This window comes from Saccopteryx bilineata, chromosome 2 (assembly GCF_036850765.1).
Source record: "Saccopteryx bilineata isolate mSacBil1 chromosome 2, mSacBil1_pri_phased_curated, whole genome shotgun sequence".
NCBI classification, from domain to species: domain Eukaryota; kingdom Metazoa; phylum Chordata; class Mammalia; order Chiroptera; family Emballonuridae; genus Saccopteryx; species Saccopteryx bilineata.
The window spans coordinates 236884333-236956421 of NC_089491.1; the positions used below are offsets into that span (position 1 = coordinate 236884333).

A 72089-nucleotide genomic window follows, 5' to 3' on the forward strand; every position below is an offset into this window, starting at 1 on the left:
AGGCCACTTGAGTTTTATCTCATCTTATCTTCCAAAATGTGCTCATCTCTCAATGCCCGCTTTTTAAAAGTATACTCTTCCTTCTAGGTTTACACTATTGCTTCCTCACTGTCTTCAGCCTTTTTATCCTTCCGATAACTTGGGCTAGTAGCAAGGCAACTGGGAGCATAAACAGGCTCTGTAGTACCAAGATTCATGTGACCATCATTACGGAGACACTTTTTAGCTTTGTGACTTTGCGTACATTACTAAAACCCTCAAATTCTTAATTTGCATGTTTGTGAAATTGGTATAATATTACCAGAGAAGCATTATGAGGATGAATTGAGATATGTATGGAAAGCAGTTAGTACAGAACCCCGAGCAAGCTAATAATATGACTGATAAATGCCAGTAACAATAGCAACACCATCATCATCATCATCACTGTTGTCCTCATCATCATCATTGTAATTGTTATGTGAAGCACTGAGTACAGTGCCTGGGACAAATACCTGCTATCATTACCACCAGTGGTGGTTGCATCCATCCTGATTGCTATCACCAAGATGACAACCAAGAATCTGACATTTACAACTTTTTGGATCCTCACTACACCTAAGTCTTACAGCAACAGCATCATCAGATTCTAAATCTCATTTTTAATTATAGTGGCTCAAATTTAAATATCTTTTCCTCTCTTTTCTTTTTTATTTCCTTCCTACTTACCCATTCTTTTTCCTTTCTGATACTTATACATACTATATCAGTCAACTTCAAAGTTAAATATTTTTTTAACTCTAGAGACTTAATTTGCCTTTAATTCTTTACCAGAAACACAATTAAAGAAAAAAAAAACCCAGAATCAGAAAGTATTTAAAGAAATATACTTGAATAACTTTTAAAATATTCATTAGTCCCATCTGGTGTAATCCCAATCTAATAGCCAGACATTGAGGTGGCCCCAAGTAAATCCTGACTCCTAGTAGTTACCCCATTTTGGAATCCTTTGTATTTGAGTGTGGGCTGAACCAAGTGACTCCTAATAAATAGAGTAAGAGAAATCTGGTGGAATGTCACCTTCATGACTAGGCAACAAAAGGTTGTGACTTCTCTCATGCTGGCCAAACTCCACTATTGCCTTCTTAGATTATACTTTTTTTTTTTTAGAACTGCCTTTTTTTTTAAATTTTATTTATTCATTTTAGAGAGGAGAGATAAAGGGAGAGAGAGAGACAGAGAGAGACAGAGAGAGAAGGGGGGGAGGAGCTGGAAGCATCAACTCTCATATGTGCCTTGACCAGGCAAGCCCAGGGTTTCGAACCGGCGACCTCAGCATTTCCAGGTCGATGCTTTATCCACTGCGCCACCACAGGTCAGGCCAGATTATACGTTTTGATGAAACTAATTGTCATACTGTTGAGACCAGAATGGTAAGGAACTGAGCTCACTCTTTTTTCAGTACCCCAAAAAGAACAGAGGACCTTCATTCATTTGCTCATGAGGAACTAAATCCTTCCAATAGTCAGACAAGCTTGGAAGTAGAACCTCTTCCAGTCAAGCCTTGAGATTAAAACAGCCCAGCCAACACCTGGATTGCAGCCTATAGGAGACTCTGAGTAGAAAAGCCAGTTAAGCCATGCCACTGTAGTATGACATTGTAAACCTCTGACTGAGCTTTGGCAGAATTTATTACATAACAATAGATAGCTAATGCACTTTGGTAGCCTTTTATATTTAGTTTTTCTCATCCCAAATTCAGGGTGTTGAGCATGTTTTTTGTTTTTGTTTTTAAACCCTGATGCCTGGATGTCCTGTAACCCTGGACTATACACCTTAATTTGGTTTTACTGTTGCTGGAAAGAGTTTAACTTATTCGTGATTTTCTTCCTTGGGCTCCACACACATTTAAAACTTGCTCCTATATCAGCATTCTCAGCTGATAACTCATCCTTAGATTTTAGTGAGAAGTTTAACCCCAGGCATTCCTGGATCTCCTGGGCCCCTTCTAACTTTGATGTTTCCCTGTGTTCTCAACCATTCCCCTTACTTTATTTCTCTATCACAGGATGAGTTGGCTCTTCTTTCTGACCATCATTCTTCTGCCTCTCATTATTCTCTTCCCTTCTACCTTCTCCTGGACTTTGGCATAGCAACTAAACTCCTTCCTTTGTTCATTTTCCCTGTCTCCGTCTAGCAATATCTATACATTTGGTGTTGTTATATCTAACCTACTCTTTAAAAAATAATAATAACCCTCCAAACAAAACAAAACAACAACAAATGCAAATTTTTTTTCTACCCTAAGTTTTCTTTTCATTCTTTTTTTCTTTTTCTTTTTGTATTTTTCTGAAGTGAGAAGCAGGGAGGCAGAGAGACAAACTCCTGCATGCACCTAACTGGGATCCACACAGCAAGCCCGCTAGGGGCAATGCTCTGCCCATCTGGGGCATCACTCTATTGCAATGGAAGCCATTCTAGAGCCTTAGGCGGAGGCCATAGAGCCATCCTCAGTGCCTAGGTCAACTTGTTCCACTGGAGCATTGGCTGCGGGAGGGGAAGAGAGAGACAGAGAGGAAGGAGAGGGGGAATAGTGGAGAAGCAGAGGGGTCTTCTCCTGTGTGCCCTGGCCAGGAATTGAACCAGGGACTTCCACGTGCCAGGCCGATGCTCTACCACTGAGCCAACTGGCCAGGGCCTTCTTTTCATTCTTTACCAGCCATAGTTTATACTCACTTTCCCAGTGTCTTTACTGTTTCTTCAACCATTTGTAATCTTTAATCTGCTTACATAGAACAGCGTTATTCTAGTGAAATATAATTGCGCTCCTCTCTTCAACCTCTATCATATCAATACTGTATCCTATAGTCTTTTTGAAACTTAAAACATATATTTGTGTCTTCTGATTATTTCACTTTTATCTCCAGTTTTATGCCTTCTCTCTCCTGCTTATTAAAAGGGGGTCCTGGAAAAGAGTCTATACTCAGCTCCCTTTTTCTTTATTTATTCTTTCAACAAATATGTATTAAGCACTTTCTATGTACTAGAACTTATGCTAGGCATTGTATCTATCAGTTGTCTTAGATTTTTCTTCTCCATTCCCCCATCCTTATTACAGTGTTCGCTGTTGCCTGGAAATCAGTGTATGAATTTCTTTTTAACTCCCCATGAAAATCCTTGTAACTATTTTTTCATTTCCTCTTCCTCAAACCTCAAACTTTATTCCTTCTACCTTTATCTTTTTCTGCTTGGGGCTAAGTTAATATATTGAATGTATCATTTCTTCCATTCCTTCCAACTGCCATCACTCTAGATCAGTGGTAATCAACCTGGTCCCTACCGCCCACTAATGGGCATTCCAGCTTTCATGGTGGGCAGTAGTGGAGCAACCAAAGTATAAATAAAAAGATAGATTTAACTATAGTAAGTTGTTTTATAAAGATTTATTCTGCCAAACTTAGCGAAAATCCGACATAAAGTACTTGGTAAGTAATTATTATTATATGCTTTAACTTGCTGTAACTCTGCTTTATAAATTTTATAAAGTAAAGTTACTTCCCTACTCTATAAATCACCATTACTGTGGAACTGGTGGGCGGTTAGAAAATTTTGCTACTAACAGAGATACAAAAGTGGGTGGTAGGTATGAAAAGGTTGACTATCCCTGATCTAGAACATACCCTTATTATTCCCATTGTTCCCTTCCAAAATTACTGCAATAATGTCTGAACATTTTCTCCCTCCCTCTTTTTAATCCTTTCATGTTCTTCACCTGAAGCCCCCAAGTTCTTAATTTGGCATTTTATTTTTTTATTTTTATTTTTTTGTATTTTTCTGAAGCTGGAAACGGGGAGAGACAGTCAGACAGACTCCCGCATGCGCCCAACCGGGATCCACCCGGCACGCCCACCAAGGGCGACGCTCTGCCCACCAGGGGGCGATGCTCTGCTCCTCTAGGGCGTCGCTCTGCCGCGACCAGAGCCACTCTAGTGCCTGGGGCAGAGGCCAAGGAGCCATCCCCAGCGCCCGAGCCATCTTTGCTCCAATGGAGCCTTGGCTGCGGAAGGGGAAGAGAGAGACAGAGAGGAAGGGGGGGGTGGAGAAGCAAATGGGCGCTTCTCCTGTGTGCCCTGGCCAGGCCCCCCCCCCCCCCCCCCCCCCCCCCCCCCCCCCCCCCCCCCCCCCCCGCACACCAGGCCGACGCTCTACCGCTGAGCCAACCGGCCAGGGCCAATTTGGCATTTTAAAAGGTCCACACTATAGCTGCAAAGTTTTAAAAATCTCAATTCTTAGGTTCATTCTCGTATGGATGCTTACCCACTGAACTACCTGCAACACTCATGCATTCTTAGATATCACATATTTCTGACCATAAAATTTCTATTATCTAAAATTTACAATTGTAGGAAAATTGATACCACTGCTTTACCCTGATTTCTCCACTTGTCAAAATTTTAGTCTATACCTTAAAAACTATTCAAATTGTTTAGAAATAAACTAAAATGCCAGCACTCAAAACTTTAGGGAAAGGATATAAACAAGTATTCATAAAAGATAAATTGCTCATGGTTAATAAATATTAAAAAAATGTACTAAATCAAATACAGATTTAAATGCAATAAGATACCTGCTTATTTCAAATAATATAATAGTAAGTTTTATAAATTATATTTAGTTTTGGCCAGAAACTCATGAGACCAGCAACTTCATTCTCTGCTATTGAAAAAGTAACTTGTATTTTTCTTTTTCCATATGTGACAAAATGTAATGAGAATCTTAAAATCAATTTTGATTTAGTAATTTTACTCATATAAACTTATCCTGAGGAAATGATCAGGAATTCAGACAAAGATTTATATGTAAAGATACTTAACATAGTGCTATTTATCATAGCATAACACTGGAAAATAATTAAATGTCCAATGGTAGGGGAATGGCTACATAAATCACTCACATGTTGGAATGTTCCCACTAGAAATAATGTTTACAAAAGACGTAGTTGTAAAAAACTATGTATGATTTAAGTGAAAACCATCTAATACCTTTTGTACATTATTGTTTGTGGTGAGAACTTACTCCTTACTCCTGTCCCCTCCCTGCATGGAATGAAAATAACCACTAAGAATATTTCTGGTCCTCCTTTTCTCATTTACACACTACTGTACACCCTTTGAAAAGGGTAACTTGATATATGGGTGAATTTTTTCAATTGATTTTAGAGAGATAAGAAGGGAGAAAGTGAAAGAGAGACAGAAACACTGATCTGTTCCTGTGGGTGCCCTGACGGGGGAACACACCGGCAGCCTCTGTGCGTCAGGACGATGCTCCAACCAACCGAGCTATCTGGCGCGGGTGGATGGCTTAATTTGAACACTCAGCTCTGCATCTGCTTTTTCTATTTTCCTATCTTTTTGACTTAGAGAACCCACATCCTGGATTTTTCTATGTGTACAAGTTTTACTAGGGCAGCTATCTAGCATGGCCTATGTGGGTAAATCTACCATATGTTATGTTCATATGTGCTAAGTGATTCACATACATCACCTCATTTAATTTTCTCAAGAATTCAGAGTAGGCCCTGGCCAGTTGGCTCAGTGGTAGAGCATCGGCCTGGCGTGTGGAAGTCCTGGGTTAGATTCCCGGCCAGGGCACACAGGAGAGGCGCCCATCTGCTTCTCTACCCCTCCCCCTCTCCTTCCTCTCTGTCTCTCTCTTCCCCTCCCACAGCCGAGGCTCCATTGGAGCAAAAGATGGCCCGGGCGCTGGGGATGGCTCCTTGGCCTCTGCCCCAGGCGCTAGAGTGGCTCTGGTCGCGACAGAGCGACGCCCCGGATGGGCAGAGCATCTCCCCCTGGTGGGCGTGCCGGGTGGATCCCGGTCGGGCACATGCGGGAGTCTGTCTGACTGCCTCCCCGTTTCCAGCTTCAGAAAAATAAAAAAAATAAAAAAAATAAAGAATTCAAAGTAAATCACTATTCCATTTTTACAGATGGGAGAAATTGAGGTAAAGCAATTTGTTATTTATCTAGTGTTCGCCAACTGGAAAAAAATAAAATAAAATATAATTACATAACAAAATAAAAACAAAACAAGACCCTGATTTGGCTTATAGAAAAAGAGTTGGCCTGACCTGTGGTGGTGCAGTGGATAAAGCGTTGACCTGGAAATGCTGAGGTCGCCGGTTCGAAACCCTGTGTTTGCCTCATCAAGGCACATATGGGAGTTGATGCTTCCTGCTCCTCCCCACCTCTCTCACTGTCTCTCTCTCCTCTCTCTCTCCCTCTCTGTCTCTCTCTCCTCTCTCTAAAAAAAAAAAAAAAAAAAGAAAGAAAAAGAGTTGACTTCTGAACACTTTTATTTTAGAATATTTAGGAATCTCTGGGTATACATTGAAATATCAAAAAATTATGCACAAAAAATGTCCAATTTCCAGGCAGTGGTTCTGAGGGTGGGAGAAGCCTGAGGTGGGAGGCTGATTGTGTGAATTCCTGCCCTTTCCACCCTCTCACCGGACCAGTGAATGCCCATACAGACACACAGCTCTCCAGGACCTCCTTCAGCAACTCAACATCCTTCAGTGGGATGTTCTTCAATGGCATGTGCTGCTTTCTGGACGCCAGTAATTGCTTGTAAATCTTAGTAAGCCCTGAAGCTTTTGGTCCATTTGTTCAGCTCCAATGTGCTGTGAACTAATCAGTACAAGAATCCAGTTCTTAGAATCATTTCTTGGGAATTAAATGCTCCAGTACAGTGTCAGTTTGTTCCCATCATACATGATGGCTTAGAGCAAGTATCCACTGCATGGTAGGCTGACACGCAAACGTGTGTACAGGATGCCTTTTATTTGGGGAAGCAGGAAGCACTTGGAGCCTTCTTCAGGCATGGTATCAGGGTTGTTGGTGGGAGACATATCAGAGACCAAGTCAAGAATGACCGCAATTCTCTTCATTGCCTAAAGACTTTTTACTAGAGCTTGTTCGACTCAGCTGGACACAAAACCTCAAACACTGGACAATACTCACATCAGCTTAGATTTTACAAAGGGTATTCTCCGTATGTCTTCATTCTTCCATTGAGAAATAAAGAAGCAGCTCCAGAGAACAGTGGAAGCAACACCTCCCACACCCTTTGTCACTTTTCATATTAGGCAATGAACATTTATCTAAAGCCTCATCAATATCAACTTACCTCCTTCAATTGGTACCTATCATCTCTCCAGGTTCCATTTTAGATGCAAAATCTCATTGAAAGAGCTTCTTAATGTTTTATTCCTCTACATTCATCTCCTAGACTTATAGCCTAAACTCTATAGAAACCCTAACAAAATCTTCCAGAGATAGTACTTCCATCAACAAGTCTCTTACTTATAAGCTATTAAACACTCATTCACCAGTTATTTGCAAAGTCTAGACATGACGACCCAACATACAAATGAAGAACTATATATGGGTATAATTTACAACCAATCTTTTAATTTTTTTACTATTGTTCAACACAAGATTTTCCAGCAAGATTGGTTCTTTTATTGTCTCCTAAGCATACCAGGCTATGTCCAGTCTCTCTCTCTCTTACATATATATGAAGTATATATAATGATAGAAAAACTAAGGACTATCTCATAGAGTATGCAATAACTATAAGCTCTTTTCAAATATGGCAACGTTGAGACTTTGGGAAGAAATATTTTGTGATTCAGAGGACAACTTAAATTACTAGCTCTGACTGGTTAGTTCAGTTGGCTTGAGCATCATCCCGATATGCCAAAGTTGTGGATTTGATTCCTGATCTGGGCACATACAAGAACAACCAATGAATGCATTAGTATGTAGAGCAACAATCAATGTTTTACATTCTCTTTCCCTTCCCCTCTCTCTAAAAATTCAAGAACAAACTTTTATACAAATATTAACACAAGGTGGTATTCTTTATTATCTTCCAAAATGAAATATATATCCATTACTTTCTGCTTCAGGAGAGATAGATGACTAAACATAAGGCTGATGAGGCCCGCTTGTCATGATCCCTGGGAAATATGGAAGGGGATACAGAAATAGAAAATTTTCCAAAACGTATCAACCACACTGACTTTTACCTTTCTGCTGCCTGGCATAAGGCCAAACACAGTAATCAGAGCAATACTGACCTGTATCATTAATGATTTAGAAGTTCTGAATAAGATTAAAAAAAGAAAGCAGTGGAAATAACAAGTGTTGCTTTTTCAACTTTTTTTTCCAATCGCAGGTTGTAAGTTTGGCAGGAAAGTAAGGTATGAGCAGGGAACAGCTGTCTGTATGGGTGGTGTCAACACAGGATTTGTTTTCCTGGACTGGCACTTTCCAGAACAAAGAGTTCTTGGCAAGAGACGGTGTTCATCTCACAGAGAACGTGGGAGGAGAGTTGCTGACCTGACCAAAGAGCTTTAAAATGAAATTTGTAAAAGAAAGTGAAAAATGCCAAGATAAAACTGCAAAACTGGATGCCTCTGAGGATAAAAATGACACAGAGAGAAGCATTATGATGCAGGCTGTACTCTGTTATTTTCCGGAGAAAATAGGAGGGCACAGGATCAAGCTGCTCTGGCCCCAGATGTCTATATCCAAGTGTAGGACAGCCCTTCCCTGGTCCCAGGGATGCTTATTGCCAGCTCCCCGCAACTCGCCTTGTCGGTGTGCTTTGGTGCCAAACCTTGACTGTTTGGGCTTCTGATTCAATTCTGATTGGGGTGCAGGGCAAGCAATAGTCCTAAGACATCTACCTCAGTGTTGAACCAAAGGCATGCCGTGAGGGTGGGCTTGCCACCACTGCTGGGCTTCTGCATGTCTCTGCTCCAGGGTTTTTGCTCGGTCAGTGAGGCTAAGAGCTGAAAAGTCATGTAGAGAGCTTTGGGCATCTGCCTGGGCTGACCAGCTCTTTGATTTGAGTTTCTGCCTTGAGCTCCTTCCTTTCAATATCCTTGGTTGGGTCACCTAATACTTCAGCCTTTTTATAATCAGGAACATTTCTAAATTCTAGAAAATAACTAAAATATTATAGCACAGATAATAAGATTAAAGAATTTGGGGTTAAAAAACTCATGCTACTTCCTATTCTCCATGTCAATATTCTTATTTATAAAATGTTGCTTGTTGTAATACTGTATGTCTTAAAGAAGTTAGTACATATTATATAACGACACAGTTCAGTGCTTAACTTATCATGATGATCTGATACTTAATTGCTCTTTTTCATTTTATTACAATTTTTATCTTTTTTTTTTTATCAACAGGGTCCTGCCTGGTGTCTTTCTCTAAGGTTGGTCAGATGTTGGAAACACAGATACTTAAATATAGATCTTTTGTTACTTCTCTAGGCCCCACCAACTGGGATATTGATTTGACATTTCAAATTTGTTCACCAGGTGCCTTTCCTGTTGTATGGGCCATTCAACACTGCCATCTATTAGATTCATTTCTATTTCAGCACTGTGCAGAGGGCCGCAGCCCAAGCTCTTTAACCAGGTGAAGAGACCCTTGTGTTTCTCTACACCAGGGGTTGGAAACCTTTTTGGCTGAGAGAACCATGAACTCCACATATTTTAAAATGTAATTCCATGAGAGCCATTCAACGACCCATGTACGTTATGCATTATCCAATAAAAATGTGGTGTTGTCCCAGAGGACAGCTGTGATTGGCTCCAGCCACCCGCAACCATGAACATGAGCAGTAGGAAATGAATAGATTGTAATACATGAGAATGTTTTATATTTTTAACATTATTATTTTTTTTATTAAAGATTTGTCTGTGAGCCAGATGCAGCCATCAAAAGAGCCATATCTGGCTCACAAGCCATAGGTCCCTGACCCCTGCCCTACACCCTCATACATAGATCTCCACCTGCACCCAGCATCTTCCTCTACTTACTGGTCGTATTCTGTCAGCTCACAAGCATGAGGAAACAAAATCAATAAGATATTTTCTTATAAGACAAAGGATACCATTTCACATGCATTCCTGAGGTTTTATTATTGGATGACTTTACTTATTGGGTGATATTAGTAAATGGAATGTGGCAAGAAAAAAATACTCATTTGAAAAGGAAAAAAAATCATGTTAAGTGTACTAGAGATTTATCTTCAAATACTTCTAGACTTGTCATGGAGCCTTAGCAGTACATTTATTTTTATACTATTTCAGCCAGCAGATCAAGGACCAATAAATAGAAATTATAAGGAGGTTAATGTCAACTAATTAAAGATGAGCATTCTAAAATTTAGAGTGAATGAAAAATAGAATGAAGGGGCTCAAAATCTTCACCTTTCTTCACTAATCAAGTGACAATCACAACTACATTAAATAATTATTATGCTAATAATTATTTCCTCTGGAGTTTAGGGTTAATCTAACAACATGATCTCTACTTATTGTCTTCTATTCTCAACCCTAGGCCTTCCAGATGCTAGAAATAAAGTTATTTCTAAAGCTAAAAACATTCTTAGTGAAAATGAAAGCTATAGACACAAAAGTAAAAGTCGATTCTGACAGAGGCTATTAACACACAGGCCAAAAAGTTGGCAGAACATCCCAAACCCCTAACAGAAACCAAGTCCCCTGCAAATCCTCCCCAAAATATCCTTATTCCTCTCACTATTTTGGTTGTTGAAATCCTTTATTCCACATAATTTCAGGACACAACTGAGATTAGTTTAGTTAAGAAAGTAGTTAACAGATAGTTTGAAACCTAAAGCGAGACTCACCCACTTGGTGAGACAGCTGCTGGGCAGAAGGTCAGTTCAGTACACAGAGCACTGTGACCTAACTTAAGAGTGAAGCACAGTTTTTTCTGTCCCAGGTCACAGGTGACAAGCTCAGCATGAAGCTGGGGTGCCAGGGAAGTTCAGGACTGTCCAAGAATATGCCTCAACCAGCAGTAAGGAAATGCTGGCTGGGTGGGTGGTATTCAGAAGTCAGGGTGGGTAAAAGTCTGTTACCAGGCACCATTGTATTCTTCCTCTCCAGCCTGTGGTTTACAAGAGGAGCTCAGTTCCAGAAAAGGAATATGGAAATAAGTTATGGTAAGCATTCGACCACAGGGAGGTTAAGACAACACAGAATCTGGTCCAGTGCCAAGAGCACAGAAGGGCATAGCTTTTATTGCCAGATACAAGGTGTGAGAGAAGGGGAGGGATGGGCTTGAGTTTCAAAACAAGGTAGAATACCAGTTTCCAAAATGCAGAGCTACCTATAGAAATACATATATTATATGTTCCCAAGTCCCAGTCTCTCCCTCTCTCAACTTCCAATTCTGATCGTAGAACTCAGGGAAAGTCTCAGCAGATGTCTCCATCTCATATAAACTGGGGTTTTTTTAGGCAAAATTATGTCACATCTGAGAGCAAAAAGTCTGGCGCCGAATTGCCTGCTTCACACCCATCTCCTTGGGTGGTGTCCGGAAAGCCACTTCACCTAGCTATAGTCCATTTTCCTCTTTTGTGAAATAGTAATAATAATAGTATCACTAACATAAGTTAGTTTGAGGGGTTAATGAGACGATATAGGTAAAAGTTTGAGAATGATGTCTGGCACTAATTTTAGGTGTTATCTAACAAATTCAACAAAAGGAGAAAGGCTCTATTGGAGAGCAGTTAGATCATGCAAATGCCCATGTCCTGACTGGGGCAACAAAGACGGTAGTGATTATGTGCAGACACCTTGCTATTAACAGCTAGCTCTCTGAACTCCATCTCTTCTCAAGATCTTCTTCATTCACTCTAGGTGGTTGACCACTGCCCCATCTTTGTAATTTTACTTAATCAAGGGAGCTTAACTATAATGTTTTGAAAGGTTCTCATGCAATTAACATTTTGCTCTGAAGACGGCTAAATATGTGAGAGCCATTAATGAATGGCTGGTGGAGGGTGGGACTTGGAGGATATCCCAACATTTGGGTTATGCAAATGGGGTACAATCTCTTCTAATCACTTCTGAATGTTAGCTAACACAGACTAAAAATATAAATATAGTTTGCCCTTCATATTTTCATGGTCCACATATGCAGGCTCCTGAGAGAAACAGAACAAATAGATTTATATCATCTATATCTATCTGTAGCCCTATCTCATCTTTGTCTCTGTCTCTGTCTCTATCTCTATCTCTATCTATATCATCTATAGCTATATCCATGTCTATATTCATAACCATATCTATATTCACATCTATATCTATATCACCTCTCTATATCATTTATATCTCTTTTATTGAAAGATAGATTTAGAGAGATTTATATAAGGTATTGGCTCACATAATGATGGAAGCTGAGAAGGCTCTTGACTTGCCCTTTGCAAGCTGGAGGCTCAGTGAAGCCAGTGGTGTAGTTTAAAGGTCCTGAGAGCTAGAGAGCTGAACTATAGACTCCAGTTTAAATCTAAAGGTGTGAGAACCAGGGGTGCCAAGGGGAGGAGAAGTTTGAAGTCCCAGCTCAACAATCAGGCAGAAAGTGAAGTCAATTTTTCTCTACCTTTTTGTTCTATTCAGTCCCTCATGTTTGAATGATGCCCACACATATCAGAGCACTGTTTGCGTTAGTCAGGCCACTAGTTCCAATGATAGTCTCTTCCAGAAACTGCCTTCAGGCATATCAAGAAATAAAGCATAACCAGCTATCTGGGCATTCCTTGGCCTATTCAAGTTGACACATAAAATTGATCATCACAGTTTTATGTATGACTGAGCCGATGTAGTACAGCATGGGTCCAGCTTAGGTCTGGAACCAACCGTAACTGGGTGTCCTTGGTCAGTCATCTCATCTTTCTGAATCTCCATTTCTTTATCTATCAAGTGAACTTAACATTACCCATTTTCTGGAGTTGTGACTATTTATTATATTAGGTATATAGGGCTAATAGTAAATGCCTCCTTATAGACAATCTTTCACATCCTTCTATTTAATTATTATAGAAAAAGACATAGGAGTGTATGCAATTCTTTCAAGTGCTCCTGATTCCATGTTTCCCTATACCAGGTGTTAGCAGAAGCATCCTGAAGAGGGGAGACTTGATTAAGCAGAGGCAGCTACTGTCTAGGATGCTCAGAGGCTGATTGCTCATATTTCCTTTGGGTCTACAGTTATTTTCTGAAATGGAACTGAGCACAATCAGAAAAGGGCCACTTCAGTGATCAAGGAGGTGCAAAGATTGGCAATGAGGAGAAATTGTTATATATGAAATAGGTTTATGGGAACTGTTGACAAGGCTTTGCTGTGGAAGACCGAGCAGCCCCCACTGAAGCAATAAAGAGGTAATTTCGTAGTACTAAGAAAATTTAGTGCTCAGTTGAGAGCGAGCCTGTAGACTTTATTTCCACAAAATATAGGACAGGTTAAACATGCTAAAAGTTCAACTCGGGTGAGATAGACTCATTGGTTGGTTATGAAGGGAGATGAAGTTTAGAGAGCTCAAATTTAATCATGCAATGTTGTTCCTGCCAGACGGAATACCATTGATGGATCCTAGGGCTCATCCAGATCTAATCTTGGAAGGCTTTTGTCATGGACATAGAAAGGGGCAAGTGTCCCTACACATTTCTAAGCCGTTTCCAGCACTATGTGATTCAAGGAAGTAGTATAGAAGCCCAGAGGGAGACAATGTAAGGGCGTGTTTAAAAAATAGGACTCTGAAACCTGTTTGTATAAGTTCCTGTCAAGGCTCAAACTGTTATTACAATTGTGATTTTGAGCAAGTTATCTAACCTCTCTGCTCCACTTTGGCCATATGTCAAACAAGAATAGTGATAGTATTTGCCTTACAGATTTGTGGTGAATATTAAATGGGCCATCTCATGTACAAACATTATCACAGGGTCTAGGAGGTAATAAACTCTATCAGTGTTGACAGCTGTCACTCTTGTGGTTGTTACAATTAAGAATGAGTCAGACCCTAGAAGTCAGGGCTAAGTCAGGGAAGGAGGAATCCAGATGTTACTCCTTCAACATAGTTTCTATCATTCCTTCTATTATCACTACCTGTTTTGTCAGGATCACTCTAAGTCCGATGTAGCCTATGGAAAACTTTAACTGAAAACACCTTGCTAAAATGCATTTTTCAAACATTGCTCTTTACATGTTTCTTTGGACACCAAATTCTTGATTCTATCAACTAGGTTTAACTCATTTTAGAAACTTACCTTTAAAGCTACCTAAAGCTTTTGAATGCACACAAATAGATTTTATGAGCTTGTGTGGGTTTGAGGACAATATACATTTTACTATAAATTTAATTTAGACATAAACCAGTACCATAAAATGTAAGCTTCATAGGAGGATTTACTCATAATTCTCAGTTTCTCTCACTGGTTGCATTCTCTACCCCGAAAGAGAACAACCTCTGTCAGGCATGTCTGGACTCTGCTCTTCCAGCTCATCCCATCGTCTTCCTGTATAAGTGACTTCCAAGGCCATCATTTGATCACCTTCTGGAGATAATTCCTAGTTTCTAGCTGTGTCTCACCCTTGATACTATTGACATTTTGAGACTCACAAGATTGGCTGTGGAGGCTGTCCTGTGCAGTGGAGGGTGTTTAGCAGCATCTCTGGTCTCTAATTACTATATGAAGCTAGATCCTATCCCCACACCCACAAATGTGATGGCCAAAATGTCTCCAGACATTTTTAAATTCCTCTCCATCCCATATGCCATCCCAACCTGGAGTAGAGCGGAAATTATCTCTGATTAAGAACCACTTACCTAAAAGATCACTTGAAGAAGATAAAAGTGATCATATTAAGAAAAAGAATAACAACACCAGCCAAGGACAAGTGTTTTAGAGATAAGAGTTCCTCATAAAGAGTATGTGTGTGTACACATGTGTGTGTATGTTATCCATAGAAAAGTGACACATAAAATATGATAAATATTTTTAATTATTTTATTGTTATTATTTATAAAAACTTTATGGCATAAGCATAATTCTTATTTTCATTTTATTGAGAATCTGGAAGTTCAGAGAGGACAGTAATAACTACTTTGCTCATAGAAATACATGGCAGAATTGATATTATAACCCATCTGTCTAACATCATATTCAATAGTCTTACCTCTCCTCTCAGAACTTAATTATTTAGGTTTATCTATCTTTTTTCTTTTTGCATGTAAAACAGTGCTTATTTTTAAATTTTATTTTAGTTTTATTAAGATATAAATGACATGTGAGTTGTATATATACAACTTCATGTTTTGATATATGTATTCACTGTGAAATAATTACCACAATCAAGCTAATTAACATATCTATTACCTCACCTTACTCCTTCCTTCTTTTCTTTCTTCCTCTCTTCTTTTCTTTTTTCTTTCATGAGAACACTTAAAACTTTCCTTTTAGGAAATAGCAAATATACCAGTATAGTATTGTTCATTGTAGTCACCATGTTGTACTTTAGATCCCCAGAACTCATTGATTTTAGGTAACTGAAACTCTGTATCCTTTGACCATTATCTCTGCCTATTTCTCTGATAAGTGTTCTGGTTTCTCTTTCAGCCTCCCACTCAGCAATGCTATGCTTTAAATTCATTCAGATAGGTACCTTTGTCTGCCTCTTAGTTTGAAATATTAAGTAAAACAACATATTTAAAACTTTAAGACCAGTAACCTGCATATAGTCAAAATGCAATAAATGTTAGCTATTTTTATTGAAATGACCCTCCTGTAGGAGGGAACGTCAAAGCAGATGATAATTTCTGTGGAACATTATTAACTTCTATTCTTAGCTGTAGCAAATTTTTCCATGACCAATAATCATATTCACTACATTTCGATTTCAGGCAACTGCCATATCTATTATACTTGTGGTTCAGTACTTAGCAATACTAAATGCAGACAGTTGAAAAAAACGTGACTTCTATTTCTGTTGGGCATTGTGGTAGACCCTGTTTATTACTGGACACTGCATTCCTAACCTTCTTCTCCCTTGCCTCCTTCAATAAGGAGGCAGGGAAAATTAAATACAATTTGTCTGACTTCCTTACAGCTAGAGGTGGCAAAGTCCTTTAACATAGTTCTGACCTAGCAGATACAAGTCAGAGCCTCCTGGGAGCTCTGGAAAGGCTTTTAGTTCTCCTGATTAAAGGACAGGTATAGCTGCCACCTCTGCTTTTGTCTTGTTTAAATGTGGATGTGATATCTGAGATGCAACAACAGTTTTTCTCCATGATGAAAATACCACGGGAATTAGGGACAAGAACCCTGACTCATGGATCTACTGAGCCAATGCCAGGAAGAAGAAAAAAATTATGTGAAAAAATAAAATCCCTATTTGCTTAAAATACTTAATCAGAGTTTCTGTTATTTGCAGCCAAATGCATTTATAACAGATACAGGCATAGATATGCATTTTCTTAGGCAAGAAGGCAATGGGTTCAGAAGTATATATATTCTTCTGATGAATTCCTTTCCTAAATAAAGAGACAAAGGAGGCACAGGAGGAGCAGTTTTTAAATCCCTGGTAAACACATATAGTTATTTTACAATTGTGGTTTCATTTACTTCATAACAACCCTCAGGTATTAGGTATTATTCTTACTTTTATAAGTGAAAAAAAGTGAGGTATAGTTGGGTAGTATAACTTGAAAGTGGTAGAGCCAGAATTAGAATTGAAAATTAAATAATGGTGAGACCTGCGTTTCTCAGGACATGAGAATAAATGCCTTGAACCTAGCAAAGGTAGAAGAATTAGACCATTACAATATCTGAACCTAAGTGGCAACCTTTATCGGGTATGGGGGATGAGAGAAATCTCTCATCTCTGGCACACATTTTGACTCCTCACTTTTCTCCAATAAATTCTGGAAAATTTGGTTGTTTGTGTCTGATTAGAAAAAAGTTTTCCTTAGCTTGTGCTGCTGACCTCAAGCCATTTGGCCATCTTTCACCTACCTAAGTTCAGGCTGGAAACCACATAATTTTCTGGTCCTTCCAATAAATAAACTCTTCTTTGACGAACAGAACTCACAAACTTGGGTGGCTTTATATCCAGATTTCACAACAGATTCAAGGAAATGATTTTGACAGCTGAGTGGTGTCAACTAACTGAGAAATGCAAAATAGAACATAAGAAAAAAAACTCCAAGGAGGTTGTTTTGAAAGATAACCAGTTTTATTTAAACCTAGCAAGCATCTCAGGATGATGTGCCTGGGGCGCGTGTGAAGAGGAAACTGCTGCTGCTCCACTGGACGGTCATCATGAGCCGCGCTGGGGCTGGCACAGATGCTCAGGAGAAGTAGGAGAGCACCTCGAGTTCCTGCTGCTCCACTGGACGGTCATCATGAGCCGCGCTGGGGCTGGCACAGATGCTCAGAAGTAGGAGAACACCTCGAGTTCCTGCTGCTCCACTGGACGGTCATCATGAGCCGCGCTGGGGCTGGCACAGATGCTCAGAAGTAGGAGAGCACCTCGAGTTCCTGCTGCTCCACTGGACGGTCATCATGAGCCGCGCTGGGGCTGGCACAGATGCTCAGGAGAAGTAGGAGAGCACCTCGAGTTCCTGCTGCTCCACTGGACGGTCATCATGAGCCGCGCTGGGGCTGGCACAGATGCTCAGAAGTAGGAGAGCACCTCGAGTTCCTGCTTAGGGGGAGGGGTGACCATGCCATTAGAACTTGATTGTAGTTGGGTGTATGTTGCTGTGACTGGGTAAAGGATGGAGTTGGAGTTGCTGTACACCAGTGAGAAGTATGTGTGGGTTTGTATGTGGGGTGTGGTCTCTTGACAAGTCAAAATCCAAGCAGAGTCTAGCAGAGCCAATTGGAGGTTGAGAGCTTTGTAACGTCATCTCGAGCCAGGGTCAGCTCTGCAGCTGTACTTGCCATCGCTCCAGAGTGCACCCTTTTCCTTTAGAAAGGCGGCAGCCACCAGCTCTGCTTCACCTCTTTTTTCTGTCCTTGGACTCAGTTTGTGGGTTCTCTGTGGCCTCACATCTGAGGGACAGCCACACTTTTCCCACGGATCGGCCTTGGCAGGAACCCAGCCTGGCTTGCGGGATCACCTCTCACTCCAGTAGTTCCGGGGTCGGTTTCCAAGAAGGGACTGTGGGAATACAAAACCTAGAGTGGTACTGAGGGTAAAACCTTCAGTATTATAAAGCATTTTGGAGGAAGCTCAAAGGTTCCGCCTGTGACAACCTAACTTGGTCACCGGGGCAGCTCCTCAGATAGCATGTGTGGATGGACATCTAAGTCAACTTCCTGGGCTCCTGCTGAGAACCTAGCAGTCAACTCTGTGAAACTGAGCTTTTTGTCCTGGTATGTAAGGAATCTTTCATCTTAAAACTGCAAAGGCCCTCAGAAGGCATTTCTTATTTAATCTGAGAAGCAAAGCTGGACACAAGCTGGAGCAGGAATACCTTCTTAAAGACATTCTTGAGGCGTGCTGGACAGTGGTAACAACAAGACAGAACCAGGGGTGGGGCCAGAGCTGCCTTGAGCTTTGTTTTCCTTATGTAACACATGGAGGAAAACTCAGGCCATTACAGATAAGGAGCAGGCGTAGTATATTTGGTTATAGATCTTACATGGCTACAAGTGTTTTAAAAAAAACAACGATGTCACAGGAAGACTAGTAGAGGGTATAAAAGAAACTGGAACTTCCTTTTACATATTAGCACACACGTTTTCCCTGTGTCCTACCCACACTTCCCACTTTACTGCCTGCACCATTCAGAGCTCACTCCCTCTGTACCCAGTTCCAGGCATGGACTTCCAGGCCAACTGTTTGAGGAATCTAGCTTTAGAGAGTGAGAACATTGAAAAAGCAAAAAAATTAAATTAAATTAAATTAAAAAACAAAGAAAAACAACCCACTGAAGAAAGAAGCAAACACTAGAGGAGGAAGAGGTGGACACACCCCTGCCAGACCACTGAGGCAGACTTTTGAGGCAGTGCTTCCATGAGTGATTCCCAGACCACCAGCAGCAGCAGCAGCCCCTGAGCACTGGTTAGAAACACAAATACACAGACTCCATCACCCAGGTCTCACTACATCTAAAACTCTGGGTGGGACCCGGGAGAAAGTTTCAGAATTTCTCTAATGCCTTTGGGAAAAGAAGCTTACTATGTCCAAAGGCATCCAATTTTCCCTTTTGTAGAGCTCTCCTTTAATAAATAGTACATGTTCTCCTTATAACAAGCAGAATGACACCTATTTCTCTGATTCTTACTTTTTCTTTCACTCATTGAAATAATCTGAATTTATGCTTTAATTTAGTCACTGCAGACTCATCTGCCATTTGGCTCACTTAGCTTCACAGTGCCTTTATTATCCCCATTTTAAAGATGCCAAAGATTGAGGCCCAGATAGTTGGTTCTTCTGGAAAGCACCGCTGATTCAGAGCTCATTGCAGTAAACGATCAGAATTTCTTGCAATGCTAGCTGAAGCTGACAGTCTCTACAGGATAAAAAATACCTAGCAAATAAAAAATCTTAAATGGAGAAACAAACGCTCATGGGAGAAAATATTCCTCGCAAATAGGCTGTGAATAAAACTGATGCTTGGTAAGTGTTACTGAATGAAAATATTAGCTAAACAAAAATGCTAACTATAGACACAAACGTTAACAGCGGAACATTGCTGGTAATGCACCACAAATAATATTTGCTGAAAGAAAATATATTAACTGCAGGAGAAAGGAAAGGAGCCTGAGTGATTTATAACAAACAAACACCTAGAGTGGAGGACGCTTCCTAGGGTAATAGATTGTTGTAGCATTCATAGCTCCAGTGTCAAAACGCTTCAACATGACTTGGCAGCTTTTTTTTTTTTTATTCTCTACTCTCACAAGATGGTTTTACATTCCAGCCACCAACAGCATGTATTCATTTATAAAAGACTTGTTCCCCATGCTGCCCCGGATTGTTTGCCAAATTGTTCTCCTGTAGCTTTTACACCTGGCATCACACATGTCCCTGACACCTCTTCTCACCTCCTGCAGCATCAGTGGGACAGAACTGCAGACACCGAGGTCCCCGGGCTGGGAGGGTGGGATGGCCTTTTAAAGGAAAAGCTAAATTGAAACAAGCTCTCTATATTCTGCAAACAGTTTTCTTGATCACTCTACTCAAAGTGAACTTTAAAACACAAAGTATGTTGCCAGTCCCTGTCTGTGAGAGGTAATTGTTTTGACACATTCACTTAATTACAGAACTGAAACGGGGACTTGGCTGCTGTCTACCACAGCAAATGTAAAAGAGCCCTTTGTGCATGTCTATGCAAATTGACTTTGTGGTGTGTTGTGGGAAGTGTCAACTGATATGGATGAATTGGGTATTTTGCTGTTTGTTCTCATTTTTATTTATTTATTCACGTATTTTTTTGCAGCAAGTCTGAGATGCCGCCTGTTGATTGCAGGCATAGTCTTTCTTCTGAGCATTGTGTGTTTCTCTTATCAATCTGGTTTCTAAACTTTCTCTGGACTTTACCAGGACTTTAAATGGACAGATAAATGGACAGTGAATTATAAAAGAAAACACTGCAGTCTGCCTTGCCCCTATACCAATCAACCTTTGGCAAATATGGACCTGACACATAGTAGGCAGACAATAAAAATTATGGAGTAATCGAATGCAATATGTGTCTAGAGCTAGGTATCTTATGCTCATTTTGATAGTTAATTCCTACACCCCAACCTGCGAAAATACTGAAAACAAACAGATTTCACCTTTCCAGTATACTAGATTGTTAACTGGGACACAGAGGGTGACTCAAGTCAGTGAAATGTTGGGTTAATAAATCCTTTGTGCACTCACCACCTTGTTCTGCAACTGGTTCTGAAGGGGTTAATGTCTGCAGTGTTCTGGGAGAGTGGCTAATGTGTGACTAGCACAGCACATAATTACTGCTCTTCCTTTATGCTGCAGCTTCTAGACGGAGGTGGGGGGGGGCATAGTGCTTGTCTGCCAGGGCCAAGGAATCCAGCCTCTGGGCAGGTGAGAGCAACCTCAGGGCCTGTGGCCTCAGCTTTGGGCCACACGGGGTCCCAGAGAACCTGAATCCTGGCAGGAAGATGGCCCCCATCATGCTATTCTGCATGGGATGCTGTGAGAGGTAAGCTCTTTGTTGCCCACAGGGAACCCCTAACACTTACCTTAAATACAGTTAAGAAGGGGACAAGACTCTACTGGTACAATTCTTATCTTCAGAGGCATGTGAATTTTGATTTTAGTTTTCCGTGGGTTAGGAAATTGCCTAAGGCAGAAACACGTTGGTATGGAGAGAATCTAACTGGTACTCATAGCCCTACTCTGCCCAGTCTCTCACTCTTGTGTCTACTTCTCCATCCTTTCTGCTCAAGTAGCCTGACCAACTGGCTGGTTTTCCTGGGCTATCTAGGCTGGTTAGGACAGCACTGGCCCCATAATCAAGCAGTTATTGCAGTTCCTGATTCTTCCACAAACTTGCCACACGACTCCAGTGGGAGATTTCTCTTCCCCAGTCTTCTGTCTCTTGGACCATAAAATAGAGTACAATGATAACTAGCTTTTTGACCCACACAGGGTTGTGATAAAGATGAAATGAAGCAATTCTTGGGAAAGCTCTTTGAAAGGTATGGACTATAGTTAGAGAGATAGATACATCTGGATTCTGTGACTCTGCATAATCATGAGGAGACCCGAGGAGGGAAAGCAGAAAGGCTGCGAGAGGCAGATGGGCAGCTTCCCTCCAGGGTGCAGGTGTAAGAGCTGGGACTCCACAGAGGAGGAAGCTGGCTACACAGCTGACCCGCACACCGCAGTGCCAGGATCTGGGGAGAGACAGGAGAGCTGCGAAGTTAGGCTGACTGTCAGTCTCATGACTGTTCCAGGGTTGACCCTCTGAACCAAATCAAAACCAATCTCCCCAAACCAGGATTAAGGTTTGTTGTGCAGTATAACAAACGATACAGGGCTGGATGCCTGAGTCCTGGTCCTCCTCTGTGTACTGCTTTCTGTGATCCTTGACAGGTCCATTTAACTTCTTTGACCACCAGCATCCTCATCCAAAACACGGGGATGATTTTAGAAGCTGCCAGACAGAGCAGCTGTGAGGAGGGACGGACACAGTAATCTTTGTAAAACCCAGCACACGTTAGGCTCTCAGTAAGAGCTCAGTCAGTGACCCACTTATTTGTTCATTTATTCCCTCACTGATAAGAACATCTCACAGCCTTGCATTGGTGCCTTGGCCAGGAGGTCGTTAACAATTGAGGGCTTTGTCAATGGGAAAAGGAGCTGGCTTATATATACCACCACCAGCAGCAGTAAGAGAAGAGAGCATACACTACAGCACCTTGATCTGCGCACCAAATTATTCTCCACTGTTCACACAGTACTACCAGTTTGGGTTTCTCTGCTGCCTCAGATCCTTTTTCTCTTACTGCCTGAGTGTGGGGAGGGCTCCACCGAGCCAGGCTCACCAAAAAGAAGAAAAACAATAAGCTTGTTGCTTTTTGCTCCCGAGGTACCTTAGAATCAGAGCAGGGCTGTGACAGTCAGCATGTCTCTTCTTTCCCCACATCCCAGCCATAATACAACATTAGAATCAATTAGAGAGCATTCTACATTGTTTGTAAGATAATTATGATAGCCGTAGCAGAGACATTCCAAAACAGTGAAATTAAGGAATGCAACGTTCTACATTTCCAAAGCTGCTGAAGGGAGTCCTGCTAAAGAGGAGCCAAGAAGCAGAGACAAAGTCAGCCCATCATCCCTGCCAATAAGGCCCTGAGTGTCCTGAGTGTCAGGAGGGCAACATCCAGTATTGTCTTCCTTGCAGAGCTTCCCTGCACCGGAAGCTGGGCACTGAAGGGTGCCCAGGAGCTCAACCACCTTATCCTTTTGTTTCCCCAGACATATGAAAAAGCCCCTCAACATTAGAACATCTGAAAGCCCTGAGCATCTGAACACCATGGAGGCTCTCACCTCAATAACTTTCCTTCTGTTTCATCTAACTCTACACACAAATACTTGAGCAAACATGATCTGGGAACTCTTTAACCCTAGGCTTCCACAATTGCATTGAAGCTTTCTTTTGTTCATGGGAAACAGAGAATAGCTGGGCAGCTTGCTGTCTGAACTCGCTCACCTGCCTTTGCTCTATATTTGCTCTTTAAACACCGTCCTCGCTCCTCAAGCACAGAATCATGGAGCTCCCTTCTACTTTCCCCCTCTTTTCAGTCCAACAACTATTGAATGTGCTCCTACAGTGTGCCAAGAGCTTTGTAGTTGTCTGTATTACATCAGTGAGCGGAGCAAAGACCCTTGCCCTCATGGAACTTACCTGATAAATGTGTAAAGAATGTAATATGGTAGAAGGGGATACGCACCAATGTGAAAAAAAAAAAGTGGAGCAGAATAAGGAGGGCTGGTTATCTAGATCTTGTACATTCTGACTTGGGGTTTCCTTCCTCCCCCTAAAGCCCATTTTGGAACCTACCTGCTCCGCAAGGGGATGGTTCAGGCGATGAGAAACCCAAGGTGAAGAACGCACGAGGAGCCGGAGGAATATAAGACATGCTGCAATGCTTTATTCCATGCTGTGTTCCTTGCAGTCCTTCTTTATTCCATATTCCTGCAGTCCTGCGTTCCTTCATTCCATGCTGTCCTAACCTAGCAGTGCCAGGGCAGTAGATATAGTGCGTAGGGACAACAGTGTCGTGGGCCAACATCATATCAGTGAGGTGATGTCAGTGGCTGAGTCAGGCAGCCCCAAAAGATGTGGGAGCTGGGCCTGAGGCAAGCAGCCCAAAATGGCATGAAAGCTGGACTGCCTCCCCTCCGCAGTTTATGTCGTTAACCAGAGCTCACCTCCTGTTATGGTCCCTGCAGCCTGTGGCTGGTGTCATCCCTGGCTTTGCATGTCATACAGCCTTACAGTTACTTGTGCAGGCAGGTGGTTCCGGGATAGTGTGTGTTATTCTCGGCCTGACTCCACAGGGCCTTCTTCCTTCATGAGTCCTGTATACCAGCCAGAATTAATACTCCACTAGTCTTCGACATGTATCTCTTCTTGCCTTATACTATTATTTGAGGGGAAAGGCAGCTAATATTTATTCAGCCTTGCTAACAGACAGAAGAGCTATGTTTTTTCCTTTACATTCCATACAGTTGTGATGTCAGGTGAGAGAACAGAGGCTGACTTGCTGGGAGTCATGCAGTAGAATATGGCGGAGCCAAAATGCAAAACTTCATCTGTCTGAGTCCAAACATGATGGTCTTTCTCCTAGGTCACACAGTTAATCATTACTCCATTCTCCAATTCTATATCAAAACCACTGGAAGTGAGCTGTGCATACTCACCTGTGTGCCACCTCTACTGGCTGGCTCACAGCATCACACACACTCGGTTAAAAATATTATCTAAATTAAGTTTCTTTGAATAGAATGAAATGAAGTTATATATGCTTTTATAAGGCCGTTCATTACCTGATCTCCCCACAGCATCCTGAGTGCGAGCTCTGCTCGTGAGCCATGTAGCAGCCTCCTTGTTTCTCCCCTGACATCACCCTTGCTCTCTCACACTCTGTGGGCCACAGCTGCACCCAACAGAGGGCCGTGTCAAGGCCGATAATGGCAGACTTCTGTATCTATGTCTTTTCTTCGCCTTCTCCATACTTGCCTCATGTTTTCAGTGGAGATCCCCTTAGGGGCCACCGCTCTTCTGCTCACATTTCATTTTTAGTGACACACACTGTGCCTGGCGTCTGGGGTCTTAGGTTCTGTCTCTGTCTCTGTCCTTCCTGTGCTGGGGTGTCAGGATGGTTGCAGGGAAAGCATAGCTTTTCTGGGTCTTGTTTCCTTATAAGGAATGGTATATATGGTTTCAAAATTCTTACCAGATCTACTATGTGCAGTCCTTGTTGTTTAATGTACTGTAATTAATAAGTATGTATTTTTAGATCTTATGGATATAGAGGCACTTTAGACGTTCTCTCTAGAGTGTCCTTGCTAAGCAACCCCAGGTCAGGCAGCACCTGTACAACTAACTCCCCAGAGCAGCTCCGCATTCCTGACAGGTCCCAGCGATCAGCACATTTCTCCCAGGAGACGAGGCCAATGGACAAAGAAGAGGTGGAGATCTTGATCTTTTAAATGAAGACTGTGGGAAAGAAAAGATTGAAGTAAGGACATGTAGGGCATTTCTCACATCCCTTTGCCTCTTAATGTGAAAGGCCTGTGGGTTCATTCTGCTAGAGACCTTTGGTCACCTTAAAATCCCAGTTCTGTGATTTTAACATCTTCAAACACCCACATAGTACATCTGACCACTCCTTCACTCAGTAGCTGCCAAACCACAAAAAGCTACCAGTGGCATGTGGTCCCAGCTTCAACCCCACAGAAGGAAATTTTGGTGAAGAGGGGTGAATTGCTAAATAAATAGGATGCATTATAAGTGTTGATAGATTTTCTGTTCTACCCTGGCATTGTGCTCAGTGGAGGATTACCGCTGTGTGTGTTTAAATGTGACAGCTGTTCCATTCATTCCCTGGTGTGTTGGAGAAGCCGTGATAAAGCAAACTATATGCCTTCAGAATCCTTAAAGTGAAATCCTCCAGGAAAAAAAAAACAAAAACAAAAACAACAATCCCCTCCCAACTCTCGCTGTCCCCATCTCCCTGCTCATTTCTCACATGCATTTCCATTTATTGGATTTAATCTTTGATTTTTAATATTCTGCATGAGACATACCCCTAGAAAACCTTTCTCCTCTGGTTGCTGAGCATCCCTAAAGCAGTCGGCTTCATTTTGGTATCCTGGGTGCAGAGGGAATGCAAAGCATTTAGAAACCTTAATTAAGGAACATTTAGGAAGATAGGCTGATGAGGGCCAAGATTAGCAGTGGATTTAACTGTTGCCTGTCTACGAATTTCTGTTTAATTATTACAAGGGAAGCTGCCAATAGTGGGAGAGCTGAAGGTTTGATAGTGAACTACACTGACCTGGATTTCTTTTTCATTAAATTTCATTTAATTCAGGCAATGGAGGCAATTTCTTAGACCCCAGGATAGTTGAATGTTAAACTTCAGGCCACAAGAGTGAGGGGAAGACATGTTTTATCTTGAGCTCTACCAAGTCCTGCCTGGATCTCAATACCTCTCACTGTTTTTAGAAATGCAGAGGATGTGGATCTATCATGTCCTATGGAGGGCTTAAATGAGCTGAATAATTGACACAATATTATCCTCTTTGAACTAAAGAGGGCCAAAGATGGTTCTCCCCACAAGATTTAAGGAGAGGAGCTTCTTCTCTCTAGATACTTCTGGCTTTTTTTTTACCCCTAAAATAACTGTGTTTGTTTCTGATGACCCCTAGGGAGCATGGAACTTGTCTAGCTTGTGACTAAGAAGAATTGTGGTCGCTGCCGATTGGCATGGTAGATGGATAGGAAGGAAAGGCTGGTTAGGGATTCTAGATGGGCTACAGCTAACTTGTCACGTCTATCTATGTTAACCAAATTTGACCCATCTAACCTCTCCTGCTTCCTAATCCAATGGTCAGAATTAGTTGAGGGATTTTAAAAATTCAAGAAAGAGTACTGGAACTGAAAATCAGAATTTGGATTCTGCCGCTTGTCTGTACCTTAAGTATCAGTTTATCTTTCTCAGTCCATAGAAGTGTAATATTTTTCTAACAAAATGGGAATACAAATTCTTATTTCACAGAAAGCTTTAGAATTAAATTAGAAAATGCCTATATAGCAGCAATTTTAAACATTTTTTCATCTCATGACACTACTAAAATTTTGTGAGACCAAAATATATATTTTTGCTGATTTGACAAAAAATAGGTATAATTTTGGTTCATTCACACTAGATGGCAACTGTTGTATCAAATGTTGTTATTTGTGTATTTTTACTTGACAATCTAAGGAAAAAGAGGTGAGTGACTTTAACTAAATAGTCAGGTATTGCATGTTTTAAAAATTCTTGCAGCACACTGGTTGAAAATCGCTGCCATAGAGCATTCAGCACATAATAGGTTCTCAGTAAATGTTGGTTGCCAAGTCTACTTCATGCACATAGGGGAGTAAGGAACACCATCTTCTGAAGAGAGACAAATGATATCTCACTTCTGTTGGGCTTGTACTCAGCTATGAAATAAAAAATATGATCACCATAAAAATAAAATGTATAAAGAAGAAATAAAAAGTTAAGTTGTGATACATGCATATAGGGGAATGCTTCCCGGTACTAAAAAAGGAATAAGCCACGATCTATATAAGAATATGTGTAACACATGCAGGGTAGCATTTCTCTTAATAAGTAGCCAGGTACTTAAGATAACTTAATGACAACCCAAGGACAGACTTCAACCTTCACCTGCCCATATCTATCTGAAGTGACAAGCTCACACAGTGATTCTCACCTTATTTTATATTTTGCTTTGGAAAAGATAGAACACATGTTAAGTGAATTAAGTCAAAACAAAAAAATTACATACTATATTGGTCAATTTATATGGCATTCCTTAGAAGATAAAGCTTTAGAGTCAAAACTCTGATCAGTATTGTTTGGGTCAGTAAGTTTAAGTTGAGGAGAGGTGATTTACTAAAATAGGGCACCAAGAATTTTTACAGTTTGGAAATATTCTGTATCATATTTATGATGATGGTTTTGCTACAAATGTACACATAAAAATGATGAATATAAATTGTACCTAAAACAAATATACTTCTTATAAGTTTTTAAAGGTGTAACTTATTTTCTATTCTCTTCTTTCTAGAGGAATATAACTGATCCTCATTGTGGGGTGTCAGGGTGCCCAAGAGGCGTCCTTACACCCTAAAGCCCACTGCATCCAGAATGGGGGTCCCTGAATGGACATAATGGGTTTTAAATCACCTGTAATTCCATGCAAATGTTTAAATGTTTGTACAAATGAGTTTTGCTGGAGAGATGTCTCGGTTTTAAATAGAAGACTAGAAGTTACTATAACTCATTGTCCATCTATCAAGAACAACCACCAAGTAAAATAAAAGAAAAAGTAAAAAAAGAAAGAAAGAGGGAAGCAAAGAAGGGAGGGAGGGAGGGAGGAAAAAACTGTAAACCATTATTCCAGAAGAAAAGATACAGTGAATACTGCTTGAGTGTGTCCCCAGGGATGGACCCAGGAGGGAATAGTTTGAAGTTAGTCCCTGAGCTTTCTCATTAAGTTACTATCATTAGCTGCTTACTCTTATTAAAGGGAATGGTACTTTATATGCAGGCTTATTTCTATGGACCTACAGTTTCACTCACTCTGATTCCCAAGCTCATAGCAGGGGAAAGGACGCGAGACTTGCATAAATCCTCCCTAATTCCGGACACTTAATAGATTCCATGCACAGTGACTGCAGAGGTTTGAAAATGGAAGCGGGGAAAGGAGGTCACCAAGGAGAGGTAGAAAGCCGGATGCCAAGCACAGCTTAATGGAATCTGTGGTATTGATCCAAGTGGCAAATGCATAGCATTGTAACAGTATTGAAAGCTTCATGCTGGGCACTAGCTCATGAAAGGCCACAGCTGCTAATTTGCAAAAATATCAGGGTCTCAAAAGTTATCGAGGCCTTTAGAATATAAATCACTAGGAGCCCCTTTAACAGTGGCAGCACACTCCTGCGCCTAAGTGAGGCATTTCTATGCAGAAAAATGGGCCCTGAGAACACACTCCTGCTAGTGACATTGTTGTGTCACCCGCTTCCAGACAGAAATATCACTTTGTGCCTCACACACTGTGAATAATTAGTCAATTTGAGATGCTAATGGTGATGACAACAGTACTAGGAGTGCTTCAGTGACAGGCCAGCTGTGACCCATGATGGGCTCGGAAGAATGGGTCGTTTTGGACAAGGCATTTTCTATGCTGGGGTGCACACCTACCATTTCTGGCCATAGAGGCTCAATTCATGCTAATGAAATGCTGAGGAATGTTCTCTTCTAACACAGGCACTGGCACAGAAATGACAGGGGTGCATTTCTACTGAGCCACCTAGAGCCCAATACTAAAAGACACTTGCAAAGGATGAATCACAGAAGCACCCTCTCGCCTGCCAGTCCATCTCTACTAGACCCTGCCCTCTCAGTGTCAAGGGTACTTGTCCCAACAACCTTGATGCTACTCTTATATCTAAACCAACGATTCTGACAAGAGGTCCTGGGTCTGATACAATGTTAACTGGGCAAAGGAGGACTCCTTGCTATCTTAACATATTTTTTATAGCTGCTATCCTAACAGATATTACCAAACAGAACAATGAACATGTGGAGTACAAAGAAATGAGTGACAGCGCCAGGGAACTAGCAGTCTGCATAATCAAGGTGGTTTAGAAACAAGAGCAAAGTTTGAGTAACAAGTTAATAATTCTGCCAATAAAATGTAGACTTCACAGCTGTCCTCAGGGCCTGGTAATGATGAGATGCAAAACTGAAGTATCATAACAACAACAAAAATAACAATCCAGAAGACACTGCCTGTTGGAAGGCGTAGTGGATAGTCACATATGCCATGGAGACTCGCTTGCCCAGAAATGCAAAAAACCAAGGGAGGAAACCTCATAAGCCTGAGAATATATGTGAATAGAAGGAGAATGAGATAGAAGAGGATCTTTGTAGGGCTATATCACAAATTGCTCAGCCAGAAAGAAGTATCAGATGGCACATTTCTCATCTAGTAACTAGAACAGCACAGAAGCATGAGGCCCTGGAAATAGGGCATTTCTAGGACATCATACTAAGTAAAATCAAAAGATATAACAATAACAACAACAAAAACACTTACATTTCTGGTAACTTTCTGTAGAACATGTAGAACAGCAAATGATAGAGCAACTATGGAGCATAAACCGACAAGAAGAATTTGCTGCTGATGTGGAACGGAGAGAAATTTGGGAGAAAGTGACTATGTCATCTTGGTGATTGTAAGGTCCAGAAGACAAAGCACTGAGGGGAGTCAGAAGAGAATTCTAGATTTCTAGAAGGAAGCCATCTAAGCATTCAGATTGAAGAAAACATAAGCAGGAGACAGAAGGAATTACAAGGAATTGTGTTAAAGTAAGGACAGCTCTTTTCAGCACAAGGAAATCTCTTAACAAATGATAGAAATAAAGAAACTAACAAATGAATAGAAAGAGCTTTATGTAAGACAGGGTAAATTGCAAAATGGACAGGGGCCAAAGGCATCTTTTTGGAGACAAAACATATTAAAATAAGACAGGTCCTCTGCTTCGACTTTATGATGAAATTCTGTTATATCCAATACAAATGAAACTTCACAGCTCTTTAATTCTCAGGATTTCTGTTCTCCGTGAAAAAGAAGTATCTCTCAAACTGGGAGACCCAACAATTTTAAGAGAGTTTATGCTTATATCCTAAGCAAGTGAGATATTTATGGAAAGGAGATCCAAACTTCTGTGCCCATGAATGAGGGAAATACTGGAAAACTTGAAAATTAGCATATTTGTTGGCAGTTTTAAAAAATAAAAAATTTTATTTGGTGAATCTAGAAAATGTTGTAGACTGTGTATCTGAACTTTTGTATTCTCTTGCTCACCTCATGTAGAAGAAAGATTTTTAGAAAAGTGTGAAAGGGTCTTATCCTGTTAAATATTTTATCCGTGACTTGGGTAAACATCATAACTGTCAATGCTTTACATTACAAAGTTACATGACAAGTTTGTTGAATGAATAGAACTGAGATACAACAAGAGTTAAATAAGTGATAGTGGCATGTCAATTCTAACAATATAACATTTAATAGCTGGTGAGTTTAGAATTCCTATATTTAGTACAAAAACAAAAAACAATCTCATTCATTCATGATGGGTGAGATAAGGTTAAATAGAAACAGATAAAACAAGTAAACAGAAAGAAGAAACTTGGAAGTATCTGATAGCAAACGCATAATATGAATAAGAAGACTGCTGTGTCTACAAAACAATTCAAATGGCATCTTAGGAAAGGGAGACGATGGCCTTGTTCCCTACTGATCACACCATGTCTGAAAGGTCATATTTCCTCTGGAGGGGGTGTCATACATTTAGTTGATACATTAGTAAAGTGGGTATATTTAAAGAAAACTAATGAGTATGTTGGAAATACTGTTTCAACTAAAATCACAAATTGCTGTATGAGTGAGAAATAATGACGGAAACTGGGAATATTTATATCAGAAAAATTGGAGAGGTCCTCTTTAAATATTTGAAAAATTAATATAGAAAGACATTTATTATTATTATTATTATTATATGTGGTCTCAAGAGGAAGAGTTCAGATTACTATGAAAAAATCATAAGAAAATAAACTTTAGAAATTCATTTATTAGCAGACATCTCTAAAGATAGAAGAGTTTATGGGTCACAAGTTCCTACCTTACTGGAAGTTTTCACACATTTATCGACCACTTGATATAGATGTTGTGGAAGGCATTCAAAGATCAGATGGATATTCACTCATATTTTTCCCAGGTCACAGACCAAGAATTTTCTAGTCAAATTTTAGCCCCTGCCAACTTTCTTTCTCCTGAGTTTCACTTCTCAATAGAAACAGGTGAAGCTCATTCGTTTCGCTCTCCTTTTCCCCTTCCTATTCAAGATTTTCAGCAGAAAATTTAGATGTTTTGTTACTATACAGCATAGCTGTTCTCTAAGTTTTTGGTTTGAGTTTCCTTTTATATTCATAAAAAATATTAAGAAAATGAAGAGGTTTTTTTCAAGTGGTTAATATCTATATTCATAGTAACAGAAACTTAAAAATCAGAATTCAAAAATATATTTATTAATTTATTTAAAAATAACATTAAACCAATTACATATGAACATAAATAAAATATTTTATGAAAAAATCATGTCTTCAGCACAAAAACTATGAGAGTGGAATTTTTATATTTTTGCAAAACTCTCTAATACCAGCTTAACAGAACATCATAGAATTCTCATATCCGCTTTTACATCAAATCACAAAATATGTAGTTGGACAACAAAGGAGTAATAGTTTTTTGATGTTGTGAATATTCTTTTTAATACAACAGCAAAAATCAAAAAGAGTTAGTTATTTAAAGGTTAGTTACAATGGGTAAACTAGAACCATATCAATTAATGTCTCATAATTTGTTATACTAAAATCCATGGGTCTTTCTTGCACTTTGTATAAATCTTTTGTTCATGACTGATTTTATAACATCATGCACTGCTTATTTAGAAATTATTGGTTTGCTGACTTATGTAGAGTCTCAAATGTAGATACATTTTATTATAAAATATCCAAAAAAGGTATATTCGTTAGTATTGGGCATCTGTCTAGCTATTAGTGAAAGTTTTCCAAAATTCATTGAATGCTTTGATTTTATTGTTGGCAATGAATACTGTCAATTGTTTTTCCAGAAATAACAGGTTCACTTCATTTAGATAAAAAATAATCTGCCAGAATACCAAATTTTGAACAACCATAAAGAGTCAATCATACTTTCTGGGCAAATAAAAGGTATTTTTCTAAAAAAATAAGCAATCAGTTCAGCTCAGAACTCAATTGCTAAGTTGCACTTCCTTGAGAAAAATATTCTTCTTGGCAACGTAACACAAGTACTTTGTGTGTACTCCCAGTTTTGTGAATTATAATATTAAAAGACATTTAATGAAAAGTAAAGATTTAATAAAGTTGCCTGACCAAGCCATGGGCAGTGGTAGAGTGTTGGCCTGGGACACTGAGGACCCAGGTTCAAAACACCACGATTGTGGGCTTGCATGTGGGCTCATCTGGCTTGAGTGTGGGATCATAGACATGACCCCATGGTGACTGGCTTGAGTGCAAGGTTGCTGGCTTGAGCAAGGGGTCACTGGCTCAGCTGGAGCCCCGGGTCCAAGCACCTATGAGAAAGCAATCAATAAACAACTAAGGTGCTGCAACTATGAGTTGATCCTTCTTATCTCTCTCCCTTTCTGTCAGTCTGTTCCTGTCTATCCCCCTCCTCTAGTAAAAAAAAAAAAAAAAAAAAAAAAAAAAAAGATTTAATAAAATTAATAATTTGTACTATTTCTTTAAGATCATTCTTTTTTAAACTTTTTTTGTGTGTGTGTGTGTGTGTGTGTGTGTGTGTGACAGAGACAGAGAGAGGGACAGATAAGGACAGACAGGCAGGAAGGGAGAAAGATGAGAAGCATCAATTCTGCGTTGCGGCTCCTTAGTCTCCTTAGTTGTTCATTGATTATTTTTTCATATGTGCCTTGACTGGGGGGCTACAGCATAGCAAGTGACCTCTTGCTCAAGCCAGCGACCTGGGCTTCAAGCCAGTGACCTTGGGCTCAAGCCAGTGAACATGGGGTCACGTCTATGATTCCATGCTCAAGGCAGCAACCCCGCGCTCAAACTGATGAGCCCCCCGCTCAAGCCAGATGAGCCACACTCAAGTCAGCAACCTCAGGGCTTTGAACCTGGGTCCTCCGTGTCCCAGTCCGATGCTCTATTCACTGTGCCACCAACTGGTCAGGCTAAGATCATTCTTATGTGAAACTGGCTTTCTCTTTTTCTTGCTGCACATGTATGACAATGAAGAATGAAATGATGCCAGATACAGTTAGTGCCAACACCTTAATGCTTGTCACAGTGCCAGGGTTGCTTTTGCCTATCAGTGAAAATGTCAGTGCAGTGAATATTGCAAATAAAATCTTGGTGGTTTCATGAAAATAGTTTTGATCTCATGAACTCCTTGGGAAGGTCTCAGGTACCCTCAGGAGTCTATAAACCATACTTTAAGGACCATTAGTATGGTATAAGAAGGCTTGGAAATCTTGTATTAAATCAGTTTTAAAAGAATGTCCAGCTTTATCCTGTGATTCTAGAGCTGTATCCACTTAACCTTCTCATATACTGTACCTCTTACTCTGGTCATGTGATTTACACTCTCCATTTCAGAACAAGATTTTCCAGTTTCCAACTCTAGCCATGTCCTGAGAAGTGGAACCTGGCTGTTACTTTGGTTTGGGAGGAAAAGAACAGAAGGATTGGAGAGGATTTCCAAAGGAAAGATATAGTGTAATCTACTCATCAGTAGAGACACAGCAATGAGCAGACACAGTAGGTAAGCAGAGCAAGTTCTGCTGCCTGCATCTGTGCCTTGGGGAACAAGGCTCTGCTCCTAGGGCAACACGAGGTATTATCATTCCATAAAGAGGGCTGTGCATCAGGATCTCCTGGAGACTGTGTGACAGAGAGAGAGAGAGAGAGAGAGAGAGAGAGAGAGAGAGAGAGAGAGAAAGAGACAGGAAGGGAGAGAGATGAGAAGTATCAATTTTTCATTGCAGCTCCTTAGATGTTTATTGATTATTTTCTCATATGTGCCTTAACTGGAGCGGGGGGGGGGGGCTACAGCAGAGAAAGTGACCCCTTGTTCAAGCCAGCAACCTTTGGGCTCAAGTCAATGACCTTAGGCTTCAAGGCAGCAACTCCACACTCAAGCTGGATGAACCTGCCATCAAGCTGGCGACCACGGGGTTTTGAACCTGGGTCCTCTGCATTCCAGTCTGATGCTCTATCCACTGTGCCACCACCTGGTCAGGCATCCTGGAGACTTTTAATAAAATTCCTGCAACATATCCTTGGAGTTTCTGAATTAGTATGTCTTTGAGTATGGGGGATAGATAGAGGCTCAGGCAAACCTAGTTTTCAAAAACTCAGGTGATTTCTATGTGTATATTGGTTAAAAATTGTTGCTTTGGGTGGTAGGGTGAGCAGAAGTGCAATCACAGTTGACCCTGGAGATGCTGACTTTTCTGTTTGACTATTATATAAAGAATGAGTGATTTCCCTTCCACGGTTTGGGGAGAGGTCTTGGAAATAGTCCTGGGGGTAGTCAGGGTAGTACATTCCTGAATACCAAATCCCAGAAGCTCTTTAATTTGCTGTTTTATCAATAGATAGTCACTGTGACATAATATCAACTAAAAATCTAAAAAGGAAAAGAAACGGCTAGTAGGCCAATAGCAGTCCACAAAAACGTGTCTGACTAGTAATTGCTACTTTCCTTTCATCAGTTTAACTTGCAGTCACTCAAGTGAGAACACCTGGAGGGGAAAAAATCTATTAATGCCAAGGCTAGGTGGGGCTGGTGGGAAGCACAGACTGCAGAGTGTGTATCATAGCTCCCTGTTTTCGCAGTGTTGTAACACTTAATCTGCTAAAGACATTGAAAAGAAAATGGATACGGTTTCCTTTTGAATTTTACAAGTGACATCAAATACCCTGCTCCTGACAGGTACATGGGCCTAGTTTATTAGAGAGAAGATTTAGGGTGATGAGCTCTAGTTCAGATAGATCTGAACACAGATGAGCTAGGCCAATTTATTATAACCTCTTCAGATTGTTAAAAGAGGCCCAGAAAAATGGTGGTTTTCTGTTTCTTACAGAGTCGTGCAGTTTGAACAATAGCCACTTGGACTTACATAGAGTTGCCTTCTCATGATTGTTTTTTGTTGTTTCAACCTCAAAGGAGATGATACTTCTACGACAAAAACTGCAATTTAACTACACTGTCACCAGGGAGCAATAGTGTGCAACTTAAATGGGGTCCAAATCTATTGTGTATATTTTCCTGAAATATAAAATGTTTGTTCTAGTCGAACACTTATTTGTATTAAAATATCAACTTTACATAAATTATTTAAATGGTTGTTAACACTTAAAGAAAAACAAATGTCAAAAAATAAAAATAAAAAGATAAACTTTGTAAATAACATGACCTGAACTCTGAGCAAATGATTACTAATGTCTATTAAAAGCATGCTATTTGTCTGGCATCAGTCAAAGCACTTTGCAAGTGGTAGCTCATTTAAAGATCTTAATAACCTCATAAGGTAGGTACTATTAGCATTATAATTTTTAGGTAAGAAACTAAAGCACAGATAAATAAACTAATTCCAATAAATTGCAAAACTGGTAAGTTGATAGAATTTTTCCATCATGTATCCTAGGTATTCTGACTATAGAGTTTCTACTATTAACAGAGCTACCCTGCCTCCATTTGACTTCTATTAATCCAATGGCTATTATTAATTTTACTACATATTCTAACATAGACTTACATGCTAAGCAATTGTGACATTTTTGTCCAGGTTTATTTAACCCCTGACTTTTCCATGATAATAATTACTACAATATCACAAGTAGCATATTATCCCTTAACAAAGATCCTTGAAACAACTGAAATGTGACCACAGTGCTTATAATACAAAATTGTGTCAAATGTTTAATTAATAAAATATCCCATACAACATATGTGTTAAACATTATATTGATATTATGTTACAAAGGTTATCTATTAATAGGACAACTTGACGGATGGTCTTGGGACACACAGACACTGGGACACTATTTCCTTCTCATAGTGGGCATGTGACACAGGATGCATACACCTTGGCTGCAGTTTTCTCAATTTCATGGGTCTCCACAAAACATATTACATCTCACAAGGGACAAGTATTGCTCTCCTCGCTCTTTTCAGTAGAAACACTGTCTCCAGCTGGTACTGATCCCTTCCTCCTGATGTCTCAGGCTGTAATCCTCTTGCCTTCTGTTTTGTAGAAAGCTCCAGACTGCCTATGGCTTTTGTCTGCTTCAAAGCCCTTTCTTTATAGAGGCATATATTGTCATCAAAATATTTTTGGAAGTCACTAGAAGGAAAAGCCAACAACAACATCATAAAATGTTTCGGTTTTCTGCGGGTGGATCCCAGTTGGTTCTGTTTCTAATCTCTTTTTCTTACTTAGCCCATTGATCACAAGGACTCTAGGGACCTTTATGACTACTCAGTCCTTCAACTTCCTGAAACGACATTCTTTGATTCTAGAATTGACCTAGAATAAAAACTTTGTATCTTACTCTTGATCTTACCCTGCTGCCCAGACCATGCCAGAGTTAACTAGCCTCATGTCGGAGTCTCACATAGCTGTGTGCCCACAAGCCCATGTGTGGGAACGGCCTAGGGAAGTCTTTCTGTCACTGAGCTTTTCAGCTTGAGAATAATTGTGCCATAGTGTGGCCAACAATGTCTTTTCCTCCTGGATCTATGCCCTTGTGTATTGCCCTCCCATACTGCATAGGGTTGGCCTTTTCAACCAATAGTGTAGTGTGGGAGCATGGTATGTGGCTTCCAAGGCTAGGTCACGAAAGCTGTCCTGGCTTCTAACTTGCTCTCATGTTTCTCTCCCTTTGGAGTTACCATGTAATGGGGACACAGGCATAGCCCTGCAGGGAAACCTATATGGAAAAGACCTGAGGTCTCTTGGTAACACCCTGCACCAACTCACAAGTCAGGTATGAACTACTCTGAAGACAAAGCCTGCAGCCCGGTCCAGTATATGGGTGACTGCAACCTCCAGAGATGTGTTGACTTGGAACACCCATCTAAGCTGCTTCTCAATTCCTGATGCACAGAAACTAACACACAAATGTTACAGTAATTGTTTATGCAACAGTAGATGAATAACATACAGAGAGTTCTCCATCATCAATTGGTTCCTCTCTGTGAGAAACTTTGGTAATTCCCAGAATTAATTTGCTGTTATCAAAGGTGAATTTTTCTATGACTCTCCTGCTAAGAAAGGGGTTGAATAGTCTTTCCCTTACCTTCAAATCACCTCTCAGGCCCGTAGCTACTGATTTACATAGAATCCTGAGATTGTTATCTAACCAGCTTTGCTAAATTTTCCCTTGCTTATTTTAAGTAGTTTAGACGGACCATATTCCTTGTAAAATACAAGTAGTAAGTAAGAGTCTTCTGCATAGTAGAAAAAAACGTTTTAGGTTTGGAATCAAGAATATGTGTTTTTAAATTCAGGACTGGCCATTTAGTAACCCAGAATATTAAATAATTTATCCAAAGAATCAAGGGTTACCTCTGAGCTTCCGTTCCTCATCTGTAGAATGGGGATACTATTTATCTGCAGGGCTGTATGAGGATTAAATGACATACCTTTTAAACTAAATTTCACAGGATACAGTGCCATGCCTCATGGAAATTTAATAGATGATAGCCACCATTAATATTAAAAGAAGACCTTGAACAACATATAAAAGTTGGAAAACTAACTTACATGAGGTCAAACATCCATGACCCGTTTCAGTATCCTGATTCTGAAGCAGTGCGGACCTGATTCACATGCACGAGAGGAAAGAAATAGCGGTCCCTTCCAGCCGAGCTCGGGTTTGACCGACGCCAGTGTGTCAACGGCAGGTGAGGAGGATTAGGGAGCAGCATGAGCCCAAGCTGGAAATGTAGGACAGAATCACATGTTTTGGGACAAAGTGGGGATGGAGAGCAGTTTATATTGGCTAGAATATGAGGAATATAGAGGTGATAGAAGGGGGAGAGGACTGGAAAGCCATTTGCGAGGTCTTGGTTTAGGTGTCTCCTCCTCAGCATTACTGACATTTTAGGTTGGATAAGTCATTGTGGGGAGCTGACCTGTGCATTGTGAGATGTTTGAAAGCATCCCTGGCCTCTACCTACTAGATGCCACTTGTATCCACTCCTTACCAGTTGCAACAGTTAAAAATATCTCTGGCCTGACCAGGCAGTGGCGCAGTGGATAGAGCATCGGACTGGGATGCGGAGGACCCAGGTTCGAGACCCCGAGGTCACCAGCTTGAGCTTGGGCTCATCTGGCTTGAGCAAAGCTCACCAGCTTGGACCCCAAGGTCACTGGCTTGAGCAAGGGGTTACTCGGTCTGCTGAAGGCCCACGGTCAAGGCACATATGAGAAAGCAATCAATGAACAACTAAGGTGTCACAACGAGAAACTATTGATTGATGCTTCTCATCTCTCTCCATTCCTGGTTTCTGTCTGTCCCTATCTGTCCCTCTCTCTGACTCTCTTTCTCTGTCCCTGTAAAAAAAAAAAAAAATATATATATATATATATATATATATATATATATATATATATATATATATATATATATCTGGACATTGCAGAATGTCCGGAGAAACTCTTTCATGATGAAGAACATCGGCCGTAGTCCAGCATTCTCACCTTTGCTAAGAATGTCACGGGAGCCCAGAAAAGATGTGTGCCCGGGCCAAGGACAGAGGCTGCGGGGCAGGTGTAGACCCTTCCAGAGCTCCATTCTTATTTAGACACTTGGAAAGTAGCCAGGTGGTCTTTCCATTTTAATCATAAAAAGTAAAAAAAAAAAAAAAAAAAAAGGCTGGGTCTCTGCTAGGGAGAGTGACAGGTGCCATTTTATTTGAGCACCATTAGTGTAGGTATTAAATGAATTAACAACGGAAAGTGTCTCACACAGTGTGCGATGTCAGGAAAGTGACCAGAAATGATGAGCTTTCTCCTTCCTGCGCTGATAACAGTTTGGGCCATCGGGAATGATAGGGTACTTTTTACAGGTCAGTGACATTATCATAGAGGAAAATTGACAGTCTACCTAAAGGTCATGACTCTTGCTTTATCATGGGAAGGTGCCCTATCGCTGGGGGACACATGCCCGCAGGGATTGACATGATGCCTGCTCCCTAAGTGTCCTCCATTACCATTTCCACCCACCCAAGAGGTTGCTCTCTCCAGAGGAGATCAGGACATAATCAGCCAATGCCAGGAGTGATTAAAACAAATGACACTGCGGTCTCACAAGGTGGCAGGGCAGGGGGGAGGTGGCGAAAGTGATCAGCTCCTCTTAATGCAGCCCAATTTTGAATAATACTCTGCTTACCCCATGGCTGTCGGAACGCAAACCTTTGGCAGCTGGTCATCCTCCAGTGCCTCCAGGATGGGGTCACCAAGGGCTGGAACACACTTTTTGAATTGAAGCAGTGGACTGTGAAATAGGAATTACTGACAGCTCTTAAGTATATCAAGAGAACAGCCCTATTCCTTAATACAGAGCCACTAATAGACATCCAGAAACCTATAAAACAGACAATTCCTCTATATCATCCTAGTTAAATCAATGTAGTTATATTACCCTCATCATTTTCCCTTTAACGTTTATTACATTTTGCCACAGTAATTTATTTTTTCATATCCATCAGCCGATTAAAGACTTTATTCTGAAGATACACACATCCTTGTGACCTACTTGAAACTGACCTAAACTGTTCAGTAAAAGCAATTTGGTGGGGAAGTCTCTCTCTCTCTCTCTCTCTCTCTCTCTCTCTCTCTCTTTCTCTCCCTTTCTCTAACACTTCTTATTCCAGGGAGATTAGTGTTAGAACATTTACAAACAAGAATGTAAACTCACATTTTTGGCAGTGTTCCTCTCTAGTTATTGAGATCACGCTTAACCTCCCGAAGTGTCTCTTCACCAGTCCTCTCCAGCTGAGCCCTTGCATGCTTTGCTTCCACCTTCCTCCTCTCTCCTTCCAGACCTTCTTTTTCCTGCTCCTGAGCTGCATGTAAGTTCCTGACTGGGCAGATTGAGGCTGCAGAGCTGGGCGTAGACCCTTCCAGAGCTCCATCCTTATTTAGACATTTGAAAAGCGGCCAGATGATCTTTGCTATATTAAAGTGGAAGAAGTAAGAAAAGGCTGGGTCTCTGCTAGGGAGAGTGACGGGTGCCAACTTATTTGAGCACAGTTAGTGTAGGTATTAAATGAGTTAACACCAGGAAGTATCTCACACAGTGTGCGATGCCGGGAAAGTGACCAGGCCAGAAATTATGAGCTTTCTCCTTCCTGTGCTGACAACAGTTTGGGCCGTCGGGATCTATAGTGTGAGACTTCCAGGCCCACTGGCAGCTGCAGGGTCCAGGGGCTCCGCTTCCTGAGTCCTTCCTGCACCCACCATAGCCTGCAACCTCAGCCCACCTCTGCCCTGGGAGCGCAGCCAGGGCTCACTGGGCCCAGGAGGAGGCGCTGCTTTCAACATGCCATTTATACCACCTTCCCTACAGAACCACCCCATGCTCCCAGTACCACGTTTTCACTTCTTGGAGGTAAAATTTTGGCAATCAGCAAAAGAGAGCCCACGTGCTCACTGAAAAGATAAAACACGAGGTTGTCATCGTTCCTAACACAAGAATTTAGTATTAATTCGGAACAAAAAGCAGAGCTGTGCATCTTCAGAAGAAAACACTTGGGCGCATAGTGTTGTTTTTGGATGCAGTAAGATTGTGACTAGCTGTCTCGACCATTGAAGGATGGGTTCATCGACCATTGAAGGATGGGGTTCAGAGAGGTCCTGGCAAGTCAAGGTGAATCACGAGGGCGCTGACCTGGTCAGAGTACAAGGGCCGGAAAACATTTGAGGAGGATGGTTGATTTCTTTATTAAGACAAGGTTTTCCTGAGCATGGTGCAGTGGTTCTTAGACTTCCTTGGCCACATAATTCTTTCTGAATTGGACTCTTACAGGAATGACCAACCTGCAAACCAAGAAAAATTAGAGCTCCTCTGATTGGGGAACAAGTAGTAGGCACAAGAGCCCAAAGAGGCCTTTGCAGAACTCAGACAAAAAGCCCCTGACACCTTGTAAGGCCCTGTTTACTTCCTTCCCTGTGTCATTTGGAAAGGTTTCTGTTAAGGTTATAACCTCCCTTACTAAAGACAGAACTCACATCAACATATAAGCATAGTGAGATATAACTTCAGCTTATCAGTTACTGAGCTTGGCTGACTGAGAGTTGATTCATAACCTGAACTCACTCAATGAGGCAAACTCTGATTTATCCTTCAAAGTCAATTCAAACATCATCTTTAGAAATTTTGCTCCCGACCTGGAGTCTGTTTTAAACAAGGGCATCTCTTTGCTCTTGTAGCACCTTTGTGTATGATTCTGTCGTAACACATGTGATTCCCTAATGAGATCACTGTTGTACATGTGCATCACCCCTGGACTGTGGGCTTCAGGGAATGAAGGACAAGAAATGTCTCATTTGATTTGGTGTCTCTGGCACATTGCGCATGATTGATCCATTGCTGCTTCTCAGTGAAGTTCTGCCGAGGAAGTAAATGAATGAACAAATGTTTGCCGGGGGTGTTGACTCTCTCACTTTAGATCAACAGACCCTAGGAAATAGCCCCCCCCTCCACCTCCTGGACCCCACATGCCACTTCTGTTTAAATAACACATTCATTCTGCCTCTGTGCTGGATGTCCCCATCTTCTGTCTCTCACTCCTACAGTAAACACTTTGCCTTTGCTATTTGTCATCAGTTGTCTCTGGTATTTACTTACGTTCCAACTGGGCCACGGGTGAATGTAAACACCCCTTTGTCATACACATTTCTCAGTGATAGTCCTTTGCAACCTTTTATAAACAGTAATTAGTTTGTGCCAGAGCTTTACTAAGGTGAGATGGGCATGCTTAATCCTCCCCTTGCACATAGGTTCCTGGAGAGATGAAAAGATTTAAAAGTATCTATGTCTTAGATCAGCATTGAGGGTTGGGAAAAGGATTTAGTGCTTTCTAGACTTACACTTTAGCCTCCAGGTCCTGCTGCCTCAAATAAATTATGTACTTGTTCAGAGAAACTGCATTCACAACATTTTGCTCACACAGAAATCCTGTCCCTACTCAAAACCTCTCTTAGCCTAGATTTTGCCACCCACGCACTCGCTCCTCACATGTCATATTTTTCAGAGTCCTTTGGCTCTTCTGCTCAGAACTTTACCTCAGAGGCATTCTTTGTAATTAAGTATGTAGATGAATCTTGCCAACAATTCACATGTGATTTTTTTCTTTACTATTTATTTTTTTAATTGTAAGAAAATTGAGTGGCTCTAACAGAAAACATACATACATACAAGGTCTCTTCCTTAATTTAGCCTGAAACCGAACTCAGTCTCCAATCTTGACCCTAACTGGAATCCAAAAAGTACAAAATTTCAGGAAATAAGGTAAATACAATAAGTTAATGCTATCCTCAAGTCAATGACTTTACGATTAGCCAGTTAACAATATTAATAGTGTAATTCTCACCTGTGGTAGAGCCATCTCTGGCCACCCACACATTCCTAGTTATTTTTCAGTCTATATTTATATAATGATATTCATGCCAGTTGTTATGGGTATAGATATTTGATAAAAGCAGTTAACAACCAGCTGCCTTAAATAACTTCTTTCAGGCCCTGGCCATTTGGCTTAGCGGTAGAGCCTTAGCCTGGTGTGTGGAAGTCCCGGGTTTGATTCCTGGTCAGTGCACACAGGAGAAGTGACCATCTGCTTCTCCATCTCTCCTCTTCTCCTTTCTCTCCCTCTATCACTCTCTTCCCCTCCCATGGCCATGGCTCAGTTAGAGCAAGTTGACCCCAGGTGCTGAGGATGGTTCCATGGCTTTGCCTCAGGCACTAAAATAGCTTGGTTGTCGAGCAATGGAGCAACAGCCCCAGATGGACAGAGCATCACCCCATAGGGGGTTTGCTGGATGGATACTGGTTGGGGTGCTTGTGAGAGTCTGTTTCTCTGCCTCTCTGCTTCTCACTTAAGAAAAAAATAATAATAATTTCTTTTGTAAAGAAGCATAAATAAACATGTATTTCTTAACCCTGGTTTTTAGAAAGCTCATAATATTTCCCACTGTTTCAATGGAGTAATACAACTAACATGGACTGAGCCTCCTTCTATCTGGTGCCCCTCTGCGTCCAGCAGCACTTTGTGCATCATATATATATATATATATATATATATATATATATATATATATATATAAACTCAGTGTTCTTCATTACAACATGAGGAAACTAAGATGCAGAGCAGTTCAAACTAGTCCAAGGTCATATTGGCAGTAACTGAAAGATCTTATAGTTGAACCCAAGCACTCTAGTGATAGAGGCTACATATCAAAATAACTTGCAATCATGCTACTTCATTATATCTTCTCTGAAGCTTAAACCTGGTGGACTCTTGGGACCTTGCTCTTCAGAATATAGTTTATAGGGCAATAACATCAGTATCACCCGAGAAGACCTTGTTAGAAATGCAGCATCTTGGTCCTTCTGCAGGCCTGCTGAATCATGATCTCCTACTTACCAAGTGATTCATATGCATGGTAGTATGTGATAATCACTTTTTTAGGTCTTCTGTAGTTGTGTAACCTCATAAACACTCTAAGAAGTCACAAGCACCTAGGATATTCAGAAAAATTTAAAAAAAAAAAACCCTGCCACACATACATGAACACTCTTTTCTATGTATTCAATTTCATACTTAACCATGAGATTAATGATTTCATGAATGATTCTAAAGAACATGTTAGCAGATGGCTTTGGGGAAAATAACCTTTAGTCATACACTAAGTTTCTGAGCTTCTACATTTGTTTTTATGACTCTGTTATTCATTAGCAAGAACAGAATTGCCTAATAACTGGGTTTGTTGATAATACCAGTTTCTACTATTTAATAATATTTGACAAAAGTGTATTTACTTAATAAATACAAGAGTATGTGTCCATTCAGTTGAATCAACCCAAGGCTGCAGTACTAGTGTGAATTCTGCATGGGTTTTGGATACCCTGGACAATCCAGAGTCACCTGCCATCACTATAGCAAGTAACTAAAACTGGGAGGTCTCTAGTTTTCCCACTGATTGTGAACAAGGTAATGCTTTAAATTTGTTTGAAGGATTGCCCTTATATTACTAGATTATCTCTCTCTTTAGATGTGAACACTTTAAAGAGAATGATTTCTTAGAGCTCATCCACTGTATTCCAAAGTTCTATAAGTGGCAGGTGGATATGTGAGCCCACATTTATCTGACTTGTGCTCTTTACTCTTTGCCTTTCTATCAAGTATGAGAAAATTACTTCTTTTTTCTTGTGAAACTGCTGTTTATATTTCTTGAACCTCAGGCAAGGGCACTCAGAGTCTACAACATAATGGAACAGAGCTAAGAGTTGGGTTGGGATGAAAATGAGGAAAATAAATGTGTACTATTTTCCCCCTCCTTAGGCTTAGAAATGGGGTTGAATTTTTAATAAATTTTTTACATCTCAGTGCAATTATTAAATTTGTCAAAGTTGAAAGAGATCTTTCTGATCACATATTACAAATGAACAACTCAATAGTTTTAGATGTAGACATCCAGGCAGGTCAAATGATTTGTCAAGCTCGTCTGTGACAGAACCAAGTCTAGAGCTCAAATCTCAACCTCACACTAAACTCTATCCATTAACCTTCACTGCCTTTGTTTATTTGTTTGTTTATCCAGTAAAAGGAGGAGAAGCAGAGAGACAGACTTCTGCATGTGCCAGACTGGGATCCACCGGCAAACCCAGTAGGGGACAATGCCCTGCCCATCTGGGGCATTGCTTCATTGCTCGGCAACTTAGTGCCTGAGGCAGAGACCACGGGGGCCATGGAGCCATCCTCAGGGCCTGGGACTGACTCATTCCAATTGAGCCATGGCTGTGGGAGGGGAAGAGAGAGAGAGAGAGACAGAGAAGCAAGAGGGGGAGGAGTGGAGAAGCAGCTGGGCACTTCTGTGTGCCCTGACCGGGAATCAAACCCAAGACATCCACATGCTAGGCGGATGCTCTACTACTGAGCCAACTGGCCAGGGCCTAACCTTCAATGCCTTTTTGCCTTCAAGTAAATCACAAGTCACTTTTGCAGTGACCCAATGCACTGGAAGTCAGACCAGTGAGACTTAGTTCCACTTTGTGATCATTAATAAATGTGTACAAGGGCCGCTCAGAGGAGCTTCTTCTCCTGACCTCCTGCCTTCCTCCAGCTTTCCCCACGCCTGACCACCCACTCCTTCAAACTCAGTGCATGTGACAGGGTCTACGGCATTCATTAGAGTTGTAAAGAGACAGAGAGGTCATCAGTCCAAAAGTTTCTAACTGCATGTTTCAGAGGCTGAGTTTTTGGAGGAAATGCCTTACACAACACCTTTCTCAGGCATGTGAGTGAATGGGTCATCCACCCCCACCAGAACAGCTCTGCTTTCATTGGTATTACACACTGTGATTTTTATAAGATACTACCTAACAACATGTTCTATTGCTTATGAAAGGTGGAGGGTATAATGGACATAGTCTCCCCTTCACTTTTTCAGTATTTTTCAGATAAGGAAAGCTGAGGCCCAGCAAGGCTTAAGAAACCATGCAAGTTTCCACAGCTCAATTTCACTATGGATACAATGAAAAACAAGCACAGAGAACATATTTTTCTCAACCAAAACAGCAGGACACAAGGCCTGACAAATCCAAGTACACTTACGAGGACACCAGGACAGAGTATTTAAAACTGATATAGTCCCAGAAAAACCATAATATATGGTCACTTTAGGAATAAGGCAAGAATATTTCTGGACTCTAAGAGCAGCTTGAATGACAGGTGAATGAACTATGGTATAAAGTCACAGGGGGTGACTGTTACTTGTTTTCTATTTTCTGCGCTCTTTGATATATGATGGGACCTGTCAAATCTTATTGATTTTACTGATGCTTTCTGTATTAAAATTTATTCCTTAATGGCTCCTTTGGACTTTTTGGGCTGGCTAGACCTTCACCATCTGAAACACTCTGGGAATATGGGGGCCAGGAGAAAATGACTCAGGGACTTCCTGACTTCTGATAAGTCCAGTAGGAGAAAGTCCTGTGATGTGGCAATAACTAGAGCTTTAATGTCCTCACTGTAAGCAGCTGTAGATAATATATGTGTCCCTTAAGTTTTTTGAGAGCTTCTAGCTGCCACAGCATGCCATACTCAAGGGCGTATTATCTGAAGTAAATGAATAAATACAACAGAAAAAAACATGTTGTATTGTCAGATATTCACTCAGCCTCAAAAGCACCACTCGAAATATTGCAATGCAGTGCTTTAAGTATATTACTTATGTAATAACACACAGCGTCCTCAAAGCCCAAACCTTAGCAAATGCAACATAGCTGCGTGGGTCTGGTGCGCAGGACAGCTTAGGAGTCTCGAGGATCATTTTTATTCTGCAGAGCCAGAATGGCTCATCTTTCTTGCCAGAAAGGAGTTATAGTTTTCTTTTCCTTAGTGTTTTTTGTTTTGTTTTTGTTCTTTTAGTCCCCTCTTCGTCTAAGAAAAATCTGGTTCAAGGGACTGTTACACTGAAGCTGAAGTCAATGTTATTACTTTGAAAGCATGGCTTTCTTTGGCCAATAGGAGCAGGTTTCAATTTTTCTCAGCTAACATTAGTGCAACTCCTATTCCCTCCAACTTAAGAATGCAAATAAAATTACTATAATAGGCCCTGGCCGGTTGGCTCGGTGGAGCTTTGGCCTGGCATGTGGATGTCCTGGGTTTGATCCCTGGTCAGGACACACAGGAAGTGCTCATCTTCTTCTTCACCTTTTCCCACTTGCTTCTCTCTTTCTCTCTCTTCTCCCCTTATGCAGCCATGGCTCAATTAGAGTGAGTTGGCTCCGGGCGCTGAGGATGGGGGGCTTGCCAGGTGGATCCCGGTTGAGGAGCATGCAGGAATCTGTCTCTGCCTCTCCATCTCTCGCTAAATAAAAAAAAAATCACTATAATAGCAATAATGATAATATATAATAACAATAAGACTGAATACGCCTGACCTGTGGTGGCGCAGTGGATAAAGTGTCAACCTGGAAACACTGAGGTTGCCGGTTCGAAACCCTGGGCTAGCCTTGTCAAGGCGCATATGGGAGTTGATGCTTCCTGCTCCTCCCCCCTTCTCTCTCTCTCTCTCTCTCTCTCCTCTCTATAATGAATAAATAAAATCTAAAAAAAAAAAATTAAAAATAAATAAATAAATAAATAAAAAATAAAAAGACTGAATACAAGGAGTCCTTGAGTTACAACATAGTTCGTTTCTACGACAGTGACATAACCCAAATATTGGCGTAAATCAAAACACATCCTAGCCTAAGTACTTACCTATCCTAACACAGTTGTAAAATCATAATCTAGAACATAAAAATACAACTAAGTCACATAAAAAGGAAAACGACATAAATATACTGTACTGTACACTGTACTGTAGTAACAGAAAAAAATGACAAAAAATGAGTGTAAAAAAATTTCTTACCTTTATTCCTGTGATTGGCTTGCACACTGAAAGGGGCATTGCAAGGTGGGAGAGAGTGACCTATTGGGAGGGGGAAGCTGGAGAGGCAGGAGAACCTGCAGCAGGTGCTGGAGATACTGGGTCAGGGGAATCAGGATTGCCTAAGGAACACGCAGGAGACGCTGGAGATGAGTCTACCTGTACTACAGGTGTTTCATCTCAAGAAGCAGCGATGTAGAGGGTGCAGGATCTGTTGCAGGCCTCTCTACCTTGTTAAAGAATTGTTCCAGGCTAGTCTGGAACTAGTTTGTTCATATAATCGATAAGTGTTATGCTAATGGCGTAAGCCAAAACACTCACATCTCAAATTTTTAAAGTTTTTATGGGAGTGAGCATCGTAAACTTGAAATGTCATATGTCGAGACTGTCATAACCTGAGGACCCTCTGTAATATAAAATTTCTTAATTAAAAACCTTATCCCTGGGGAAGTTAATCTGTAGGATAAATTTTGGATGACTGAATCAGAAATTCAGAGTTGGCTTCATGGACAGGCACCTGTTTGGTCACACAAGGCCCCCCTCTTAGAAAGGCCTTGCTTCATTTAATGCTCTGTTTTTGCCATCTTAAAATTCTAAATAATTTATGAGTCACCTTAAAATTCTAAATAAGTTATGATATTTCATTTGACACTAGGACTTACAAATTAAGTTTCTAGTCCTGCAGAAAGCCATGTGGATATGCTTCAGGACATCTGGTCCTACTGTATTATCATTTTCTAGTTGAAGCTGTGATCTGGAAGCACACTGTATCACTTATTAGCTGTTTCATTTAAGGTGAGTTAGTATTTATGTGGAGCCTCAGTTTCTCAGTCTTTAGAATGGGGATGATAATATGATCTATCACATTACTTTGGGGGGTTAAATGTAACAATATACCTATAGCACTTACCTTAGCCACTGTCAATAACATGATCTCCACAAATATTTGTTGAACAAATGAACAGGAATAAAATCTTATAGGGTCCTGGGACTTCTGTTGAGCTTTGATTGTCTGAAATAAAAACTCCTGAAATCCAAGGGAATTAAAATAGACTTCTTTTGACTTTCTGTCTACCTTTTCCTAATTTTTACACACACACACACACACACACACACACACACACACTCCCCAAAGGCTTCACTGAATGGTCCAGGAATCGACAAGCTTAGCTTTTAAAGATTAAAAATGTGGGAGCCAAAAATGTAGAGCAAAAGTGACCGATGAAGAACTCTTATAATACTCTGGGCCTCGAGGCTGTTTCTCGTTTTGTTTCCAATGTGCTAGTCATCAAGCCTCAGAGCCACTCCCAATGATGGCTGGGCTGATGATACGCCGGTCAGTGTGATGTCCATGGTGAAGCATTTACTTCAGAGAATAAACATTAGTTTGTGTCTCTGACTTTGTGTATCTGGATCACATTATGGAAACTATGGTAGTTAATACAATTTATCATTTAGTCATATTATATTAGTGTTTAGATTTGTGAACTATAGGTTTTAAACTTAAACAAGGCAAAAAATATTTCAAAATAACTCAAAATCTTTAGAAGAAGCTATGTAGACTATGATCATACTTATAAACCCTAGAAAATACACAGATCACAGTAATACTTTCCACACCCCTTTCTCTCCTCAGGTACTTCCATGACAACCTCTACTGCATGCAGACCTCTCCGCAGTCTTAGCCTGAGAGCTCCTCATTCCTCTTCTGCTTCTCCTTCTCTCCCAATTCTGTACCCTGAGAAGCCCAACCTGATTAGCATGACAAAATGTGACTCTTGCAAAGACTGGGAAATAAAGGAATTGAGAAAAAATTTGTTTTAGAAGACAGTGGAAGGAAAGGTCAATGTTAAATTATTTTGTCCCGTCACATATAATAAAAATAACATTTATTATAATGGTATAATGGTCCACCAGATATGCGGTAGTCATGAAAATTTTATTTTATAAACTTCATCTTACTTACCTTCACCACAATTTTATAAAAGTGTGTTTTACTAGAAGAGATAACAGTCAAACTAAACCCAAGACAGCCTGACTTCAAAATGTATGATACAGTCTTTGGATTTGCAACAGTTATTCAGAAAATATCACCTGCGTTGCTAATATACATAGGACTCTTTAATGAGCTCTGTTACGTTTGACAGACAAGTAAGATGTGGGCCCCAAATTCCCTGAAATCAAGTACAAAAGTTTAGGTATGAGCAAAAATGTCTGCAATATAAGAAGATTGTGCTTAGTGCCACATGAATGACACAGACAATAGATGCCAAACCAGTTATCATTCTTTTAGGAGAGAAATCTAGGTATGTCACCTAAAACATCTTTCTCAGAATTATGTGGGACAAAATTGTATTTTGGAACCTGGACTTAAGAGATGTCAGTTGCAACGATAATGAAGCATGTTATGGATGGATGTCATGTCATATCGAAAATAATTAGTCCAATGTTCGCTTTTTCTCCCCTGGCTTGACTTACATCTTTCTATAAAATGAAACATGTTTTATCAAATATTCTTTTTTTAAGTCAAGTGTAACTTCCTCCAAGTTTTGGATCGAATACAAGGTTGACTCATTTCACAGTTTACATCTCTGAAAATACCATGGAGGAGCTGGGAAAGCAGATTAAGTATTTGTTAGTTTGCAATAGTCTGTAGCCCGAGGTAACCATATTACATCAAGTTACTATCTGTGCTGTGCTGTGCTGTGCTGTGCTGGACCCAGATCCTGTACTCACGTGTTGTGCCCTTTGTATGTGTCACAGCCTGGTAGGAAGAACTAGCTAAGCTTTTGGAAGAATTTAAATTTATGGTGAGCCTTAAAGGATGATGATATGGACTTAGACAGGTAGGTACAGGAAGGAGAGAAGCAAAGGCATTTATAAGATCCAGCTTCAGCAGAGAGCTGGGCAGGGAGGTCCCCAACAAAACAGCTAATGATGGACATAGTGGAGGCATAGAGCAGTGAGGTGAAAATTACTAAGTTAGATTGGAAATAGTTGTTAAAAATTTAAATGACAGAATATGGAATTTTGCATTGATTTATTTTTTTCAATGGGGATATATTAATTTTTAAAGTAGAGGACAAATAAATAGGGTTGGTTTCAGGGAGATATCAGCAATAGGTAGCATTAAATAATGTTGAGGGAAGGCCCGAGACAAAGGCCAGGGTTTAGTAGTTCAGAGTCCTGCATAAAGTCTAGGGAAGTGATGTGTGTGTCTGGTCTGGGCCAGAGGTTGCTGCTAATGTGGAAAAGACACCCAGTCTGGTGGTGCTGCCATAAGTTTTGAGTGAGACATTCAGGGACCTCAGCAGCACAGGCTGGCTCAGGAGACCCTAAAATCAAACAGGTTTAATTTGTTAAGTAAAATTAATTTGATTTGTTAGGGACTCAGGGTGGCAATAACAATAACAATAACAATGGTGTTGCTAGTAGCTCAGACCTAGCCTGCCTGCCCTAGAGCAGGCCACTGCCACTGTGCTAAGTGATGGACCCACAGTATCTCAAATACTCTTTAACCTAGGTTTATGAATCAGGTGTTGTTTTCTCTGCTTTAGATGGGAGAGCCAAGACTCTTAAGTGGTTATTAAACTGTTGTGACTTAACCCAAGTTCATACATCTGGCGAGTGGTAGAGCAGGGACCCAAACCAGGTACACTGAGAGAAAAACCTGTTCCCTACCCCTACATGGCACAGCCTTCAATAGCCAAAGCAGGGCATCATGGTTCTGCCATACCCACATGGTGTTAATACCACTCCTTTCAGCCTGACCAGCTGTGATGCTTGGCAGAAATATTAAGCTATTCTAAGCCTCAGCATCTCCATACAAACGTAGGTTTACAATTGTTCCTATGGGAAATAATACATTAACTAATAAATAATAATATAAGAATAAACTCTGTTTTGCGTACTCACAACTGTAAGCCTACTGTTGCTACACCCTGTGTATAAAAAAAAATAGTTAATAATTATTTTGTAAGGCTATTTTGAAAATTGAAATTGATAATATGTAAAATGATTGGCAAGATAAATACATATTTCAGTCAGTCAGATGAAGAACAGCTTTGCAGTTCCAGGTGGTAAGCAATACCCAAATCCTGGCAAAGAGACTCTAACCGATTGGTTCATTCATCACAGCCCTGTAAATGGCACTGAGGGGTGCGGGGAAGGAGGCAGGGCTGTGTCCGGATTCTTAAGGAAGGAGGCTGTTCAGGGAAGTTCAGTTTACTTGGCTGCAAGTTCAAGGAAGGCTTCAGTCACAGGACTCTTTCTATAAAAGTTCAGTTTTGTAGATTCATGGAGCAACAGAGAAGGGCCAGGAGCAAGACTTGGAAATATGCAAGCACGTGGATACTCGAGGTTAGTGCAAGTCGTAATAGATACGGCATTCCTGTTGGAAAAATTAATTCCAGACTCCTTCAGCTAGTGCACTACGTACTCTCCTTCCAGGCAGTAAGGGGTGGAAGCTTGCAATGTTGTGAAGAGTGTTGCTGAGGCCTGAAAAGAGAGAGCAAAACAGTTGGATGGAGGGCAGCTTGATGAAACTGGACAGAAGGAGAGACTTCGAGACATTTGAAGAGAAGGGAAGTGCAATAATTCTAGGTTAGGAGTAAGTTAGCTCCACACAGACCCTTCTCCAAGGTGCCATGCAGCACTGAGTTACTAGTGTTCCTGTTTTCAAGACTACATTCAACACACATATACACACACGTGCATGTGCACACACACAGAGACAGGCACACACACACATGCACATATGCACACACACAGAGATATGCACACATACACACACATGCGCATGTACACACACACAGAGACATGCACACACACATGCACGCACATGTACACACACAGAGACATGCACACACACATGTGCATGTGCACACACACGGAGACATGCACACATGCATACACGCACTTCACGTACAACTATGCTTCAGAAATTCCAAATTGGCTCAAGCACCTGAGAACTGCTTTTGAAGAAGAAAAGTAGTACAAACCAGAGTGAAATATGACAAATGCATTTCATCATTTGTATCCACTCGGATCAAAGCCTGAATACAATGGTAGTGGCTGAATCTTGCCTTTCAGAATGATTCTGAGCCCTACACTTAGAGTGTGTTGCAATCACGTGCTATGTCACCTCATTTATTTACTTGTCTGTTTATGCCTTTCTTTCCCAATAGAATGTTAGCTCCATGATGACAGGACCTCTTCAGTTTTTTCCACTGCTGTACCTCCAGTGTACGGAGTGCATTGTCGAGTACTCAATAAATTACCACTGGATGAATAGAGGAAAATATTCTTGTGAATATGTAAGCCATTGTCTGCTGTTATCCCAGAGTACTACTAATAAAAGGTTTTCAAAGTTATAAAAGTAAAAACCTAAATTTAGGTACGACCGGCCCTGTCTTCTCTCTATTCCTTTTCTTCTGCCCCACATTGAGGTTAGAATTTATTCTTTAAGCATAAAGGAGTGTTTGGAGGTTTTCAGGGAGGAGGTGGACATGGCAAATAGATTTCTATTTCAGGAAGATAACTCTGGAAACAGTACACAGCACAGATTAGAAGACATTAAAATCCCCAGTTTCTCTTAGGATGCTATTACATGCGATGAGCATGTAAATCGTGAATACTGGGACATGTTAGTGGCGGTAGGATGTTGTTGGAGCTACCTGGCTGTGCACAGTGAGCAGCATTGCCTCCATTTGATAATGATGGTGACAATAATACTAGTAGTGATAACAACTATAGTAGTAAACAATAAAAATAGCTAACATTTATTGCATATTTATTCTTTGCCAGAGACCTTTCTAAGAAGTTCAGGAAAGAGCTGAGTTGTCCAAGTTTGCACGGCTGTCAGGAAGTGAAAGAGCTGAAATTCAGACTCGTCTTGATTGTAAAGCAGGGCCTCTTCTCATCATACTACAAACAAAACCTGGAAGTGCAATGCATGTGCCTAACACACATGCTACTTTCACACGCTACTGATGACAAGGCACCTACTTTTAGAGTGGGCGCTTTCTTCGCCTGCAGACTTCTGCAGTGATGTCTGTCCTTCTTTTGTGTTATGCAGCAGCAAACTGCCCTTGAACAGGGAGCCATGGAGACAGACACCTCATCCCAAAGTGATGCCCTTCTGAAGGTCACGCTGTCTGGTAGACAGTTGAATTCTTTCAAATGTTAGAGGACCCTTCATTTATCCCTAGAATAACAAGTTGAAATTTACACGCTTAGCCTCTATCACCTTCATTGAACAAAGGTCTTTCTCTTTGGCTGGGGTGGAGGGTGGAGGCACTGAGAAGGGCTGAGCGAGGATGCCTGGCATTGCCCGTGTGCAGGGAGACCCTCAGCATGTCCTCCGAAGTGAGCTGTTCTCAGCTCTCCTCCCTCTGACTCGCTGCTCCTGTGTGCAGCGGCTGCTTTTTCTGCCTGCACTGCCAGAGGCTCCAGGAATAAAGGAGCTTGTGGAATTTGTACAAGGCCTTTCCATCAGGAGGCAGCCAGGTAGGGTTAGAGAACAGGTGCTCTCTTGGAGCACCTGCAGAAACCTCTGCCTCAGCTGGGGCTCAATGGCCTTTCTTCCCCACTCCCACCTCTTTCTCACCCCCTCATCCCACTTGTTTTCAACAAGACTTTGATTTGGACATTTCAGACAAACCCAAAGGAAGCTTTGTGGGGAGGCTTGTGAGGTGAATTCTGGAGGCCTCTGTGCTCGGTCCCGCCTGACAGCAGAGAGAATTGAGAATGCTCAGACAGCTCTTGGGGATCAGGGGTACACAGAATTTTACCCATAGAACTTTAATTTTAGGCAGACCCTCAGTTTTAGATTTGCCTCAGGGAAGGGTGCGACAGAGCAGAAAACAGGGATGAAATAGTTTATGTAGTTCTGTACTTTGGTTTCCAGATGGCCAAACCAGGAAGCAGAATATGCAAGTGTCTGGGAAGTATCACATCACCTCTGAGTGAGAGTCTCTGAGGAAAACTTCTGGAATCACTGAGCAATGACAAAGTGTCACCTGGTTTAGGGTGGAAAGAGAGACACAGGAGAAAATGGGGTTCAGTAGAGCCCAGGGGAGAGGACCCAGTGGGAAGCATCACTGGCTAAGTGCCCAGATGCCGTGTGGGAGTTAAGTTCTTGTCTGTAGACAGCCCTATAGGCAGGCAGGCGGTGGTGAAGACATGGAGAGATCACTGCTCTGCCTGAACACCATTTCTGGCCACCACCATCTCTTCGCTCCAGCCCAGGTGAGGATGACTTCTCTCCAACAATAAGCAGCACCGTGCACAGTGACTGCCTGGAAGCCACTACATTGTGTGACTTGACTCTACCCCTGCCAATTTACCCCACATAGAAAATTCCCACCATGCAATGCTCCAAGGTAGTTGGATGCCCCAAGAGGAGGAGGATGGCCGCAGTCTCCTTGCAGAACTGTGAAGGAAAGCATCTGTCCTTGAGGGGGCAGTGTCCTGCTGCAGAAATCTGCTCACTAATAACTTCAGAATAACTTTCCAGTACAGCGAAGGCTGCTGTCACTATATGTCCCAACTCTCAAACCTAGACACAATATTTGTTACAGGATTTGCCTATAAGAGCAATTATCAACCTTTTATTTTAATCTCATGACACACATAAACTAATTACTAAACTTCTGTGGCTCTCCCAAAATATATTATTATATTTTTTGCCAATCTGACAAAAAGTAGGCATAATTTTGATTCATTCACACTGGTTGGCTATTGTTGTGTTGGCTGTTATTATTTTCTTTACTTGACAATCTGAAGGAAAAGAAGTCATTGCCCCTAAATAGTCAGCTATTGCATATTTTAAAAATTCTTGCAGCACACAGGTTAGAAATTGCTGGCCTACGATAAGGAAATTTTAAATTGGGACTGTTTCAGAAATCCAGCATTTATGGTTTGGCCTATTGTCCTAAAACAGAGGTTATTTTCAGACAAGATGTAAAAGAAATTCTATGAATTCCTAAATTGCTCAAGCGAAAATATACATATATTCTCCTCCCACTAACATCTGCTAGCTACAGAAACGTTGCTTGGAGATAGAATTTTCTTCTCCAGACGCTAACAGCAAGCGCATTTTTCTAATGCATGTAGATCTGAGGCAGGGGTCAGATAGCTGTGGTTCACAGCACACATTCGGCCAGCAGGCATGCTTCCTCCTGGGTTGCGGAGCACACAAACAATTGTTCACTATTAAACAATCAAGAAAGGACATGCAAATACCCAGGTTTTGCATCTTACGAATAAGAGGAAGATCTGGCATCACTGAACCACATTATCATGCGCTGCCTCTGAATTCTGTCAGCTCTCAGGCTCACTAGCCTCCTCCAGCTGTGACTGCGTCTTTGACATTGAGGCAAGGCTGGGTGGCAGCTGCGATGGGAATCATGCTCTGTTCTTCTCACACCCAACCAGCTCCTTTCTCTCCTGTTACCATTGACATCCCTGAGGACAGTGTGCTTTCATCTTAGAGCAAGGGCCTGTGCTCTTGGCTTTTAGCAAGTGTTTGGATTTGAACTTGAGTGCTTAGTCATGAGCCCCATGGGCTGGTCATCTCTTCATCTGAGAAATATTTGTGAGAATTTGCATGTGGAAATAGCTCTAATTGTATAGCTTTTTTTTTTTTTTTCATTTAAATCTCCAAATTGTTCTTTCTTGGTTTCAAAATTGCTATTGAGGGGCGGGCAGAGACAAGACTCATTGGCCCTAGAACATGGAGTTTTTAACGTCTTAGAGATTTCCGCATTTATGTTCACTCTTAAACTGTGCTGTGCCTCCCAGGTAGATTCACTGTGGGCTGCATTGGTGGCTCTGCACATTGTACATTCATAGCTGACTTAAGCATTCTTTAATCCTTCCTGCCTCATGCATGCAGCTCTGTGATTTTTTTGCAGATTATGCAACTCTAAAGGACAAATTTGTCTGAGGCCATCTACCAACTGTCTGCAGCTTGGAATTGTGCCTAATGTGTTTGACAATTAATTGTGTGACTTTAGACAAGTAACTTGCCCTGCAAGGGCTTCCCTTTCCCTTTATAAAATAAGACTAGACCTAGACTGACCTCTACTTATTCATTCAAGTGATTCATGCAAGTGATATGCATCAAATACTTACTATGTCACAGACACTGTCCCAGGGGCTGAGTATATATAATAGATGAATAAGATAATGTCATCACTTCTGGGCATCTAAAGCTTTAGAGTGAAGACCTGAATCTTTATATCTATTTACCTATTTACTATCTATTATAGTTTATTATAAAGATCTATACATGTAAAATGTAAAAATATATCCATATTCTTTAAAAAGCTGTGTGGTAAGGGAAAGAATAAATGTGCACAGAAGTGTGTGCAGTTGTTGAGTAGGAGCCCTGCAGCAGACAGGGGTGACTTCAGAGTAGAAGGTAATGTTGTCTGTCAGCTACAACAAAAATTTTATTTTAAAGGTGAGTTTTGTGTATGTGTTGAAGTATGAACAGAATCCTTCAGGGACTCAAGGCCACGGGGGCATCATGTGTGAAGCCCCGGAGGCGTAAGTCAAAGTATCTGGGCTATGGGAGCCTTGCAGCGGCTGAAGTGGGACAGGGAGTAGGAGGAAACGGGGCTGAGGATGCCCTCAGAGCAGGGTTTTCACAGTTGTGCACGTCATGTTTAGTGATTTGGAAAGTTGTTCCTTTGAGGAAACAACATGTGGGGCTGTTGGAGTCACAATCTCATGAGGTTAACCGGAAACCACTTGAGTATAATTCCAGGTCAACCAGTCCCTTATTATTTTTTATTGTTTTAACAGTGCTCTCTCTCTACTGGGTGAAAATCATACTCAGAGAATCTTTTCACTCGGTAGCTCAAAGCTGAAAAAAGACACAGAAAATGTTTCCTTTCAGTTTTACATGATCAGATTCCACTGGGGCCTCCCATGTGTTGCCTCTGCTACTGCCAGAAGCTGCCTGGTTGCCTCTGTTTGGTTTTCTTTTTTTCTCTCTCTTTTTAAAAATTAAATTTATTGGGGTGATGCTGGTTAACATAATTATACAGGTTTCAGGTGCCCAATGTTACAACACATCTCTGTATTCTATATTGTGTGTTCATCCCCCAAGTCAAGTCTTCATCCATCACCATTTATACCCCAAACCCTCCTTCACCCCACCCCTGACAATCACTGCACTGTTGTCCATGTCAATGAGGGTGGTTTGTTTTTTTGGGGGGGTCCTTTTTTGCTCTAATCCTCCACTTCCCTCACGCAACTCCCTCTTCCAACCCCTTGCCCCCCACTCCCCACCCCCTACCCCCAACCCTCCTGTCAGCTAGCTTTCTATGTATGGGTCTGTTTCTATTTTGCTGGTTTGTTCATTAGATTCTACCTATAAGTGAAATCATGTGGTACTTGTCTTTCTCAGACTGGCTTATTTCACTCAGCATAATGCTCTCTAGGTCCATTCATGCTGTCAATAAAAGTAAGATTTCCTTCTTGGTTTTCTTCATCTTTGTTTAAATCAGGAACTGCTGCTCTGACAGCATTGTGCCTGTAGTTCAGTCGTGCTCCCCCTGCTGGCCAGATGTCGCCTCACAGCAGCACGGTGAGGCTGCTTCAGGGTAGCTCCTGCATCCAAACCATCAGACTATTTCTTTTAATTTCTTGGCAATGCAGTGTTGGAATTTTTCTTAAAGGCTACTTAGAACCCAACAGCTTTTCCTCTAGCAGATTATAATAATTTTAAAGCGCCACAGATTAAATTTAGGGCCTCCACTGGGTCCTTGGCCTTGGTATTAATTAACAAAGCTTGAAACGAGCCGTGATTAATTGCGAGTCCAGGAGCGCAACACAGTTTGATGAATATGTTCAGATTTCAGGGAGAATAACATTCAAACTGTTGCTTGAGGCAGGATCCTCTGCAGTAATAACCACTTTGGTCTCAAAATCGTGTCTTTGCCATACAAACTACAGAGTGTATAGTCCCGGGAGTGAAGTCAGCTGATAACAGGGTAGAAGTGGGAATCTGGAGCCATCTGCATGGTGTGAGCCGCTTAGAGCTCCTTCCCTCCTTCCTCCTGCCTTCGCTTTCTCTCTTTCCCCCTCCTCTTTTTCCTCCTCCCCCTACTTCTTCTTCTTTTTCATTTCACCTTTCCATACGATCAGACCTGAATAATAAGTTCAATCAGGCTAGGCAGGGGAAGTGAATATGAGAGGCGGAATCGAAAGAATGGAAGACACGCGAGCGATTTAAAATACTGCGAAATCTCTCCATCCTTGAGAACTCTTTCTCCTTCATTTTCAGAACCATCGTAGAGATGGTTGTTCACTTGTGCTAAGGATGTAGGCAGGGAAAGATCATAGAACTCTGGAGAGGCAGAAACTGCATTATCTCCTCTAAGCCCTGGGTTAGTAGAGAACACTGGGACGTATGTCAATTAGGCAGGGTGTGTGCCATACCACAGAGATGGTTGGAGGCAGGCCAGGGAAGGGAATTCTGATGCAGCCAAAAGGGAATGAGCAAGATGGACTTGGACTTCAAAGATCTGAATTTGAATCCTGGGGCTCCATCTCCACCGAGTAGCAGGACCAGTTTTCTGAGTGTGTGACTTACCTGGTCACACAGCCCCACACATAGAAGGGCTCCACATTGTTTCATGTTCTGCTTTTGCCACCCTGAAACGTGTAGTAGTTTTATTTTTTTTTATTTTTTTATCAAGAAGCCTTGCATTTACATTTTGCGTAGATCCAGCGGATTAAGTAGCCAGCGCCATCCAGCATATAGAATCTCAAGCACATCACTCAGCCTCTCAAACTCTTATTTTTCTTATCTGTAAAGGGATTTTAATCAAGCCTGTATTGGATGGACTACTTTAGTGGGGTAATTAGGAGGGAAGACAGTAAGTGATAAAGTGCTATGCAAAAACAGGGCAGACGTGAGCTTTCCTGAGCTACGGCAGGTCTTGCATAGCAATATTTTTCACATGTTTTTCCTGGAAATTTACGGGCTGCTTTTATTTTTCTGCTCAAGTGATTTAACTTCATGATGTCTCATATAGAACCTCTCACCCTCAAATTCAGAGTTCTCTTTCTCTTGAGGCATAGCTTTCAAGGGGAAAAGAGGAAGAGGGCACAGTAATGGTCAGGGGAACATTGAAGATTCAAGAAATAATTACAGTTTGGGGTGAGGACTTCAGATGAAGGCCACAGAGAGAATGATTTAAGGGTAACAGTTAATAGCAGTTTTTCCACCAGGTACTCAAGCATGAAAGTCAAAAAAGCAAAACTTTTGGCTAGAGTTTTTAGTTACCCAAGCATATTTGGAGAGTGAGAGGGTAGCCTTTCATAAAATGGGATGTAGGTGACTATGCTTTAGTTGACTGCCTCTGGCCTCTTCCTTTTTCCTTTTCCCACCTCAGTGGGGTCCCTCTGTTCAGGGGTGAGAGAGAGCAGAGTGGTGCTCGGGGTGGGAAACCCTGGAGAATGCGAGTTATACAGGAGACTGTAGGCCAGCCTCTCGGCACTGTGACCTCCGGGATTATCATAGGCAGGTGTGAGGAGCACTTTGGAGGAAAAGAGGGTATGACTGATAGAAGTTTTAGAAAGACAGAGAGGGCTCTCATGTGTTAATATTTTTCTGTGCCAGCAGGCCAGTAAGCATAAAGTAAAGACTTCACTGAACATTGATTGCATCAAAAAAATCTGTTACATTCAATGCTGGCTATAGATGTTAGACCTGTGTTAAAAAGAAACAAAAAACCTAAAATAGAGTCACTTTTGCTAAGCCCCACCAAGACTTAATACCTAATCTAACTGTAGTTTCAGTCTCTCCCAGGAGTGGAATTTTAAACCAATCAGTCTGAAATTATCTGATCAACACTAGTGAGGTAATCTGTTTGATAAATTCCCCTCACTTCTCCTGTGAAAGGTGACCTTGCCTGAAGTACCCACTCATTTCACCTCCTGTCCCACTGTCCTTCTATTTATAAAAAGCTTCCATTTTGTACAATGCTTAGGTATTCTCTTCTAGTTGCAATGGTGCCTCACTCATGAATTGCTCACTAAAGCCAATTAGATCTTCACATTTACACCATTTAAATTTTTTTTTTTTTTTTTGTATTTTTCTGAAGCTGGAAATGGGGAGAGACAGTCAGACAGACTCCCGCATGCGCTGGACCAGGATCCACCCGGCACGCCCACCAGGGGGCGACGCTCTGCCCACCAGGGGGCGATGCTCTGCCCCTCCAGGGCATCGCTCTGTTGCGACCAGAGCCACTCTAGCGCCTGGGGCAGAGGCCAAGGAGCTACCCCCAGCGCCCAGGCCATCTTTGCTCTAATGGAGCCTCTCTGCGGGAGGAGAAGAGAGAGACAGAGAGGAAGGAGAGGGGGAAGGGTGGAGAAGCAGATGGGCGCTTCTCCTGTGTGCCCTGGCCGGGAATTGAACCCGGGACTTCTGCACGCCAAGCCGACGCTCCACCACTGAGCCAACTGGCCAGGGCTACACCATTTAATTTTTGCTTAACACCTGTAACAATAAAACAAGAGAAACATTATAAGCTTTGTTTGAAAAAGTGCATGCTAATTGAGGTCATTGTGAGACCCTGTAGCAGTAGGAGTGGTCATCATCACAGCCACCTGGCCCGTGCAAATTCGCTTTGATTCAGACAGACGGTAATGAAACGATGGAGCCAAGAACTGGTGGGCCATTACCTTTAATCCTAGTTTGCACACAGAGGGTGAGAAACACACACAGTGGGAAAACACTTCCTTTTCCATTCAGAGCTCCCAAAGCCACTGACTTATCCGAGTATTCCTAGAATCAAAGGTTTCTACCTCACCAGCCCTATTAACTTCTGTTTCCCATTTCCTTCTCTGCACAAACTCTGCATAGACTGGCTTCTCTTTCAGCACTCCGCCATCTTGGCTGACTTTCCTTGAAATGCTAATTTCAGGAATCGAGAGAGAGTGAGCCCCCGGTCTACCCCATTTTATAGTGTAGAAATCAAAACCTTTAAGCCAATATACAAATAAGGAAGTCTCTGATACAAAGCCACTTATCTGAGGCATAAATGGGATTCCGCATAAGAGTGCACCACCCCACATCATGCAACAGTCAAGGGTGTGGAGAAAAGCTTAGTTTTGAAAAGATCTTAGTATTAAAAGGGTGGAAAAGGCTTAGTCTTAAAACTAAGCCTTAGTCCAGCGGTTCTCAACCTGTGGGTCAAACAACCAAAACACAGGGGTCGCCTAAAGCCATCAGAAAATACATATTTATTATACAATACATTTTTAAATAAAATACGTATTTCCGATGGCTTTAGGCGACCCCTGTGTTTTGGTCATTCGACCCCCGCTGGGGTCGCGGCCCACAGGTTGAGAACCGCTGCCTTAGTCCATAAGGATTCTGCTGCTTACAGCTTGTCCCCCACACCCAATACAAACTATAAGGGAGCAAATATATACATCATATTTGCAAACTTATTTGACCAACAGACCCATTAATAAATTTATGATCAGTTACTTCCCCCCCCCAACACAGTAACCATTATGGATATATTCAGTAATGGGATTCAAATAATTTAACAATCAGTTCTTTACCTTAATGACCATTTTAAGTTTAAAAAAAATGATATACCGAAAGGTAGTTAATTATTTCATTCATTTAATACTTAAATAATAAAAGAGGTACACAAAATCAGATTATGTTATAAGAAAAAGAGTTGTAAAATATTAATGAAAAATACTAAATAATACCTGAGCAAAAAACAAAAAAACAAAAAAGCTGTTATTTAAGGTATTTCCATATTGATTCTTGATTGGCGTCCTCACTTGCAGTTTTTTCATCTAGGACAGAATGAATATTACTACGGGCACTTAGAATACACTGTTGCACAGATGAACATTAAAAGAGAGTAAGGAATGTAAATGTGTGATTCTACATTGGGTGGCTGCTCAGGCACCCACCTTAGAGAGAACCCTGATTAAAAGTGCCATTTTTAACAACCACTTCACTGAACTCATTAAAAAATGAGATATCAGTTCTGCCAAACTGGAGTGAGTCAGCTGAATCCCACCACAGGATATCTTTCATATGTAGAAAAAAGTCAGTGCTTTGGATTTTATTTGTTTGTGATCCCTGAATTAGTACATGTAAAGCCAGTAGCCACGGCCACCATCACAGCTGCCTGGCCTGTGCAGGTTTGCATTTGATTTGGACAGACGGTAATGAAACAATGGAGCCAAGAACTGGTGAGCCATTATCTTTAATCCTAGCTCGCACCTGGCAGATGAGAAATACACACAGTGAGAAAACACTTCCCTTTCCATTCAGGGCTCCCAAAGCCACTGACTCACCCAAATATTCCTAGAATCAAAGTTTTCTACCTCCCCAGCCTTATTCACCTCTGTTCCCCATTTCCTTCTCTTTGCACAAACTCTGCACAAACTGGCTTCTCCTTCAGCACTCCGCCATCTTGGCTGCTTCTCCTCTGCAATGCTAATTTCAGGAACCGAGAGAGCACGAGCCCCTGGGTCTGCCCCATTTTATAGTGTGGAAATCAAAACCTTTAAGCTAATATACAAATAAGGAAGTCTCTGATACGAAGTCACTTATCTGAGGCATAAATAAGATTCCTCATAAAAGTGCACCACCTCACATCATGCAACAGTCAAGGGTGTGGGGAAAAGCTTAGTTTTGAAAAGATCTTAGAATTAAAAGGGCCAGAAAGGCTTAGTCTTAAAACTAAGCCTTAGGTTATAATGACCCTCCCTGCTTACAGCCTGTCCCCCACACCCAATGCAAATTATCTATAAGCGAGCAAACATATATATCATATTTACAAACTTATTTGACTGACAGTGCACTTATAATACTTGATTATTAGTGTAGTCATTTGGAGGGCACTGGTGAGTATGTTAGAAAATCAAAAGTGTGATGGAAAAAGAAACAGAGAGCAGAGAAAAAGGAGGACCAAGGTAGGGTGGGCAAGTAGGTCTATTAAGAGGATGTTTGGGGGAGGGGCTTGAAGTACAGGAAAGGAAATAGTAATTCCAGATCAGGAGAAACATTTTTTTTTTTAAAGTATGGCTGCATTCAGCCCCATTGATGTTGCCAAAGTAAAAAGGCATCAGAGAAAAAGAGATAGGAGCTCTCAGATATGGAGGCCAGGTGAAAGGCATTACATAGATCCGTGTATGCCTTGCACTCCTTGCATTAGTGGAACCAGAGGTGTGCACCTGCTCTCCCCACCCCGTTAGCACACCCAGCCTAGCAGGGGGGGGGGGGATGAAAAGGACTGAAGTCTGATGGAAGCCTGCGCTTCAAAAACACCTAAGGCCAAACAGTCCTAGGAGGATGGCCACAGGGAAACGGTAGAGGAAACTGAATTATTCTGATTTACCTTTCCAGCTAATCGGATCTCTTTGCACCGCAGGAGATTTTCAAGGGGGAAAAAATCATCTTATTTTTCTCCTTTCATATGGAATGTAATTTTTTTTTTTGAGATCTCATTCAATATTTCCTATGTCTCTTTAAAGAAATACCCTTGAGATAAGGCCAGTTTCTGGAAGGGGTGGAGCTCGGAGTCCGTCAATCACTGGGTTAGAGGGAGGAGAAATTTTTCCCTGAGGACCTGATAGAGGAAATGCCTCCTACTGTACTTCTTTTCTGGTTCTTCTGAGATGTTCTCAAGTCCAGAAAGCTTGTCAGCTTTTCTTCTCTCTCTTTTTTTTTTTTTGGTATTTATCTGAAGTTGGAAACGGGGAGGCAGTCAGACAGACTCCCGCATGTGCCCGACCGGGATCCACCCAGCATGCCCACCAGGGGGCAATGCTCTGTTGTGACCAGAGCCATTCTAGTGCCTGAGACAGAGGCCATGGAGCCATCCTCAGTGCCTGGGCCAACTTTGCTCCAAAGGAACCTCGGCTGCCGGAGGAGAAGAGAGAGACAGAGAGAAAGAAGAGGGGAAAGGGTGGAGAAGCAGATGGGCACTTCTCCTGTGTGCCCTGGCTGGGAATCGAACCCAGGACTCCTGCACGCCAGGCCAACGCTCTACCACTGAGCCAACCGGCCAGGGCCCTTTTCTTCTCTTTTTGATTTGAGTATTTCTGGTCTCAGTCTATCTTTGATAAGAAGGGTACTGCTAATCTGGTGTTGGTCAAATAAGTTTTTAAATATGATATATATGTTTGCTCGCTTATAGTTTGCATTGGGGGTGGGGGACAGGCTGTAAGCAGGTCAGGTCGTTATAGACTAAGGCTTAGTTTTTTTATTTTTTTATTTTTTGGTATTTTTCTGAAGCTGGAAACGGGGAGAGACAGTCAGACAGACTCCCGCATGAGCCTGACTGGGATCCACCCGGCACGCCCACCAGGGGGCGACGCTCTGCCCACCAGAGGGTGATGCTCTGCCCCTCTGGGGCGTCACTCTGTTGCGACCAGAGCCACCCTAACGCCTGGGGCAGAGGCCAAGGAGCCATCCCCAGTGCCCGGGCCATCTTTGTTCCAGTGGAGCCTCGCTGCGGGAGGGGAAGAGAGAGACAGAGAGGAAGGAGAGGGGGAGAGGTGGAGAAGCAGATGGGCGCCCCTCCTGTGTGCCCTGGCTGGGAATCGAACCTGGGACTTCTGCACTCCAGGCTGATTCTCTACCACTGAGCCAACTGGCTAGGGCCAAGGCTTAGTTTTAAGACTAAGCTTTTCCCCACACCCTTGACTGTTTACATGATGTGGGGTGTTGCACTCTCTTGAGGAATCCCATTATGCTTCAGATAAGTGACTTTGTATCAGAGACTTCCTTATTTGTATATTGGATTAAATGTTTTGATTTCTACACTGTAAAATGGGGACAGACTGGGAGCTTGCTCTCTCTCAGTTCCTGAGACTTAGCATTAAGAGGAGAGCAGAGAAAGGCCATGTGGAGGAGAGGAGAGGCAGCCAAGATGGCAAAATGCTGAAGGAGAAGCCAGTTTGTACAGAGAGAAGGAGATGGGGAACAGAGGTGAATAAGGCTAGTGAGCTAGAAACCTTTGATTCTAGGAAACTTGAATAAGTCAGTAGCTTTGGGAGCACTGAATGAGTGAGTTTTGGAGCCCAGTGTGTGCTTTTACTTGCCTGCAAGCTAGGATTAAAGCTAATGGCCCACCAGTTCTTGACTTCATTGTTTCATTACTGCCTGTCCGAATCTAATACGAACGTGCACTTTTCAGGCCGCTGTGATGGTGGCCACGGCTACCGGCTTTACATCTGGCCTTTTATGAAGATACTCCACACAAAACTTGTCTGTGGGGGTGAGTGGGAATTTCAGGTTTACCCCTAAATCTGGGTGGTAATTTAGGGACTAGAAGTACCTCTATTTTCAAAGTTGGAGATTTTATAATTCCAGAGGGTTCAGAGTTATCTGCTTCTGGAAAGTAAATGCCCTACATTTCTGGGATGAGTCCCCCATTTTGACCCTGTGTCGCCACACAGCAGTTTCCCTCCATCTTTGATGCAAAGGTAAGATCTTATTCATCTTTCATTTTTGGTCAAGAGCATAGAGGACAGAGTGTGAGTGAAGGGGTGAGCTTGCCTTAGTTGTGCGTCTGAGCCACACCCACTCTTGAATTTTTACATCTTATTTTGTTTTTCTGGTTCTATTTTTGGTTCTCCATGTTTTCATTTCTGATTCTCTTACAGCTGAGTTTTGATGTTTAATTGGGATCATGAAAGAAAGAGGGAAACAGATAAATGATTCCCAATCTATTAGTTCACAAAAATAATTAGAAATTCCATGAGATATTTTTGCTTAATCAATTATGAGAAATATATTTTTATTTGGAAAAGGGTATATTGGGTTAACTAAAATGCTTTGAACAGTTCATTTTTGCTTGTAATTAATTCAGCCCATTTGGCAATTCTGGTTATCTGATGCTAATCAGTAGCCATGATTGTCTTTGATGCTACTCTTCTTTATATTTTTCTTCATTGTATCTTCTAATATATCGTGTTTACTTATTTATGGTGTTTCTTGTGGGTTTTTTTTCAGTCTCTTTGTTTTAGAATGTATGTTCCATGAGGACAGAGAATTTTTCATATTTTATCCACTGTTATAATCCAAGCATCTAGAAAGGTACAGTAAGTCCATAATTTTTTTGTACAAAACAAATGAATAAATTACTATTTTCAGAAAGTTTCAATTCAAGTCAATAATTTGTTCCTAATATCTTCTATATCTTGTTCTAGCACAAAATGGATACACATAATATCAGGAGTTCTTCAAGTTCACCCACCTACCGAGATTAAGTATACTGGTGACACTATGCAGGAAAGCTATTAATGAAGACATCTAAGGAGCATGAGCTGGGTGGTCCCAGTTCTTTCATTGACCACCGAGGTACTAACCCTAGGTAAGATGTGTATATATCCTAAAACTCACTTTCTGCATCTCTAAGGAATAATAATCACACCAATTCCCCTGGGTCTTTGAGAGACTAGAATAATACAAGCAACAAGCAGCTTATGTGTTGTCTGTCATATAAGAAGCACTCAACAAATGTTAACCCCTCTTTTCTTACTTTGATTGGCAATAAAACCAAGGAGAGAACCAGCGATGCCGTAATGCATTTTCACAGCAGCAGATCCCAGGGGGAAGGCATTATTTCTTTTATGAATTCTTGACAGCTTCTTGCTTCCAAGTGCTTAAAGAATATATATCATCAACAAAAACTGCTTTTCAGGCTATTAACCTATCTTATTGGGGCAACTAAAAAATATCATTTGATTATTGAATTACTACAGCTATTTTTTATATGTGTGTATGGTACCTCCTTTTTCAGCTAGATGATCAGAGCTACCTGTGTCCCCTATTATAAGTTTTGTGTAGAAGTTTTTAATAATTTTGTCCATAAGTTGTTTAATGAAGACACTCCACCATTATGCTAAATATTCCATGCTTCACTTTAAGAAAAACTCTTTTTTTATCTTTATCCATTCAACCCATTAGCCTTATATGGGAATTCCCGACCCAGTGTGCCCAGTGCAGAAAGAGATCTCTTGCTCTTCTGAGCCTCCAAAATGTCTGCATCTCTGGATACACGGCTGTCATGTTTCTGAGGATGCTAACTGAGAACTGCTGCCAAACGACTGTCAGTGTGTCTGGGCATCCTCCCAAATCTTAAGCACAACTGGAGAAACATGAGGCTCTCTGAGGATGCAATTGATACAATTGACTAGATGACATTAAGCAAAGTGCTTGAGAGTTGATAACTAAACAGGACTTCAAGGTTTTAGCCCAGGCATAAAAATCAGAATTCAAGGAGGTAACAGCTCAGACACTAAACCAATTTTTCTCATGTGGTCTAAGACCTATTTTCAAAAGAATCACTTAGAAAGCTTTTAAAATACAGAATCAGAGATCCTGCTCTAGACTTTCTGAATAAAAATTTCTATGTTTAAACTAAATAAAAATGACAACAACAACAAAACTCCTAGAGGATTTTGGTGTAGCCAATTCCACCCATTAGACTCATTAATTGTTTCTCACTTACTGTTGGCCAAAGGTGCAAATGCAATGGTGGGATTCAGCCAGTTCACACCAGTTCAGCAGAACTGATACTTAATTTTTTGTTGAGTTTGGTGAACTGGTTATTAAAATAGCACTTGTCATCAGGGTTCGCGCTAAGGTGGGTGCCTAGGTAGCCTCTCACTGTGGAAATCACACATTTACATTTCTTACTCTTTTTAAAAACTCATCTGTGCAACAGTGTATTCTAAGCACCTATAATAATGTTCATTCTGTCCATACGTGAAAAAAATTTGACAGAACTATGTCTGTAATATTTATTTATTTTATAAAATTTATTATACCTTTGATGAAATACTACATTTTCATTCTCTCACATTTGTTACTTTAATAAACAAACATATCATGTAAAGAGAAAAAGTACCAGACAACCAGAGGATGACAACTTGTATTGTTTTTTGTCAGGTATTATTCACCATTTTTTAATTAATATTTTAAAACTCTTTCTTATAACAATCTAGTTTTGTGTACCTCTTTTATTGTTCCTATTTATATATTAAATGCATGAAATAATAAACTACCTTTCAGTATATTGGGTTTTTTATACATCAGTCATTAGGGCAGAAAAGCAGTTGTTAAATTATTTGAATTCCACCACAGTGTAAATGCATAGAATATTCTTTTTTTTTCTTTTTTTTTTGACAGAGACAGAGAGTCAGAGAGAGGGACAGATAGGGACAAACAGACAGGAAGGGAGAGAGATGAGAAGCATCAATTCTTTGTTGTAGCACCTTAGTTGTTCACTGATTGCTTTCTCATATGTGCCTTGACTGGGGAGCTACAGCAGAGCAAATGACCCCTTGCTGAAGCCAGTGACCTTGGGCTCAAGCCAGCAACCTTGGGCTTCAAGCCAGTGACCTTTGGGCTCAAGTTAGTAACCATGGGGTCACATCTATGATCCCAAGCTCAAGCTAACGACCTTGCGCTCAAGCTGGTGAGCCCATGCTCAAGCCAGCAATCTCGGGGTTTCGAACTTGGGTCCACTGTGTCCCAGTTCAATGCTCTATCCACTGCATCACCGCCTGGTCAGGCACATGGAGTATTCTGTATGGCTGTCTCCTCTAGATGTTTCCTACATCCTGAATTAGATGGAAAACTGTGTGACTTCACACATCTGTGTCCATTTTTCTAGACTGCCTTTCCACTCTCCATAGGGTGAATTCTCCAGACAGAATTCCTTTATCTCATCTATAAACCCTCATTTACTGTCACAAGGCCCCACTCATCTCTAACCTATTCGATACCTTTCCCAGCTGCCCTGGCAAGAACAATGGCTCCCCGCACCACACTTTCATTTGTATTTCTCTCCGTTTCCATGTGTAACAAAATATTTAAAATCATGTGTTTCACTAAAACACATGATTTAATAGTCATCTCTTCAAAGGGAGGGAAGACGTCACTTTTATGCTTATTTCTCTGCCATCATCTAGCACAGTAGTTAGGTTGGCCCCGATACTTATTAAATAGGTACACTGATGAATGGATGAATTCATAGGTGAATGCTTAATTAATTATAATAATAATTAATTTTCCCAGGAGGAGAGGGCTCTAAGAAAGGCACCGGTCTGTTATTCATGCTGTGGCTTTCTCACCACTGTTCCTGTCTTTACTCACCCACGCATGGGTGGAGCACAGCACTGCAGGCAAAAGCAGAGCAGGGTCAGGAGAAGTTATGCCAATCCAAAATCAGAAATATTGCCTTCTGTCTGCAAGCTGGAGCTGGTTACCTGGGGAACCAGATTTATCTCTGTATCCTCAATATAGTACATCTCAATGAGGGCACTTTTAATAAGCAATTGATGTGTAATTGCCTGTATAAATTATGTATCTCTTGTCCAGCTCTAGCTCCGGTGCACTGAGTAAATTATGGAGAAAACCCTCTTAGGATTATTATGTGGCTGGTAGGAGGTTATGGCAGGGCCCTTCAGAGACTTTTAAAGGGTACCCAATTTACTTATTTTTGGCTTTTGAGGCAGGCATTCTTTGGAGAGATGAAAAAGGAAAAACAATTATTGCAATCTGCAAACCCACGTAGCAGATAGAGAAGCAGAAATACACAATTACTGAAATTTCAGCCTTAGAAAAGACCCCAAGTCATAGTTTAAATTCCTATCTTAATGGATTAATCACTTGGCTAAGACATGTGAAAAAGATGTTGGCCTCTGTTTGAATATCTTTGGTGGCATGAGCTGGATTGCACAGTGGAAGAGCAGTCTTTGTAGTTAGACAAAACAGAGATCAATTATCAAGTGATTTAGTCAAGGATTTAAGTCTCCCTCGTTTCTTTGTGAAATAGAAATACTAATGCTTATCTCACTGGCTTATGACTATGAAATGAAAAGAATACAATGATAATAGTATTTTTAAAATATTTAGTTTATAGCCTGACCAAGCGGTGTTGCAGTGGATAGAGCATCGGACTGGGATGCGGAGGCTGCAGGTTCAAAACCTCAAGGTCGCCAGCTTGAATGCGGGCTCATCTGGCTAGAGCACGGGCTTGCCAGCTTGAACATGGGATCATAGACATGACCCCATAGTCACTGTCTTGAGCCCAAAGGTTGCTGGCTTGAGCAAGGGGTCTCTGGCTCAGCTAAAGCCCCTTGGTCAAGGCACATATGAGAAAGCAGTCAATGAACAACTAAGGTGCCCCAACAAAGAACTGATGCTTCTCATCTCTCTTCTTCCTGTCTGTCTGTCCCACTCTCTGTTTCTCTTGCTAAAAAAATAAATAAATAAATAAAAAATTTAGTTTGTAATAATGTTATCCTCTTTACCCTCCCTACAGTCATTCCACCATTAGGATCCTTGAGAATGGAGAGGTGAAGTCCACCACTTGAGAAGGAGGATGATATATTGTAGGGACAGTTGCTCCATCAAGTAAAGGGAGAAAAGAAAGCCCTTCCGATTTCAAGGGAGCATAGAGGAGGCACAAGATGCCAATATGTGGGAAACATGAGTTCAATATTCATGTCTTTACTCTCGGGAAAATCTGGGAGGGGTAAGATTAGGAGTATTGAGGGGAGAGCTGATGATGAGGGAGTGGATGCTCTTTCTTTATGCAGAGTCCAGGAGGAGGCCAGACAGGGTTATCTCATTCTGACAGTGTGCGTCAGTAAAAGAAAAGTGCAGCCCATTCGAAAAAACAGAGGACATGAATTAGCTTTCCTGGGCCTCTGTCAGGAATCCAGGGGTCTCTGAATGGTCTTCAAGTAGAGCAGAGGTGGCCAATTTTAGAGCCTCGGGGCTTTCCATGGAGATGCCACATCTAGCAGAGGAAGATACCCCATCACCTCTCTGCTGCAGGGGTGAGCCTAACCCCTGGCTGAGAAGTGTGTGCCTAAGGCCCCAAGGGTTCTTCAGTACCAGGAGGAGATGAGATGGGCCTGGCCAGCCAGAGAGGGCTAGCAGGTTCTGATAGAACCAAGAGATCAAGCCCTGAAATCACCAGCCCTGACTGTTCACAAATGCCAATGCCAAGGCTAGGGTAGATGAGGTAACTCGCTCAGGATTACACAGGTGGTGTGTTAAAGCCAGAACTTGATCCTAGTCCTAAACTGCTTTGGAGCTTTGTTTAGATCTTTGGGGAAACCACTCACTGAGTTAAAGTCAT

General features: G+C 41.3%; 1 long non-coding RNA gene across 1 annotated transcript; it reads right to left on the reverse strand.

The window, feature by feature from the left end:
* Positions 1-17429: 17429 nt before the first annotated feature.
* LOC136323176 (uncharacterized) lies at positions 17430-40330 on the reverse strand. Its single transcript, XR_010728927.1, has 3 exons — positions 40193-40330; positions 23413-25074; positions 17430-18032 (listed from the first exon to the last, which is right to left on the reverse strand). It is a non-coding gene; the product is annotated as an uncharacterized lncRNA (long non-coding RNA).
* Positions 40331-72089: the final 31759 nt, after the last annotated feature.